Raw genomic sequence first — 72,089 nt, 5'->3', positions numbered from 1 at the left:
ATCGAGAATGGGTTAATAACAATTTTTGTCCCTTGGCTTTCTGTATTATATAACACTTGGTGTAAGATGTTTCTAATTGAATAGGTCATTAAAGTTGAGATTAAAGTTATATTATCAAATTATATACACGTTAACTAGGTATAACAACTTTTGCCTATAATGATTTATTTATTTACATAATTTATAACTTACACCCATAATTACTTATTACTGATTGTATAAATTCTGATAGCATATACTTGTATGGCAGTATTGAATGTGTTATAATTTAACAAAGTTATAATAAAATAATCAAGTTACAGATTTTTCGTGTTTTATTCTAATTTCAGGGATAATTAAACTGGAATTATTAATTTATTTGTATCAACATACATTATTTTTGTTTGTAAGTGTTTTGTTACAAATAAATTTAGAAATCTAGATTGAAAACCACCAGACAAATAAAAAAACTTATGCACTGGCAGTAAAAAGGTCATTTAAAAAATATGGCGCGAACTATTAGTTCTGCCAGTAGCCCCTTGGATCGCGTCGAGCGCCTGTTTCCAGGCTTTAACATAGGAGTTTTCATTTCTTTCAGTTAGTTATTCTATGGTGCTAACCACATTACCTTCCTTGTATATTGAACGGCTCTAGCATGGCAAGCTGTACCTTGCTACTCCCAAGGCGTTAAATACTATATACGGGAGCTGTTATTATTATATAGAAAGCTTAAGGAAGAAGCATATCAAAAATCTTTGTTGTTTTATTTTACGTTGTGAATAAATATTGGTAGTTAATAAAATTGTTATAAAAATATGTAATTCTAATAAAAATAGATAAGTTATAATAATTATTTATTTACACAAACATCCGATAAGCTACTGAAGCAGGTAAGCCAAATTGACGTATCTGAATTGATTCTTAGATGCCGGAAACAAAAGTATGGCAGTATAAAGTTATTGTACAAAATGTTATTCTAAACTGAAACAGATATTGATATTACTTCCAGAATTACAGTACTTGTAATGTCCAACAATACCAGACTTTATAAAAAAAACGCGCTTCAGAAAGTAGGTCAAACTTTATATTAACAGAAAAAAGGGTTAATGTATACACATTATCACCTATTTAATTTAATAGAGTTAAGGATGAGTAATGGGCTAGTCTTTAGGGCTTGGAAGTGTAACGTTGTTTTTTTAATCCGCTATATCACGCAAACGACCATTACTTTAGCACGAAATGGCTGAGATACGTTTTGAAGTAATGATATCCTCTGTATATTCGATTTCTTTGGACTTATTTTAAATTAATAATAAATTTTAGCCAACCAAAGGTTGCTATTAAGATTTACATACATAATAATGTTAAAATACAAATTATTGATTCATCACTTGAAAAAATACGCCCTGTATTTTAAACTTTTAATTAATTAACTATTAGTGTGTCGCATAATTTACTAAAATAATTAAATTTTATTGAATTTCTGTAAATAATATTTGGCTTTCTTTTTAACCTGATAATTAATTGCTTTTTTTCATTATTAACAATAAAAAAAAAAAAGATAATAAGAAAATTGTAAATATATCATTAGGAGCGAAGCTAATTTAGAAATTCCTCTACCTTTCTAGTAAAAATTAAAATTTTCCGTTGTCATGTTCTGTTTGCATCATGCAAGTTTTGTATCAAATAATTGTAGAGAGTTACATTAAAATATTCTTATTTATATTATTTCCATATTTTCAGTTTGTCACTGATTTGTAATAGACATCAATTGATATCATCCCACTAGTAGAATAAAATACCGTATTATCGAGGTGATTTTAAAACGATGTCTAGTGGTTTGGAAATGAACATCAATGATTATTTTTTTTACATAAAAAATGACAGCTGACCTTCATTTCATAGCCATCGCGAATGTCTCTTTTTCGATCACATTGTGATCCACCAACTCAACACTAGTGAAATCAGCATCATCATCATTCATTTCCAATTTATGGTGTAGCTTTCCCTTACATACGCTCTTTGTAGTTGGGTTCATTGTTGTCTATTGCTGGAGATGCGGTCTCAAATTATCCCTCCTTAATTTCTAATATTATGAGTTCTAATCTCAGGTTGGGTCTCTTTTAGCGCGTCTCTTAATTCCTGGTTGTGTTTTCTGGGGGGTTTTTTTTCCCCCCATCTGTTCTCATTTTTTCTTGTCAGGTGTCCTTATTACCCATTGCCATATTTGAGGGGTTTGACTCTGTGGATGACAACTATTACCTGGGTCTTATGTCGTTTTGACTAGTGGAATACTAAATTAAAAATACGAATGTTCTTTAGACTTCGCAGGCAAGTAAATAAGTAGTTGCTTCTTGAGCATCAGCAAAAAATTCTGCAGGAAAAACCTTTGGACCTTTTTAAACCGCGAGCTTCTGATTTTAGTTTTCTCAAGCCTTTATTTGTTATAAATACTAATCACCATAATTTTAATTCGATTTTTAAAATAATGCTTTTCTGCTAATTTGTCATATAAAATTTTTTTTTAATTTTTAACTAAATATATAATTTTTTTTTAGAATGTAGAATGTATAAGAGGGATTTAATCACCTCGACGTTATAGTTCTATTTTGTCCACTCCAGAAAATTAAAAAAATACCAGTCTTACGTGATTAATTACGTGAACTGTATTCTACAGGGTTGTTCACAGCATACGACACGGAGTAGTAGCTAAACGAGAGATTTTTACAAAATTGTAAGTTTTGGGTTCGATGAAGGACTACTAGGGGTACAATTGAAAATAATTTTACAAGATACAAAGAGTGTCCCAAAATAAGGTAAAAAATATCAAAGTTGTATTTTTTTAAATTGGAACACCCCCTGTATATTATTAGCATTTTTTAGTTTCTACGATTAAAATAAAGGTAAATTTGATATAAGATTATTATTACTTAAACCTTACCGTTTATTGAAATATTTTCAATTTTGCTGAAAATTGCAGTTAAAAAAATTAAGGCTTTCATTTCTCCAAGGTATCAAAGTTTTAATACTAAATATCTACGAAGTTTATTTACTGATCAGTTATTTGTTGCAATAAATTAAAAAAATAATACTACCTTATACAGAGGTGTTCTAAAAAATTTATTTAAATAATTATTAGCTTCAACCGGACAATAAACTTGTTTAATAAATGGAACACCCTGTTATATTTTTACGAGAAATCAAGATGCACAATTTAATTGTCTATCAAAATTATATTTATACCATTTTTTATCTATTTCTTTTTAATTTCCGTAGAAAAATGCATTTTTCTTTAAAAAAAAAAAAAAAAACTTATTTATCAATATTACCCATGGACTATGTTGACATTTTAGATATTTTTAAAGATGCTTACCAAATTTTTAAGGAGTACAGATACTAATATTGTCCGATATAATTCGTTATTTCATTAAAAAATTAAAAAAAAAAAAACTGTTTAAATATATGTGTTAAAAGAGATCAATTATATTGATTCCAGTATTCAAACTACCTACATTAACTGACTGTTTGCTTTGATTAATAAATTGCTCCAAATACTAAATAACTGAATTTTGTATGGCATTATACAGTGTTGATAAAGAAGTAAGCACCTTAAAAATTATATTTCATTTTTTAATAAAATGCTTATTATAAACAACAGAGACTTCAATTTTGATAACTTATTTATTATATTGATTTCTGACTCAAATCCACATTTATTTATAATAATTTATTAACAAACACAATTAAGTAGTTAATTAATAGTATATGGGCGGAAATAATGGTGTTATATTTAATTTAATGTATTACCGTTACTTCTTTTATAAAGATTTAAATAGGTTTTCTTTTGCATACAAAATGGCGCTAGTAATATTATCGTTTTGCTAAAACGATTAATATTACTAGTCCTGTACATTTTTTGTACATTTGTTGCTTTAAAAACAATCTAAAATTTCAATATTCCATGGATAATAAATGGGGTCTAAAATTATAAGAAAATGCATTTTCTACGAAAACCTTGAAGGGATAGGTAAAAAATGTTATAATACAATTTGATAGACAATTTAATTGCGCATCTGATTCTCCTAAAATTTACAGGGCATTCCATTTAAATAAAGAAGTTATTGCCGTTTGAAGCTAATTAATTATTTAAAAAATTTTTAGACACTCTGTATAAAGTAAGTATTATTTTTATTATTGCAACAACAATAACCGAATCAATAAATAAACTTTCATTAAATATTTAGGCCCATTAAAAACTTAGATACCCCTTGGAGAAATGAAGCTTTTAAAATTTTTACTGCAATTTCACAAAATTGAAAATATTTCAAAACGTTTTTTTTTTTTAATTTATAATAAACATTAAATCAAATTTACCTTTATTTTAATCGTTAAAAACTAAAAATGTAGTATATACAGGGTGTTTCCATTTAAAAAATACAACTTTTTGATAATTTTTTATTTATTTTGAAAAAAAAAAAAAAACTGTTTAAAAAATATGTTTAAATTGTAGCTCTAATAGTCCTTCAACGAACCCCAAACTTACAATTTGTAAAAATCTCATCGTTTAGCTACAATACTACGTGTCGTATGTGGTGAACAACCCTGTATATGTATTAGAAAATCATGTTGAACAGACGGCGGCGACGCGCGGTCTGTTCAACTTAAAAAGACTCAGGGCAAAACACGTACAAAATTCATCACAGAACTTCAATACGCTGATCACTGCGCTCTAGTTGGAAACACGTTACAACAATTTACCAAAGGAAAATGTTGAACACATATACCTGGGCATACGAGGCTTTGGTCCTTAAGCTAAACATCGACAAAACCAAAAATCATGTGCACTCCCCGGGAAGATCACAACAATGTTATAAAAAAATCGGAGAAGAAACTATTGGACTATGTGGCGGAATTCACTTACCCGGCAGTTTGATTTCGGAAAAGGCCAATATTGACTCTGAAGTTCACCACAGAATTAGCAGCGCCTCAAATAATCATGACTTTGGAGAACAAAAACGAAACTTTGCAGTGTACGAGCAATTATAATCCCCACAATGTTATTTGGGAGCGAAACCTGGGTACCTACCCGGCCGACACATGAACGCATCAAAGAAGTTTGCAACAGAGACATCTTAGGCAAACTCTTAAGAATCCAGTGGTTCCATCATGTCTCAAACGTATCCGGTTCTTGAAAAAAGCTAACTGCGAGAGTATTAGAGTCATGATTATAAAGTCCCTCTTAAGATGGGCTGGTCACGTATGCAGAATGCAAGAAAACCAAATTACCAAAATCTCTGCTTATGGTGAGCTTGTAAGACGGTAAGAGGAGGCCGGTGGACAACTCAAAAGGTACAAGGACATTTTCCACGAAAAATTAAAGGAGATTAACATGCAAAATGAGTGGGAAGAAGCAGCTCACAATAGAAAACTCAATGGAGAAGAATTGTAAACTCAGTTAAGAGCGACAACCAATAAGTAAAGAGACAACAAAGCAATGAGGTTATTGAATGTCCGGAGTGCTATAGGCAGATTGAACATTCAAGTATTCGGGTTAGTGATGGGTTGTTATTTAAATACTATCTGTTATTTTTATAAAACAATTAAAAAAAAAAAAAAAAAAAAAAAAAAAAAAAAATTCTAAAAAATAACAGATATAAAATAACGACACGTAGAGATCGGCCGCTCCTGAAACGAAAAACGAAGTCGCTGCTCTGCAACACCACGAAATTCTATGCTGCAAGAAGCAATTCCTAGTATGGATGGAAAACATGTTATTTCGACAACCATCGGATACAGGCGGCGAGATACAACCAGATACAACAGACAACGGAGTGGGGAAAGCGCTAAGGCGAACGTAGCTGCTTCAGTCGAAACCGTCGATGGTCGTATTGGGCTTAGTTTTGCAACAGCTAGCTTTTTTTCGTTTTCCTGTTAATATTACCGATATCTGAACCGTCCTTAGAATTGTTGCATGCGTATTGCGCAGAAGGAAATATTGAAGACATTGCGGCATGCGCTGGAGGTTCTAGGACGATTTCAGAATCGATTTATAACAGAAAACGAACAACCTCTTAAAAAATAATAGGATATTTAAAAGAAGCAGGTTTTTTTGAAACAGTTGCGGGCATAACGCCTGACTGTCGAGATAACAGGAGAGGGAAAGAAACGCTGCTGCATCGGTCGATTGTCGATGGAGGCTCGCAACGGGTTGAGAAGCAGTCATTTTAGATATGTTGGTTTTTTCAACAACAAATTTTTAGATATGTTGTTATTCTTGAAAAATTTTCAGAATAATATTTTAAGATTTTTTAAAAATGTATACAGGGTTGTTTTGAAAAATCTGTCATTGATAATTCACGATCCTGCTTAAGCCAATCAACGTAAGAAGCCCAATTACAGGCTCAAAGACATACAGGTTGATTCTAATGTGTAGAGGTTCGATAAGAAGGGATTTTTCGAAACTCGAATTTAAGGGGGCTGAAAAAACTACTCCAAATATTAAGAATAATTTTTTAAAAATTTTAAAAACAAAAAAAAATTTTTTTCGGAAAAAACTCTTAAAACACGTATTTTTATTAATGTTTTTTACATATTTAAGATTTTTTTAAAAATATATACAGGGTGTTCATAAAATTAATACATTTTTTTTTAATCATACAGGGTGTTTTTGCTTAAACTGCTTGACGGTTTAAAGCTGATTTTTTGGCAAACGGATTGACCTGTGGGATTGACTGTGGGGTGTTCGATAAGGAGGGGTACTCAATCTAATCTCAAATTCCAACAGGGTGAAAACGCCCCTCAAATATTACAATATTTGTTATTTAAAAAACGGTTAGTCTTTCTTGCGGCGGAAAACGCCTGGACACCATAATTTATTTTGATTTTTTTTTTTACATATTTTGAAATTTTTTAAAAATGCATACAGTGTTCCTAAAAGTTGAGTAATTGATAAACCACGATTCTGCTTAAACTGTCGACGTTAGAAAGCTTATTTTTGGCAAATGTAGAACATTTTATCCAGTGTGTATATTAATGGAAATCTGTTACTTATCATCACCATAGAAAAACGACTGCAACGAGAAGCGCGGAACACGCAGAAGAAAAAACAATCAGGGTATTGGATAGAAATATACTACACATTTTCTGTATATTGCTATTTTTTTGACCGCAAATGGTAAAATCATAACTAAGAACTTCTCGCCCGTCGAGTGAGATGCACCCTGGACACTGCTACGCAATTCAGGATCTACCCGGATCGAGGGGCAGGGCGTAGGTAGATCGGAATTTATAGGTGTAGACGAGTGGCGGAATTTGGGCTTTTTTTATATCGCAATTTGTAAACAGCGCTTAATTGTAAACAACCACCGTTATTAGAGAGGTATTTTAGATAACAATCGGTATTTAGAAATGTTTTGATACCCTGGAAATACTACCACCGAGCACGTCATTTGTTGCAACTTGCAACTGCGTTAATACGCCTGGCGGGGACCGCCTCATACTCTTTCAGATATTTTAGCAGTAAATAAAAGGAAAACCCTGTTATTTTAAGTTGTTATTTTAAGCTGTTTTTTATAAATAACTATAACAGTTTCAACTGTTATCTAAAAATAACAGTTTTGCCCATCACTAGTATCGGGCTTTTCAGTCACAGAAAAGCTCATGAAAGAAAACGCCTTGCGTGACCATCTTCTGATGTGTGTCAAATACTCGTCAGCGAGTAATGGCTGTATGTATGTATGTATTAGAATATCAGAAAACTTTTTATTAAACTAATGAATAAATAAATTGACATAAAGAAGCATTTTTCTTCAATACAACCCCAAAAAACCACTGAAAAGCGGATCGAAAGTAGTAACCGACACGTGTATAGAAGTTAATGTATTCCTTAACTTTTGCGAATATTTTTTCAACCTTTTTATACAATACACCTGGAATATCGAATTTTTTTCTTTAACACAGACGTTATTAACTATGTCATTAACCCCGTGTTTAATGAGAATTCTCCACCGACATTTTGCAAAAAACACCACCTTTTAATATGTCTTCTTAATTAAAGTTCTTTTATAAAACCTGGCAATATCTGGAACATTCCAATCTAAATAAACAGGTCAACGTACTAACTATGTTGTGGAACCCGATGTCACAGACACGGAATATAGATCGGTTTTTATTTCATTTTTCCATTTATTTCTCTTAAAAGGTAAACGGAATTTCCATTGTCACTCAATGTTTTCCAGTAATTTGTCTGTGGTTAAAGTGGGTTAGTAGTTGGCGTTGGAAATAATTGACGAGGTATTGTCTGATAGATCCAGAAACGTCGCAGGAATGTAGGTTAATAGATTTTGGGGTAGTGAGTGTTAGTTGGGGGTGATATCGATTAGCTTGCCTGAATATTAGGCGACGCACAATAACAGGTATGACCTAATTTTAACACCGTACGTGGTGTTTTATAATAATTATAATACAGGGTGGTCCGAATTGTACTCGGGAAACTTCGGCAGTATATTCTTCAGATAAAAATTTGTGCCCTAAATGCATCGTTTCGGAGGTACAGGGTGTAGAAGTTTCGTTTTTATTTATTTTTTTCCAAATAATCTATGAACTGTTATATTTAGATGAAAATTAGTGCCTGAGTGTTTTTTGACATGAAAAATTCGATTTTGATGATAGTAAAGACTAGCGATGGGAACTATCGAATGAATTAGACTATCGAATGGTTACTGAATGAATGATTTCAACTATCGAATGGTTTTATTCGAATAAAATAATTCATTCATTTGTATACTAAAGCATACGTGATAACCTCGCCATGCCACTGAATGGTTATCGTTGAGCCACGACTATCGAATGCTTTTGACAAATGAAATTTAGTATCCGTTTGATTTTTGTGTGCGTCAGTGCATTATTAGTTCTTCCAAATTTTTATAACTTCGCTGTATAAATACTGTGCTATTTTTGCGTTTATTAAAATATTTAAAATACTAAAATAGTAGTTTTTTTTTAATTGACGATTGTGTGCGTGTGCAGGTGATGAACATTTTTCCGAAAATTTTTGTGATTTTCCGTAGCGGGATCTTTCAATTATTTAATTTTATATGGTATATGGTCTATTTTTTAATGGAAAATTTTGAGAAGTAGCAATTTTTAAGAGAGATGAGATGAACTTACAATTAATTTTAAAAATAGATATTTGTATTTTAGATGTTTTAATAATATGAATTAGTTGAACTTAATAATCATATTTAAGTAATGTGGTTAAGTAAATGGGGGGTTATCGAACTCAAACTATGGGGTGAGAAAATTAAATTGAAAGTTTTACACGTGCCAATTTTAAAAAAAGTTAACGATATTTGTATTTTGTTTATGCTAATTCTCTTACATGTAGTTTTTTGCGAAGAAATATTTCATTTATTTTTTAAAGTAAATGCCAGTAAAAGTAAATAATATTATTTTTAAACAGTAATATAAAGCACCTAATATAAATAATTTTGATTTTTAATTTTTTATTTATATTTTTCTTCCATTACACTGCATGCTTAGAAAATTAATAAATGTTGATATTTCATGATTTTAAAATTTGTTGTTAATATAACAAATTAGTTCTGTAATTATTATTATTTAAAAAACAACCGCTGCCAAAAAATTTAGAGTCTATATTATTTTTAAATAGGATCTAATATAAATAATTTTGACATTTAATTTGTTGTTTATATTTTGCCACTACTTAAAAAAATGTTGATATTAAACGATTTTAAATTTTGTCGGTAATAGGTATAACAAATTATTACTGTTATTATTATTTATTAAACCAGTCTTTGCTTAAAAGCATTAAAAATAATTTTCCTACATCCAAAATAACAAGTATTATTGCAGTGTAACAACAGAATATTAATAAAAAAATGCAAAATATATAGACATACTATCCCTAACTAACTAAAGCCAGACAATAATATTCTTTGCTAATATCAACTAATACCAATATATGGCAACAACGCCCTTCATACTGTAGTTTTTGTGTAAATACTAGCACCTCAATAAAAAAAAAATGTGTCCTTATCTTTATCTACTCCGCAAAAAATCAAAGACGCCGGCTTCTTTCATAGCATTGCCACCGACCGCTGTCGGGTTTCTGGGAAACAAACCTACCTCGCCGGGCGACAACTAAAATCCAGTTAATATTTTACTATAATCTATCCTGACGAATAAATGAATTTTATAAATGAATGAATTTTATAAATGAATGGTTTTTGCTGCCGAATTACTAGAATACAATATTTCAAGGCAGATGACGCGTCTATTCGATAATTTTTATTCGAATAGTTTTCAACGAATGTTTTCTTACTAGCTATCGAATTATTCGAATGAATTGCAACTATCGAATGTTTCGATAGTATTCATTCGATAGTTCCCACTACTAGTAAAGACTACTCCTACTTGTAAGGGATGCCACCTATATGATCTTTAACTGTTTTGAAGAGTAATAACTTTTTGCCTGTACTTGTATTACACCACATTGTTCTCACATTATACAGGGTTGCTGTAATTGTTCAAATATGTTCAAAAGTCAATCACTCGGAAACGGTTGGTTGGACATTATGTGTATTTCAATTTTTGCTTAGAATTGAAGGAAGAATTGAAATATGCAATAATATACAAGGAGTTCTATTTAAAATAATGAAACTTTGATGTACCACGACTTTATGACCGACCCTGTATACATAAATTTATTACTCGCCAATAGACATTTAAAACCCCTGTAATTTTTGTATTTAACTTTGTATATTTTACCTAATAATAGACCATTTCCATATATAACAGTGACCCTGTATATTCATTCAGTAATAGGGTGTCAGTGAGACTGCTTCAATATTACATTTGAGGAAAGTTCTAAAAAAATCTTTTATTTTAATACTGTATTTTTGGAAGAGTTACAAAATGGTAATTTGGTATGATTCTCGACTTAACTAGTAACTAATTTATAGAACGAATCAAATATCAATAGAAGTTTATTTGACGATGTTAAATATTTGACGACTGTAATAACAGTTATTTGACGATGCGTATCAACTTGGCAATCATAATGTATAAAGAAGAGCAAGTCCCATATTTTTACAGCTCTTTTGTAATTTTAAAAATACTTATTACACTTATAAAAATGCTGCTCCTTACTTAAACATTGTAATACAGTATTTAACATTGGCTGTAGGGAACTTTTTGGCATATATAATTGGGTCAATATTTCCTCATTCATTTCCAAACTCTGTTACATAACACACATATAATAAATCATCCCTTATATTAGCGTTTACACACACACACCCTACTGAACGAAGGAAAAACCTTTCTTTGATTTCCGGCAGGGTAACTTAGCCCTACATTGTTTCTATCAAAATTCTTGGAAAGTTATATTTACGGAAATTGAACGAGGTGAAATAGCCTCCATTAATTAATCTGATATTAATAAACAATGAACATTTTAGGGTAATTGTCAGTCTATTTACCTTTGGTTATCTATACTAATATTTAAAATCCTTAATTGACTGACTCACTGATTAATCACGATCTTCCTCAAACCACTCAACGTAAGAAGCTTAATTTTGGCATACAGGTTGATTCTAGGGTGTAGAGGTTCGATAAGAAGGGATTTTTCGAAATTCCAGGTTCAAGGGGGTGAAACCACCCCTCAAATATTACAATATGTTTTATTTGAAAAACGGTCAAGTTTCCGAAAAAACGCTTAAAAACGTATATTTTATTTTGTCTTTTTACATATTTTAAGATTTTTTAAAAATGTATACAGGGTGTTTTGAAAAATCTGGTCATTGATTAAACACGATCCTGCTTAAAGCGCTAGACGTAAAAAACTGATTTTTGGAAAACAGATTGACTTTAGGGTGTAGAGGTTCGATAAGAAGGGATTTTTCGAAACTCGAATTCTAAGGGGGTGAAACTATCTCTCAAATATTAAAATATTTTTTATTTAAAAACCGGTGAGTTTTTCGGAAAAACTCTTAAACACGTATATTTTATTTTGTTGTTTAACATTTTTTATAAATTTATACAGGGTGTTTCATAAAATATGACCATTGAGTAATCACGATTCTGCTTAAACTGCTTGAGGTTTAAAGCTGATTTTTGGCAAACGGATTGACTGTAGGGTGTAAAGGTTCGATAAGGAGGAGTTTCTCGAATCTCAAATTCCAAGAGGGTGAAAATGCCCTTCAAATATTACAATATTTGTTATTTAAAAAACGGTTAGTCTTTCGGGACAAGCATAATTTATTTGGTTTTTTTACATATTTTGAAATTTTTTAATCATACAGGGTGTTCCAAAAAGTTGGGTAATTTCTCCACCACGATTCTGCTTAAACAGCTTGACGTAAAAAACTTATATTTGGCAAACGGATTTTTCGAAAGTCAAATTCCAACGAGATTAAACTACCCCTAGTTATATAATAATATCGCTATATTTTTTCTCATGCTGACATACATGTGAGAAAATTTTATCCAGTTTGTATGTTAATGGAAATTCTTGCTTGGCTTTATCATCACCATTACAAATGATTAATTCAACGCGAACGAAGTCGCTGGTACACGCTAGTTTTATAATAATATATTTTATATAGTAAAATAAATATGTATATTGATTTTTAATATATTTTATTAAAATGTAGGGACCACTATAAGAAAACTGGTAAAATTATAGAATGTGACTATTATACCTTTGTTATACTATACAATCCTGCACAAAAGATATGCCATAACACAATTTTAAGCATACTAAAACTGAATTTCAAGCATCTCTTAATGATGTTGATACATATCTCAGACTTACTGTAAAGTCGATCCGTTCTGTAAGGGGGAAAACAAAATTCTCTGTTAAAAAGCAATTCATAGGCGTGCTATAAATATTTTAAATAACGTTACTTACTCAAAGAATTACTTATGTAAAAATTAGTTCTTTTACGTTTCTCCACGTAAATGAGACATAATCTTTATAAAATTGAAAAAAATTAAGAAGAAAAACAATACAATATTTATGAAATCACGCAACTATTTTACCGATGCGCTGTTCTCAAGCTCGATCTACTACCATTTTAGTCGATCCTTCTCGTAAAAAATTTGCAAGTAGCCAATGTAATGAGTGAGGGGAGTGTGTTTCGCGATGACATACTCGTCAAGTCCACGTGGACTCGACGCGTGTATATAGGTAGCGATCTATAAAAAATATTGCTGTTTATTTAAATGTGTTTTGTAGTAAATTGATCATACTCCAATATTGTGTCTGCATTCTTGAAATATTTTTCATAGACACAGATCAAGTAGACGTATAGTACGTCTGTCCGTTCTATAGCTACGGGGTATCCGTGAGAGGGGAAACGATATTCTCTCGATGTTTTTCGTAAAAAATTAGAGGACGCGTGCCATCAATAAAAATTCGACAAATTTGCAAGTAGCCAATAAAGTGAGTGGGCGGAGCGATTTGCGGTGACGTACTCGTCAAGTCGACGTATAAAATATATTGCTGTTTATTTAAATGTTTTTTGTCCGCATTCCTTTCATAGACACAGATCCAGCAGACGCACTTTACTTTACAGTCAAATTGTTGAAGCCCTTAGAGTATATACAGTGGCGAACAAAAGTATGGAAACATTTTAATTAACACTATTTCTTAGGAATATCTCACTTGCTGGTAACACTGTATTTTATCTATTCTTGATTAACCTCAAGAATTTTACTGATAAGATATAAAAAACATTTGACAAGGTTTTGTCGATTATAATGGTGTTTTGGTATTTGGTTGTTTACAAAAGTATGGAAACATTTTAAATATTTTTATTTAAAATTACTTTAGTTAGTGGTCTGCCTTAGTGTGACTTGGTGTAATAGTACTATTTTCAAATACAATGCCGAAATGCAAGTATTATGCCTCTGACTTTAAACAGAAGATAGTTGCATTATATCAAAAGGGTGTGAAGCAAATTGATATTTCTAGGCGGTTGGACATCCAGAAGGGGTACAGTAAGTAAGATTATTAAGTGTTATTTACAAAGAGGGACTGTAGATCCCGCAGTTAAAAGTGGAAGACCGCGAAAAACTTCCTTAAAAATGGACCACATAATTTTAAGAAAAGCCAGAAGCGACCCAAAAAAAAGTGCCGTTGATATTAACAAGGAACTTAGGGAGGAATACCCAGATGTAAACGTTTCTGACATGACTGTTAGACGGCGCCTACTAACGGAGAACCTTTATGGTAGACGCGCCGTTAAAAAGCCCTTGTTATGGTGGGTTCATACAGCCAAATAAAATAAAATAAGAATAAAATAAAATAAAATAAGAAAGTTGGTTATATGGGATACCGTACATGCGTTCATACAGCCAAATAAAATAACAAATAAAATAAGAAGTCTTTATCTTTTAACTTCTTGTTTTTATTTTATGTAACAACTTTGCGCACGCTTAATTCTAACCTACAAATATTTTCAGTTTGGATTTAATTTATTTTATAATTTCACATAAGTAAAATGTATAATATAGTAGGCAACGAATAAATAAATATACTATAAATAGTAAAATTACTATAAACAATCGTAAAAGTTAACTTTTATCCAGCCTCATCGTACTGCGCATGAGCAAATATATATTTCTTATTTTATTTTATTTGACTGTATGAACGCACACAAATAAGAATTCCTTATTTCTTATTTTAATTTATTCTTATTTTATTTTATTTGGCTGTATGAACCCACCATTTACGAAGCGCCACAGAATGGCAAGATTAAAGTTTGCTAGAGATCACAAAGACTGGACACAAGATCAGTGGGCTTCAGTAGTTTTCAGTGATGAAAGTAAGTTTAATTTATTTGGAAGTAATTCGACAGGATGAAAGTTTAAAGGCCTCCTGGTCAAAGATTTGACCCGAAGTATTTAATTCCAACTGTCAAACAAGGTGGAGGAAACCTGATGGTGTGGGGATGTTTTAGACGATCTGGTACTGGTCCATTAGTCAGAATTGATTTGCGTATGGATGCTCAAAAGTATGTTGAGATATTGGAGAAAAACTTGTTGCCATACGAAGATGATCTGCCTTTGTCATGGATTTTCCAACAGGATAATGATCCTAAGCATACCTCTCGACTTGTGAAGAATTGGCTTTCAAGGGAAAAAAATCGGGTTTTGGATTGGCCTTCTCAATCGCCCGATTTAAATCCCATCGAAAATCTTTGAATGCAGTTAGAAAAGCAAATCAGAAAAAGACAAATCACAAACCGAGAAGATTTATGGGTAGTTTTGCAGGAAGAGTGGCATAAAATTTCAATTGATTATTGTGCAAAGCTAATATACTCGATGGGGGGAAGATGTCAAGCAGTCATTAAAGCCAAGGGATGGCCGACTAAGTAAAAAAAAATATTTCAATTATTGATTGAATAATATTTTTTTTTTGTGTATGCTTTAGAAATGTTTCCATACTTTTGTTAACCATTTTCTTAATAAAAATTTATTTTCTAAATATTTTTAAGTGTATACGTATGTTTTTAATGTATGATATTTTATACCCCGTCCCTCTTAAATTAAAAATACCATTTTATAAAAAAAACATAATAATATACATATTATGTACAATATTAAAGGTTTATAAAATGTTTCCATACTTTTGTTCGCCACTGTATCTTTTTATTATTAGACTTTTTTGATAATAATTAATCAATTAATAAAATCCTTTTATTTCAGAATGAATTGTTGCTAGAAGACCGATCAAAATGACATCAAGATTAGCTCAAATGCAGGTAAGTTTATTTATTTACTAGCTTTTGGTATAGGTATATACAAATATAACAAATATTACTATATGACTACAGTATCAATTTATTATTTTATTATAATTATAACAAATAATTAGCTTACATAAATAAGCTTCATGCAGAACCTCGCAACTAGTTGAATAAATTAGTGGTTTCAATTACACTTTATACTTTTTAGTTTACGATCATTCACAATGTTTAAAAAACACAATTAAAATTAATAGAATATCCTAGCAACAGCTTGCGTTAGTCAGTTGTATCCATAGAGCAAGCCTAATATTTATCAAAGCAAACATTTGAAGGAGGGTAAAAGGACAATAACTCACAATCTTTAAGACTTGTGTGTGAGTATGCTTTTATTTTAAAGAACACAAGTTTAATTAAATTAAAATAAAAAATAATTCTTCTACATATATAAATTAAAATAAATATTAAATTTCTAAAAATTAAACTAAAGTAAATATTAATTTTCTACAATATATAAATTTGAAATATAAATTAAAATTCAACATATACTAGTTAAAAAATAAAAAATTAAACATAATTCTTAACTTGTTCTTAACTAACATAACTAAAAAAAAATTCCTACAAAATTGAATATCAGCATATGCAGATTGAAATAATTTACTCTCAACTTACATTACTAATACAAAAAAATATATATCACTCGAAATAAATTTAACTATTGCTTATGTAATTTTCTTTGAATTGTGCATTGAGGTATGATTTGATTATTACCTTGTTTTTTCATTCAATTTATCTAATTATAGTTGATTATACGGCTCCCCTCACCTTATGATTTTAGTCTAGTTGTTTTTAATTTTTCAAATTTAGCATACCATATTATTATCTGTGATTGAACAATTTTTGTGATAGATATAATATTTTGACTTTGTAAAAAAATTTTTTTACTTTTTAACTTGTTGTGATTGTATTTTATAAATTTTACCTCTGTAATTGTTTTTAGCTTTGAGCGTGAAGATGGGAATATTTTAAATTCCCGAAACATGTCGCCCCCTTGCTTTTTTAAGCATTAAAATTTAAATTAAACAACTTAAAGATTGTGAGTTATTGTCCTTTTACACCCTCCTTCAAATGTTTGCTTTGATAATATGTACTCACAATGGGTTAGAGAACGTTTAGTTTTAGCCTAATATTTAGCTTATAAAACAATCAACTTTTGATTTCTAACCACAATTTCTCTTGACGGAAAATAATCAAAGGCCAAAATGACATTTCTCGCAAATTTTGAAGTATAATTAGTGGAAAAGTTAAAAGTCTGATAACTTTTTCAACTCATTGAAAGTGTCTACCACTAATTTTGACGCTCTAAATGCTTATATTGAAATTAAAGGAACATACTTCTACACTAATTGAAACCACTAATTTCTTCCACTAATTGCGAGGTTCTGAATGAAGCTTAATTGACAGAGAAAATAGTGGGCCCATTTTGAGCTTACCATACTCGATCAAAAAAATGCTTAAGTTTATCCTTAAATACCTGACAAGGACATACTGTATAAAGCACTAGTACCTAAAGTCCGTCCAACGAATCACAAAACATTTCTATAGACAAAATTGAAGAAATGACCTGTAAATGACAGATACAACTCATGTCGTATCCTTCCCATTGGACAGACTCACTGTATTGGAGAAAAGTCAAATAATACATAAATTAAATACGTATTATTTCATTTCCTTGTTATAAATAAATGACAAGACCTATCATTAAATCAATCAAATTTGCCATTTATAAAATAATAATGTTATTTTTTGGTGGGTCAATACTAAGCAACTATTAAATATTAAAACCTCCTTCTTTATTTATGAACAAGAAAACTATTACAGTAATACATGGGATATTATAAATTTAAATAAATGTATTTTGTATGAATAAAAAGATAAAGTAAAAGTATCATAAAATAGTTTGTGTAACTAGATGGTATCAGAAAAAAGTCACCTAAGGAACTAATCTAATTTATTTTTCAAGGAAAGATGTGGGTATAACTAAAACAGCAAATATCCCACACAAGCAACAACTAATTCAATTTGATAAACAATGTTACAATGAAAAGCATTAAGAAAAAGTTCTGTAAAAAAGATAAAATTGACAAGAAAGGTTGATTGAGATTTTTTTCATTTCTTATTAGAGATCCTACGCTTTGGTTTTAATTTGTCTTGATAATATTGTGACATGTCTTACAATGTGTGAACACGGATGTTTGATTGATTGGTTTATAAAAAATAATAGAAAAATGTATGAGAAATTTATTCAAATAGATACAATGTGATCAAAAAAATATATTTATGTAAATATTTGACATGAAAGACGTAATTTTTATAAATAGAGATTTGTAATAAATAAGAAGTAAGAAACTTTATCTCCTTGACATGTTAACGCTATAAAATATAACACCTTATGGTGTCCATAATAAGTATTGAATACTAATATTGTTTGTCTGTGCTATAGCATATTAGATTTTATTTAATTTATTACTCAAGATTTATTTACTATGTGGCCTATTTTCAAATAATTTTTACATTTTTTTCCAGTAGTTTGGTTTATAAAACATGTTGTAGTACTTTAGTATAATATTTACTTTTAGAGCTGTTTCATACTTTTGAATTTTGCATTGCAAAAATGTATTAGATATTTTTCAATTCAAATTTTTTTAATTTGAATTGTTTTGTTTAATATTTAACTTTTTCAAATTGTTTCGCGACTTTTATTTGTAATGTTCTCTTAGATATATACAGGGTGCTCCAGAAATAAGTACAAGTATTTTTACTGGTAGTATAGTTCGACATATCAAAAACACGACCATGAGTTTTTTTTGCTAAATGTGAAATTTTTATATTTTCCTTTTTTTTACATTTTCCGGAAAATATTGAAAATTTTTTGAGTGCCATTTGCTCAGCTTCCCGAAATTTGTTCAGGGTGCTTCGAGAGAATTCAATGTTGCCACCTCTTATGTTATCCACTTTCTGTATGTTTTTTAAGTAAAGTTATAAGTTCGCATTTTTAAATTTCTACAATAAAATACTTAAATTAATTTTATTCACTGTAGATTTTTTAATCATAGTAGATTACTATTAAGTATGGTGCAAAGTCTAATATATATTTTAAGTACCTTTTTTACAGTTTAGTAAACTGAAATAATGAAACTAAATATTGAAAAATTATAGCAACATTTCAACAGTTCAGAATCAGCGCCCTCTATTAGATATGTAAATAGTTAATGTTTGACCTACATTTTAACAGATCAGCTGAGGGCGTTTTTAGGTTGTCCAATTCATTTGAGATTTTACTCAAAACAGTGAACTACTGACAAAACCAAAATAAAAAAATAGGCAAATGTAATATAAGCCAGTAAAAATACTTTTATTATTCCAATAAAAATATCAATTACTTTGGTGTTTATTCACAAAAATAAGAGTGTGAGATAAAAAAGCAAAGGAGTTTAAATTCTCATAAAATAATCCTAAACAATTCAGATGGCATCTGAATGTATTTTGTGCCCAATACACGTGTAAGTGTAGTGCTGTTAAGAATCGCAGTGAATTGATGTATTGTCAGGTGTAGAGTTGCCGTTTTAGATAAAGTGATAAAACGACGCTCTAACCTAACTACATCGATCTGCTATCTATCGGAGTCCTTTTTCTAATGTTAATCTGAATTTTTCAAGTCATTCTAGTCGATGTGTCAACAAGATGAGATTCTGGTAATAGCTTGGTATTTGCGGCTGAATATCAATTTATTTAAAAAATGGTAAAGAGAAAATTTTTGGCAAAAGAGTTTCTTTTGCCCAGCTCTACCACCTCTTAATAGAATGTATGATGTTTAGGAGTGTAGTTAATCACCGCGACCTTACAGATCTATTGTTCCCCCTTCTTGAGTTATAACCAGTTATAACTCATCATACAATCTCATGGCTTTAACAAAAGCAAGTATCTAAGCACGAATGGTCGTTGTCTCGGCGCACTCAGCGAGGTGTTCTGTGTGTCTCAGTGTTCTGGTGTTTCCCCATTTTCCCCACAGAATCTGCATTCGCCGAGGCATTCGCCGTTGTTTCTCAGTTTCAGCCTACTGAGGTGTTCGTTGAGGAGACAGAGTCCTGTTAGAAACTTCGTAACAATCCGAAGATTGTTTTTACCAAAGTTTGTTTGAATGAAAACCTTTGATTTTTCTCGGTCGTATTTTTCGAGTGTCTTAGATCGTTGGAGAACACCCATTCCAAGTTGCGGATGGAGTCTTCCAGATACTTCAGTTCCGCTTTCAGTTGGTTGTCGTTTGGAAAACAGAACGGTTCTGGTCCAGTAAGTGGAGTGTTCGCTCCTTTTCTAGCTAAATCATTTGCTGTTTCATTGCCTTCTATCCCTTGGTGAGCAGGCACCCAGAGTAGGTGGACTATATTTTCTTTGCCTAATTTGTTGAGCTTCTCTCTAGGCATTTTTTGACCAACATCGAATTGATGGTTACTGAGTTGATTGCGTTTAGTGCTGCTTGACTATCGCATAGAATGGCAATTTCCTGTTTTCGATAGTTCCTATATCTAAGATAAATTTTGCGCATCTTTCGATAGCGGAAATTTCTGCCTGATGGATACTGGGGCACCACTAGATATACTTGCACTTATTTTTGAGACACCCCGTATAAAAATAGTTTGAAATTTATTATTACTCTTCAGCCTTTATATTAGACATAATGTTTAGAGTAGTATTATTGCTGAAAGCATAATATTAACTATGCTTAACAAGTACCGAGCTTTATGATCGAAAAAAATGGCGTCGAGCTGACATTCACTAAATAATTTTCTAGAGAAAATATTTTTTTTCTATTATATCGTATGTGTATAAGACTGAATAATTTTTCTTTAGGCGCTATATACAGAGTGGTGTTGGTATACCATCACTCTGTATCCATTAAAGGGTTAATCGCCCTAACCAAACTAAAAATAACCTAAAATAAAATATAATTGAAAAAATCTTAATAAAAGCAATAAATGAAAGAATAATCAATAAAAAATTATTATTTCTATCCCTTAAGTTCATAAAAAAAAAAAAATTTTCCCATTAGATTCAGCGATATTGCATAAAATAACGTCACGCAATCTGTTACCTCGAAACATAACAAGAAAGTATTTTCTAAAACAAGAACCTCATTAGAAATACTTTCGACATAAGACATTATCTGCCTACTTACATCGCGTACCGTTTTTCAACTCCATGCAATCACTTCAAATGCTTTTAGCGAAAAAAATCTTAACCAGGCGCCTTATATGCTAAACGCGAATTTGCAACAATAAATAATAATTACGCATCGAATTGTGTATTTGTTTACTCAAGGCACGCCACAATTGTTATTAACAAGGCTGGGTACATAATAAGTTGACAATTTATTCATTTCTAAGTGGTAGATAATAGTGAATTATGAATTAAAATATCTTCTTTGATTGATATACCGAAATTTGAGAAGTTTGGCTTATACAGGGTGCTACAAATTCGAGGTACGAACATGGTTAAATTGGGGCAAAGTTGCGCCTTGGGATGTTCACTAAGATGCCATCAAAAAAGTTTTAAAAATTGCAAGGATTGCTAAGTTTGTTGGAAAAAACTGATTTCTTTGAAAATCAATTATTTTTTGCTGTCGTTACTTTTTAGAAAATCAAAAAACTAATTGCACATTTTCATAGCCACTTTGTTAGGGCTATCTGAGAGTATTTTTAGATATTCAAATTAGCCGATAATTTGTGAGATATAGAGGCCAACTTAATTTTTTTAAATACGGACCTGCATTTTTTATTTTAGATTTTGAAAGAACTCAGTCTTCTAAATAAAATAAATTGCACACTTTATACTTTTTTTGTTTTGGCTACGTTAACAGCAACAAAACTATTTAATTATTATTTAAAATAATTTCAAGTCCGACCCTGGTTTCTTAAATTATTTAATCTGATTATATTAATCGCAATAATATTGATCAGCGCTAATTAACATTGAATAAGGAAAATCGAGCCAATTGGAAGATTCAAATATTATTTATTTGATCCAGGTCAGAAATTTAAAGATTATTATTTTTAACTTTTTTTATTGTGAATTTGGAATCTCAATGTGACATCTAATAATATGCATTATATTTATCGTAGTTATTTTAAATAAATCAACTTCAACAAACTAGTTTCTAATGTTCTACATGTTCGAAAGGGGTACCACCCTCCCTATTGCACAAATTTATTTTTCGTTCAATAATTTTATTTATAGCTCTTTGAACGCTTTTTTTCTTGTACCTACTTCCGAATGCATTTTATACTCTTTATTGTAAATGTTGAGATGAATTGATTTCACTTTTACAAACGACATCTAGTAATGTAGCTCCTTGGCGATAGGTCCAGGAACCTCGTTGGACATTATACTGCTCTACCATTGTTAAGTTTGAAAGCTTATCAATATTGTAACGATGAATAGATTAAATATTAAAAAAAAACAGAGCCGGACTTGTAATTAGTTTAAATAAACTGTGTTCAAATGTCAAAACAAAAAAAAATGTTAAGTGTGGCATATCATTGTACTCAGGAGAACGAGTTCTTTCAAAATCTGAATTAAAAAATGCAGGTGCGTATTTAAAAAAATTAAGTTGGCCTCTGTATCTCACAAATTTTCAGCTAATTTGAAAATCTAAAAATACTATCAGGTAGCCCTAATAAAGTGGCTATGAGAATGTGCAATTAGTTTTTTGTTCAAAAAATGATTTTGTTTGATTTTCAAAAAAGGAACGACAGGATAAAATAAAATTGATTTTCAAAAAGATTAGTCTTTTTTTCAAAAAACTCAGCAATCCTTGAAATTTTTAAAACTTTTTTGATGGCATCTTGGTGAACATCCCAATGGGCAACTTTGCCCCAAATTAACCATTTTCGTATCTATTAAGGTCGATTTATAGATTGAAAACGGTGCGATTCGACGTTGCGGTTGCGATTATTTCTATTGGCTATTACTAACGTTTCAAGGTCAACGTTCCTGTCGAAGTTAAAAGTTGGTTTTGACGTAAAACGTCAACCGCAACAACAACCGAAAAATTTATAATCAAAACCAAACCAACCTCCGATGAGGAGAAGGCACATGAAGAAGGTTCTCAAAATTTTAGCAAAAAATCATTTTTTTTTGAAATTTTCAAAGTAAAATAACTCCGTTATTTTGGACTTATTTGAAAAACGATAAAGCGAAAATATGTTTCTTTTATCGAGATCTACCACCCTTTAAAATACTTGCACTTATTTCTGGGATACCCTGTTTATAACAATACACGTGATGCATATACGCAAAGTTGCGAACGATGTCAAGAATAGGTACCCAGATTGGCGCTGGCTACCAGAAAGCGGCAAACCTGCTTGCACTGTGTTCGCACACTTAGTCTTCTTATTCAAAGTCACAGACACTACGCATGCGCATATCTTCGATGTTGCCAGGTTGCAAGTTATTTTGGAATTATTTTCAATAGAAAACAAATATGTGCTGTGTTTTTTGTCAATATATACCAGAGAAGTATAGAAGGGATAGAGAATGAGCGTCAACATGCGCAGAAGGTCTAATCAAGTTGGGCGCCATATTCCAGGTCTTCGTGTCATTTTGTATATAGGTGGTAATCTATAAGTAATCAAATATCAATTTGCTGTTTTCAACCATACGGGGGGCAACATAGACAAACAGAAAAATTAAAAGACTGCCAGAAGACATACGACGCGCAGGCAAATGTTCCTGTAGCGCATCGACGCAAGTGCGGAAATACGTCCATCTAGCTATCTGTGTTTCGACACTAGTCCGTTAGTCTTAGCATATTCAGAAAGAACACGCTAACCTCCAGCGTTGCCAATTTTTGGGAATTCCCCAAATTTTGGGGAATCCGGAGCCGATTGGGAATTTTGTTGGGATTAGCAATAGGCGGCGAAAATAAGAGGAGTTTCAACATTTTATTGCTGATTGAAAATGGCGTAAAATTTTTAGATTTAAAAACGGAGCGGGACGATATATCTTTCCCAACTTAGAAATTATTATCTGCTTTTTACTTGTGCTTCCCTTTGCAAATGCTTCAGTTGAAAGAAAATTTAATGACCTCAAATTATTTAATGACTATTAGGGAAGGGATTAAAAAACAAGGAGGTAATTTACAGTTTAATCCCTCTAACAATACCAGCTAAAATGTGATTATGCCACTGTCAAATTCGATGTCACATTTTGTTTACAAAAATTTGAAGGTACCAAACAGAGTAATTTTGTATAAAATAATTATGAATCTCTCTTCATACGAACTTCTGTACAAGTTACGATTGTATTCCCGCTGTGTTATAGTAAACGCCACGAATGTTTGGGAGTGATTCATCGCTTGATGAAGTTAGAATCGACACGCGCGCTATCATTTTTACAGTAAAAACGTAAATTTTTACCGCAGACGTAGTTTTTTAAAGGCCCGGTCTAATCATCTGCCTGCGCTCCTCCTACTTATTCTAAAATGTTAGCGTGATTGACAAAGACGATACTATATCGCGTTTCTTTGATTGAATCGTTTTTGTCCAGTTTCAGTCCATTGGTGTGCTTGCAGTGCGACGAATGGGGCATTCCAGTTTATATTTATAACCAAATATATGTTTTGACAAGACTTTGACAGTTAAAACAACAAATTACAACAGATTATATATTGATTATTATATGACTTGAAAAACCACTGCACTGGAATTAAGTTTTATGTGACCTTGAACAGATCACATGGTAGCGACCGATGAATCACTCCCAAACATTCGTGGCGTTTACTATAGATAATATGTTCGCAGCTCAGTCTCCGGGAAGCCTATACCGAATAAGTCAACAATCTAAAGAATAAGCCGTAGGTTTGAAACTAACCCCCGGTGTTTTCAGGTATAGATAGCGCGTTATAATCCGCCAGATATATTTTATTTGATGGATAGCAGAAAAAAGTGTATCTTCACCTATAGATACCAATATCTATTAGATAAAATAACCTTATCCGTCAGATATCCTATTTGGGACCTGAACTGCCAAATATCGCTTTATTTGTCGGATAAAAATTTGACACATAAGGAGATTTTGATTTAATTTAATAAAATTGTTTAACATAACCTAAGACATTGTTACTATTGTAGATTTCGTTTACTTCAATAAATTCGATTTTAGATTATTTCGAAAAGACTTACCTATTCTGAGTATGTAGACTATAATGATTTTAGAACTTATGAGGTATAAACACTAATAAACACATTGAAATGGTGCAAAAAACTATTGTTGTTAGTGCCGGACTTTATAAGGAGTGTTACAAAATAAAAGGAGCCTCTGTTAGAGCATCAGAACGAAGAGAATGCATTAAGTCAGGATAATAGTGATGAAATAAGTACAATTGCCGAGTAAAAATATAACTCAACGGCAATTTATAAATTATTTTACTTAAATCCCTTCAATTAAAAACCATTACGTACTTAATAAAGCTCTAAAGTAGGTAAAAAATAAATAATATTTTTTTAAATCAAACTATTTATTTCATTTTTAATTTGCATATCTTAATTCATTAATATTACAACAGGAACCTTAGAAAACCTGTTATTCAATTCACATTTGCTTTTATTTCTTTTGTGTTACAATTTTAATTTAATTTCTTGTACTATGTACCTTATACTTTAAACATCTGTTCTTCATGCTGTTTTTTAACTCTCTAGCTAAACCTTTTTAAAACACCTCCTTTGAATACCAGTTAGTTCAACTTTTTTACGGTTAAAAGGTTTATTAATATCAACTTTGTTTACACAATATTTTTCCTTTATTTTTTTCTGGTTTTTTTGAAGTTTCATCACTTTGAGTTCTTAAAAATAAAAGTAATATGACAAAATTGTTTTATATTTATTATTTTTTATTAAAAAAATTGTACATATGTGTTAATGTAACAATTATTATAGGTGATCTTAATTTATTATTAATCAAGACACAAAAGTATATCCAAAATCATCTACATATATAAAATGCTAATTCTGTGTCGTCTCTTCTGAAGTAACGACTTGCTCTAGAACGTTGCTTTGAAAAGATAGCTAATTTACTCTTCTAAAAACTGTCGTCGCCGGATTTTTTGTTTTTCATTTAATTAAAAAAAAACAAGTATTTTTTTTCTTGGTGTCGCTGTCGTGGCGGATGCGCCAGGCTTCAACTAGTATACCAATAAATGAGGAGATAAAACGGCAGTACTGGTCTTTGGGGTTATATACTTATTCTCAATCGTGCTTTTCTATAGAAAAATTATATAAGTACATTTATCTATTTTATAAAATTCACCTTAATTACTATCATCGATGCTATCCTACCTATTTCTTTACTATGCGAAGCCCTACAACAATACATATTTGTTATTACTAACAGCCTTATGTTATTTTTTTACCAGATTGTGGTTTTAGGATTTATCTATAAATCTCGATCTGCTTGCACTTCACCAGTTTCTTCCATATTTTCTATTATCAATTTATTGTACTAAAATGTTAATATAATAAATATAACAGTATTATCATATAATTAAATTATAAATTAAGTACTTACACATACTTTTTTTCTTGTTTTAATTTCTTATAAATCGCATTCCATCAACACATCTATTTCAAAACTACTGTTGAAACTGATTCCCTTTTTCCATAAAGGTAAAATTAATTAACCTATAGCATAATAGAACTGGTCAGAGTTGAACACATAATATATTTTAGTTGAATTTTATTGTTTTTATTTTCATTTTGACGATCTTTTGACAACTGAATAATAACCTCACTTTTTAATCTAACGATTTGAAATTCCCGGTTTTTGTCTCTGTCTGTTGCATAGACTTTTCATATATAACCATCTCAATTTCAGATATCTTATATTGGCAACACTTTCTCTACGGAGTGTCTAACGGTCCGTAGGCGGGTAGTCCTCCAAATTGTTATCTTTTGGATTATTTTGTATGATACCCAAATGTTATATCCTATTGATAGGAGGCTCTAGATTGTTTATCTTTTAGATAGTTATTTGTTAGATAAAAGCTATTTATCTATAACTGAAAACACCGAGCCTAAAGGTACTAACATTTTGTATTGAGAGGCGTGAATTTCACAATCATTTGGGGTATTGTTTGGCTATGAATGGGGAATTATGTAAACATTTTATTAATTAGTATTGTTTAATAAAGTTCCTTGTGTTACAAATATTTCGATTATCCCTTGAATTATTGTGGATGCATGTGGTATGAGAGCGAGATTTATTGCGAGTGATCGAGTAATGAACAGCACTCATACACCGCGAATACTATTCTCAATTCAACTAATTCTTTTGTAGATGATCATTCCAATTCAGAGAAAAATTAACCATCTTTTTCAAACCACACAAATTCTTGTAAACAAAAAAAATGTGACATCGAATTTGACAATGACAAAATCATATTTTTGCTGGTATTTTATTTGTAGCTTTCTCTGGGCCGTATTATAAATGTTTAGTAATTGAAGGTAGATATTTTTGCAAATAGCTTTTAGATGCCTATTCCAAATAAAACGAAATTCTAGACGACAGTACAACTTTAACGCCTATTCAAAAAAGTTTTATAAAATTTTTGCATAAAATCATTGACCTTTTGATACGGTATGTCGTAGGCATAAAGCTAAAATAGGAAAAGCATAAAGCAAAAGTTTAAAATTTCCTAAGTTTTATAACAAATAGCAAAATTACTAAAAAAGATCGATATTTTGCTATTTAAAAAACGTCCATTGACCCAGTGTGAGTTCATATTAATGAATATTCTCTAATGAGGGAATAAAGACACAGATTCTCACAATCTTGTATTAAAATGTTTTTTTTTAATAAAAAATAATCATAATAAAGGAAAACGAAGTAAAGTCTGTCCAGATTAGTCCTAACAACAATTTGCTTTTTACTAGATCTTAGATTTCATCTACCCATCCCTGATTATGAGTCAATTAAACAATAGTTGCCTACAAAGCGTGACCATAGAAATTATGAAATTAGTAGGCACCGCATTTAAATGCAACAACAGTACGAGAAACAACATTAATGACTCACTTTTATTTTCTATGAAGAATTATAATTTCTAATTTGTTAACAACAAGATGGAAACAAGAAATATTATGATAAGTTGTAGGAAGAAAAGCGGAACTATTTTTAAAACATGCAACTGACAAAATATTCTATTTTGTAACAATAAAAAATGAAAGTTAATAAAAAGTTATGGAATTTTTTGAATAAAATTATATATATATATTAATCGGTTTAAAACGTTCTACGTCTTCCGATGCCATCTCTCCATACCTGTCTGTCTCTCCATGCACCGTCTCCGAGAGATCTTTCCTCCATAAACGTGTCAATACCTTCCTGCCAACTTCTTCTCGGTCTACCCGGTTTTCTTCTTCCTGCAGGTTTCCAGTTTATAATTTGCTTTGGGATTCTTATTTCTGCCATTCTTTGGACATGCCCGTACCATATGAGTTGACTGTTCTTTATGTCGTCCACTATCGTATGTTTAACTTCCATAATCTGTCTTATGCGTTCATTAGTTATTCGCTCGAGTCTTGATTTGCCTGCTATCTTCTCCAAAAATCCATCTCTGTAGCTTCCAGCATTCGTTTTGTTGTTTCCTTAATTGGCCAGACTTCACAGCTGTACGTGGTTATACTCTTTATGATGGTATTGTATATTAGAGTTGTGTTCTTGTTGTTTATGCTTCTGTCCCACAGTATCCCATTCAATACCGTGATAGCATTCCTTCCAAGTTGGTTTCGTTCTTTAATTGCTGTATCCAACAGTCCATCATTTGTGATTTGCATACCGAAATATTTGTATTTTGTTGAATAAAATTACGAGTAGTAATTAATTTAAAAAGAATATTCATACTTTCTTTTTCAAGAACTTTTTGTTTCTTTTGAAGGAAGATTATTTCAATACTTTTCATCTTAATTAAAAATAAATCAAGCTTAAAACTAAAAGACATATTTATTTTCTTAATAAAATTGTCAATTTAAATGAAAATATATAAAAACTAACCTTGCAAGGTAAACATTATCAGACTATTAATCTAATAGCCAATTAAGTAGCCAATAACAATCTAATAAAATCTGAGATCTCCATTTTATGTTCCTCGATATAAATATTCGTAGGTAGCAAAGTGGTCCATCAATTTTAATATTCAAAGCACTTTCGTTTATAGCAGACATTTTAAATATTTTAAGACATAAAACGGTAATTGGCAACTTTTTTTAACATAACCAGTTTTTGGTGACGTGAATCGGTGCAAAATGGAAATAAGAGAAATGCTTGGGTAGAACGATGACCTTTTACCATATAAAAATAATATATCGTTCAGGGTTTATATCTGGTTTGCTATTACTAGATAATAAATATATTATCATCATCATTTTCAGCTTATTCAACCATTTCCAATTATGGTGTAGCCTCCCTCAGATATTTAGATACTCTCTTTGTAGTTGGGCCCATTGTTGTCTATTGTTGGCTATGCCGGCCCAAGTTATTCCTGCTAATTACATAATATCATGATTCTATCTCAGGTTTGGTCTTCTCCTAGGTCTCTTAATTCCTCGTGGGTACCATGCTGTAAGTTTTGTGGTATATCTGTTGTCCGTCCTCCTTGCCAGGTGTCCTGCCCATTGCCACTTGGGGGATTTGATTCTGTGGATGACATCTATTACCTGGGTCTTTTTTCGTATCCACTCTATTATTTTACGGTCTTTCCTGGTTATTCCTAGCCTATTTCATTCCACTGAGCTTTCCAGGTTTTGCACACATAGATCATAACTGGTAGTACAATGGTCGAATGTTTTCTTTTTTATATAAAGTAACATTCTAGGCTCGTAACTCGACTATAAAACTAACACGAATATGGAAAGACTCTGCAATATCCCAGCACAACAAATTAAAATTAGCAAACTCAAAGAGTGCTGCCTGGACTCTGAAAACTACAAACAGACGAAAATAAGATGCTTTTGAAATGTGGGCCTACAGAAGAATGCTGCAAATTTCATACCAACCATCGGACAAACGTATGAATTCTAAGACAGTTGAAAAAAACAAAATAAACCAGCCATACCTTAGGTACTTCGGGCACATTTCGAGAAGAACAGATGTACTGGAGAAAATCATAATCGAAGGGAAGATTAATGGCAAACGACCAAGAGGAAGATCCCCGACGCGCTGGGCGGACCAAACCAAAGAAATTATTGGTCACGGCCTACAAGAGGCTTCTATACCCGCTCAAGATAGAGGGGATGGAGAACAACGATCCGAGCAATTGAGACATGATGTCACCATACTCTTTCGAGAGTTAATGGACGAGAAGAGAGAACATTCTAGGTTTGAATATGATTGAATTTCTTCTATAAGTACTCCATGCTAACTTAATTATTCTGTTGATTTCTGGTAGTAGAGATTCCGAGCTGTGTATTAGTTGTCCAAAAATATTTTTCTACTATTTCCAGTGTTGTGTTACTTATTAGAATGTCTTTTCTGTCTATTAGCTTCTTGTACATAACTTTAGTTTTTGCTGAATTCATTTTTAAGACCTACTTTATTGCTGGATGTATTTAATTCGTTAATTTGTGCTATTGGCAATTCCAATCCTATGTCATCAGCGAATCTTAGATGGTTAAGACATTTTCCATCTATTTTTAATCCTTTATTAGTCCAGTCCAGTTGACGGAAGATTTCTTCCAGTGTTGCTGTAAACAGCTTTGGGGATATCGCGTCTCCCTGTCGTACTCCTTTGTCAGTTGGGGACTGTGGGATTGTTTTATATATCATTACTCTTACTTTGGGTTCTTTGTATCAGGCCTGTCAATACCTTATTTCGCTGGGGCTTCTATTATTGCATTCTATTATTGTCAAAATGCAACAAGGCAACGCTCTACATTATAGTGGACAGGGGCGTCAGATACAGATATGACGGCGGTCTGTTCAACATAAAAAGACTCAAAACACGTACAAAATTTATCACAGAACTTCAATGTGCTGATGACTGTGCTCTAGTTGCAAATACGTTACAACGTTACAGCAATTGCAAGAAATGTTGAACATATATACCTGGGCATACGAGGCTTTGGGACTTAAGCTGGACATCGATAAAACTAAAATCATGTGCAATCCCCCGGAAGATCGCAACAATGCTATAAAAATCGGAGAAGAACTATTGGAGTATGTAGCGGAATTCAATTACCTCGGCAGTTTAATTTCGGAAAAGGCCAATATCGACTCTGAAATTCAGCACAGGATTAGCAGCGCCTCAAGAGCATTCTAGAAATTAAAAGACAGGGTTTTCTACAATCATGACTTGAGTACAAAAACGAAACTTGCAGTATACCGAGCAATAATAATTCCCACCATGTTATATGGAAGCGAAACCTGGGTGGCGATGGCGTACCGCCGACACAAGTTGCAACAGGGACATCTTAGACAACTCTTAAGAATCAAATTGTTCCATCGTGTTTCAAACGTATCAGTTCTTGAAAAAGCTAACTGCGAGAGTATTGAAGCCATGATTAGAAAATATCCCGCTTAAGATGGCCTGGTCACGTATGCAGAATGCAAGAAAACCGCATACCAATATCTCTGCTTTATGGTGAGCTTGAACACGGTAAGAGGAGGCCGGGTGGACAACTCAAAAGGTACAAGGATATTTTCTACGAAAACTTAAAGGGGATTAACATGCAGAATGAGTGGGAAGAATTGTAAACTTAGTTAACAGCGACAACCAAAAAGTAAGAGGCAACAAAGCAATGAGATTTTTGAATGTCCGGAGTGCGGTAGACAGATAACACGTATCTGTCTACCGCACATCACGTATAGGGCTTTTCAGTCACAGAAAAGCTCATGAAAGAAAACGCCTTGCGTGACCATCTTCTCATGCGTATCAAATACACGTCAGCGAGTAATGACAGTATGTATGTAGATGTCAAAATGACCAGCTGGTATTGAATAAGCTGTAAATCTGCTATCAATTATTGATAGTTGTACAATATAGTAAATATAAAAAAACATCTAAACAAAAACCTTAATTAAAACATACAGAAAATCTGTAAGATGTTTAGATTGCTTTTATAAATGTGTTGGATATTAAGTCAATATAAAATACAGTGACATTGAAACCAGCTGATTCACACATCGACGAAATAAACGAAGCCCGTGCACCTATCGGGCGTCTGTGATGGTCGACCGGCTTGGCTGGCGCCCACTATGCTCTTTCACCGTTCGATGGTCGACTGACTCACCTGAGGACAAGTGACTTCCTTATATGGTCGTGGTGTTTAATTTTTCGATTCAAAAGATTATTTGGCAAGCTTTTGATAACTGGAAAGAAATCTGATTTTATAGGTCTCGAAAAATAATTCTCCAACTCTTTTTTTTTATCCATTTCACTTTTAGTTATTTTTATACAAAACGATAAGGTATTTTATTAATCATTTCGGTAGACGATAATGCAATTTTATCGTCGTGTATAAAACAATATTTTTTTCCTTAGCGAGTTACGTTTTAAAAAATATTCTGAAATTATTATTTCAAGGGATTTATTACGAGTAGAAAAAATATTGTGCTGGGTTGGCGTTGGTTTCTATGTAATTTGACAAATAAATAAAGCTGCCTCTTTAGTTGTCAGTTTTGAGTCAATATTTTGAATTCTCTTTCGTGTCGATTGCTGATTGAATTGGAGGCAGAAATGGCTCAAAACTAAATTAGTAAATTACCAACAGATATTCAGGCTGAGGCGACAAACGCCATATCCAAACTACTTCCATTTAAATCCCGAATAACTTATGAAAAGGATTAAAAAAGCAATTAAAAAACGTGCGAGAAGAAATAAAGTTTTTAACCTATCCTCGCTGTTAAAGTATCATTTAATCTACCCCTGAGGTTAAAGTACTATTTTATCTAGTACTAGCGTATACCAGCGATTTCGTTCGCGGTGAATTAATCATTTGCAATGGTGATGATAAAGCAAAGCAAGAATTTCCATTAACATACAAACTGGATAAAATTTTCTCACATTTATGTCAGCATGAGAAAAAACAATATGGCGATATTATTATATAACTTGGTAATATTTGAGGGGTAGTTTCATAATTTATGGTTGTCCAAGCGTTTTCCCGAAAGACTAACCGTCTTTTAAATAACAAATATTGTAATATTTGAGGGGCGTTTTCATCCTCTTGGATTTTGAGATTCGAGAAACCCCTCATTATAGAACCTCTACACCCCACAGTCAATCCGTTTGCCAAAAATCAACTTTAAACGTCAAGCAGTTTAAGCAGAATCGTGATTACTCAATGGTCATATTTTATGAAACACCCTGTATAAATTTATAAAAAATCTTAAAATATGTTAAAGAACAAAATAAAATATACGGGTTTAAGAGTTTTTCCGAAAAACTCACCGGTTTTTAAATAAAAAATATTTTAATATTTGAGGGATAGTTTCACCCCCTTAGAATTCGAGTTTCGAAAAATCCCTTCTTATCGAACCTCTACACCCTAAAGTCAATCTGTTTTCCAAAAATCAGCTTTTTACGTCAAGCGCTTTAAGCAGGATCGCGATTAATCAATTAGCAGATTTTTCGAAACACCCTGTATAGATTTTTAAAAAATCTTAAAATATGTAAAAAAACAAAATAAAATATACGTGTTTAAGCGTTTTATCGGAAATTTGACCGTTTTTAAATAAAAAACATTGTAACATTTGAGGGGTGGTTTCACCCTCTTGGAACTGGAATTTCGAAAAACCCCTTCTTATCGAACCTCTACACCCTAGAATCAACCTGTATGCCAAAATTGAGCTTCTTACGTTGAGTGATTTGAGCAGGATCGTGCTTAATCAGTATGTCAGTCACTTAAGAATTTTATATATTAGTATAGATTTTTGATAGATATAATAAGGTGACCAACTATTTTTTGTTCAAAAAGAGTACATTTTGCAAGAATTTCATACGTGAAAAAAAAAAGAAGAAAAAACGATAAAAGCTTTATTTTCTTTTAAAAACATATTTTTCTCCGAAGTGGATTTTTTTTGCTAAATGAGGTTGTTCGTCTAAAACCGGCATCCCACGACGCGGGACTTGGCGAGTTTGGCGCGCGATTAGGCGAGCCACGCGTTGTGGGAATGAGGCGCTCGTCGATGAGACAAGCGGCTCGGCTCTGCGCGGTCTTCCGGTCAGTTGTCGGTAAATGTGGCACAAGTCAAAGTCAAAGTTCTCATTTATTTATTTTTTGAAGAATAGAGTGGTCAAATTAACTGGTATTTTTCTTTTTTCTTTGTTTTTATTTAAATTATCTTCAACACACTCATTAAAATAAAACATGCTGCACGGGCAGCAATACGCTGTTTTTGTTGCAATCTCATTATTTGTTCTTCCCTTCACGATGTTGACTACAAAATAATAATGTAGCCACATCCAAACAACTTTCAGTTTGCATATTAAATTTGACTGTTAAGACGGCACATAATGTTTTTACAGAAAGTTCGAACTTCTCACTGCTCCAATAATCATTCCCCAGTGAAAATACCCTTTCAACAGCAGCATTAGTGCCTGGACAACATAAGGAAATTTCTATTAAAACTTTTAAATTTTCATGTGGGATATGTTCTACTACTAAAATGCCGAAAGATTTCTACAGAATTGACAAAAAAATCTAGTAGATGGACAAAAGAATCTACCAGATTCTTTTGTCAATTTCTATTTTCTCATCGTTCCATTTCTTCAATTTTTCTTCATTTAAATATAAATTTACTCTTCGAATTTCTTCAAAAAGAAAATTGTCAATAACAATATCTTTTACTTCCTTTATTACAAATTCGATTGCTGAAGAAACTTCTTTCCATTTAATTTTACTATTTAGAAGGGTCCATTTGAAACAAATGACTACTTTCAGAGTACAGGATTTGAAAAGAGTACGGTTTGTGAAAAAAGAGTAGTACAAAACTCAGTAAACGAGTATAGTTGGTCACCTTAGATATAAGGCAATTTTAACAGTTGCTATGGAAAAAAATTAATTTCTTAGGTCATTCGGGAATCAACGCCTTTGCTGTCTGAATTTAAAGCTTGTAAACGACACTGTAAATAATTTACAGAAATGATGTGTGAAAAGTCAGATTCACAAACAGACAAATGTAAACATCTCGGTATGTTTACAAATTTTAATGACTTGATTTTGTTTACAATTGGACGGTAATACCATGAGTGTAAATATGAATCATGCCATCTTTACATTAAGATTCCTAAAACAATTTTAATTTATGTTGTTTGTTGTATTTTCAAACATAAAACTTTTTTGTAATGTTTCTGTTGAAAATCCGGGATTGTCTAATAAGGAACACTGCGATTCAGAGAGTGACAAAAGCTTTTTTCAAAAATCTAAATATTATGTGTGGATGCACTTTATAAAGTAAACATTATAAAAAATAAATAATGTCTACCGGCTGCATCTCAAAAGTGGCAAATTTCTGGCAGATTTGTTCCCTGAACAAAATCAGGCTTTTTCGCCACTGTGAAAAATCATGTTTCATTAAAACATGAAACAAAATACAAAACATAAACAAGAAAAAGACAGATAGGAAAGAAAAATACACACACCGACAACAATACACAATATATACAACTTCAATTCCATACATGCAAGATGTTTCCGAAAAAATAGAGATAGGAAAACAATAATAACATACGAACATCCTTCAAACCACAAAATCTACTTAGATCCATTTTAGCCCATACTAAGCCAATGCACACTGAACAACAAATAAAAAAATGTGATTTACAATATACCATGTGAATGTGAGAAATATTAATAATGATGAAACATCTAGACCATTAAAAGTTCGAATTAAAGAACATATAGATTATTTAAAAAGGGCGATTTTTGCAAATCTAAGATTTGTCAGCATTCTTGGCACACAGGACACAGAGTAGCGAAAAAACGGAAAATCAAAGAAGCTTTTCTAACCCCCAATCTAAATGAATAAATGCATTGCTCAGGCATAGGTTAGTAATGTATGACTATGGCTTCTTTGATTATTTATTTGCTTATTTTCATCTTGAACACCCCATAACATTAATAAACATAAGTAAAAATTAAAAACAAACAAAAAAATTATACACAGAGAATTTAAGTTTTTGGTTTTACCATATTAGGTAATTGTGATCAGGTAGCAATTGGTAATATGAAGTTTGACATCATGTAACGTCATTTTAACAGAACCCCAATGGTTTATAATAGACATATCTGCTAAAAATTAAAGGATTCTTGGATAGCGTAATTTAAACATATTTTAAATACTTTTTTCTTTTTTCTTCTTGTTGATTTTTGCTGGTTTCTGTTTAGATGCAAAGCTGTAGTGTTTAGGAAAATTAACTTTTTTATTTTATAAGATTTCTCTCCCAGTGACGAAAAACTCGAACTTTTTCAACAAGCTATAAAAAGCATTATATTTTTTCTTATACTTCTTTTAACTAGGAAAAAGTCTATAAACTATTAAGTTTAAAGCAAAACCGAAGTACATTTCTAATAAATACTGGAATACCTAGCTAATAATACAGCTCCATTATCTACTTTCTAACACACAGGTTATTATTACAGTCCAATAAAGTTTTTCATTCTGAATCTATGTTGGTTTGCTTTAATATATCCATACATACCCCATCAAACCAATCAATCATTCTCCAAACACGTAATACAACTATTAGTTAGCGAAGTGCCGTTACGGTTCCCTGCATTTCACCCTTTATCAATGCCCAGCCACCTACACGGCTACAAAACATATCGCCCCTACGTCATTAATGGACAATGTCCACAACGTATTAGCGCATGACCGTAAATCTTAGCCCCATATCCAATCCCATTCCACCGATACTCTCCACCGATATTTCCTATTTGGTCAGCCTAGCAGAAACTTGTTTTGTTTATTTGCGAGAAAAATACAATAGTCGAGTTAAAGTGTTATGTAAATAAAGCAAAAAATAAACAAAAAAATGCATAAATATCTGTCATCCAGCTTAAATAATGTGTCTCTAAATTTTGACCCATCGTGGGTTGCCAAAAGGTGGCAGGATGAATTCGAGCTAGAGTATCGAATGGTGAGTAATTTATTATACAGTAAAATAAAAAATGTCTGTTTTTTGTAACAAATACATTCGCTGTATTTTGCTGACGTAGACAAATTAAGTTGTGGGTGAGAGTGTGCGAAGGAATATGTTAAAAGTACTTAGATGGTGTGAAGTAGGATGGAGAACGAATTGTAAATGTTGATATAACCGCCCATTTTATATTAAATCAAGTTAAAAAAAGTGTGGCTTGTAGCGTAAACAGGGTGTCACAATATTTCTTGGATATAGAACTACTACCTATTTTAGATATCGAAATAAGTTTATTGGGGACAATTTTCTTCTATACAAAAGTGAAACCATGAAATATGACATACTAATTAAACTTTAATGATGTCAATCCCCATTTCTTCAGATATTTTTGTAAAGGCATCATGCACACTATTTCTATTTTTTATTTTTGTCGCTACGATTACATAAATAAATGTATTTTTTCACAAATATGAAGACAATATTGTTTTTTTCTTCCATTTTTTAGACTATTGTGTGTGAATTATTTCTATATTGACTGGCGATTGCTAGATGTACAGGATGTCCCATTTTTGTGTGTTTTATGGGATTTCTAGTTTATAAGTAGAGATATAAAGATGCTGTTTTCACATCATTGTTCTACTTATTATGACACTAAATATGCTACACACATATTTATCCTAACCTTCTTAGTTCAAAGTTATTTCTTCTTTCTTTCTTTTACTTTTTTAATTAGTAGAAATTTTTGTATTTTTCGATAAACTTTGTATCTCGATTATCTTATAACTTATCGAAAATTTGAAAAGGGTCAGTGATGGGCGGTGGGTAAGTACCCAATTTGTAGATAAATAAAATCTGGGTATATACCTGTAGATTTAGATGAACATCCTAATTTTAATAAAAGGAGTTTCCGACGACTGCATAGTAAATACCCGGTATAATACCGGGAAAAGAAATATACCAATATATAATATCTACAATATATATATAAGAAATATTGTAGATATACTCGTATACATGATATTACTGGTATTATACCGGGTATTTACTATGCGGTCGTTGGAAATACCTTTTATAAATTAGACTGTTCATCTAAATGTAGAGGTATATACCGGATACCCTGATTTTGTTTTGTTCTACCTATTGAGAACTTACCCACCGCCCGTGTCTCGTTTTTCAGGTAGAATGGCAGTGACGAAAGTGGTTCTTCGTTGGGAGCTGTCTATTTCGAAAAATGACTCAAACTTATGTTCTTTTTTTAAACAGGACACTCTATATATTATTTTTTATTTAATTTGCCTTGTTATGAGCTTTCGAAAATTATAATATACTCTATATTTATTTATTTAGGTACCGCTAAACTGCTAAACGGCTCTTATTTTATTTAACTTAATTTTACCAGATAATTATGCTTTGCATCGTGATATTTTGATAAACTACACGGAAACTGAACTTGTGCTGCTTTTAAATAACATGCCAATAACCAACATTTTACGCCGAATAAATTAGTGGATTGTTTTTATTACCTACTATGGTAATAAAGTTAAATAATGCATTTTTACCCCGTTTATGAAAATAAGTATTTTAGAAAGTCCGTAACAAGGAAAATAAAATAATATACAAAATATCGCATTTAAAAAAAAGTTTTAGTCAATTTAAAAAAAGACAGATTCCAACGAAGAAATAGTTACGTCACTGCTCATTCTACGTGAAAAACTGTACGGGAGACCGTTTTCACATTTTTGATCAGTTATGATACAAAGGGGATCGAAAAATGCAATAATTTCAGATTCGCCCTGTATTTTAGGAAGCAAGAGAGCTAGGACATATCTGTATGTAGCATCTTTATTTTCATAAAAAAGTAACAGCGTAATGTGAAAACCGCATCTTTGTATCTCGACTCATAAAAGAGAAACCCTGCAAAACACTCGAAAATGGGACACCCTGTACAGACGTACTGCCAAATCAAGAAATCAACTACGACTTCATTCGTAGTTGAAAATAAAATAATATACAAAATATCGCATTTAAAAAAAAATTTTAGTCAATTTAAAAAAAGACAGATTCCAACGAAGAAATAGTTACGTCACTGCATTCTACGTGAAAAACTGTATGGGAGACCGTTTTGACATTTTTGATCAGTTATGATACAAAGGGGATCGAAAAATGCAATAATTTCAGATTCGCCCTGTATTTTAGGAAGCAAGAGAGCTAGGACATATCTGTATGTAGCATCTTTATTTTCATAAAAAAGTAACAGCGTAATGTGAAAACCGCATCTTTGTATCTCGACTCATAAAGAGAAACCCTGCAAAACACTCGAAAATGGGACACCCTGTACAGACGTACTGCCAAATCAAGAAATCAACTACGACTTCATTCGTAGTTGAAAATAAAATAATATACAAAATATCGCATTTAAAAAAAAAATTTAGTCAATTTAAAAAAAGACAGATTCCAACGAAGAAATAGTTACGTCACTGCATTCTACGTGAAAAACTGTACGGGAGACCGTTTTCACATTTTTGATCAGTTATGATACAAAGGGGATCGAAAAATGCAATAATTTCAGATTCGCCCTGTATTTTAGGAAGTAAGAGAGCTAGGACATATCTGTATGTAGCATCTTTAGTTTCATAAAAAAGTAACAGCGTAATGTGAAAACCGCATCTTTGTATCTCGACTCATAAAAGAGAAACCCTGCAAAACACTCGAAAATGGGACACCCTGTACAGACGTACTGCCAAATCAAGAAATCAACTACAAATGAAGTCCAAGATCGATTTATATATTTTATATATTTTAATATTTTTTTTTGTTCGTGATAATTCCTTTGCTACTTCGTCCAAAAACCGACAATACGGTGAAGGAGCGTTTCGAGGAAGTAAACGGACGAAGGAGCGTTTTGACGAAGGAACGAAGGAACACATAAAATCGACATAAAATCGCATAAAATCGACATTTCCTATAGTAAATATAAGATTTTTGGACGAAGGGACGCGACGAAGGAAAGAAGTGAACTAGCGAAGTGTGAGTATGGGGCTTAACGGGTAAAAGAAGCACATTTTTATAAAGATAAATTGTGTTTAAATAACTTATTTTGATTTGAAAAATACGTATAGGGAAATTAAAACAACTTTGGGTGCACGTCATGAATGACACCATGCGTCGTCTTATGGAGTTTGCTGGTGGTCGTATTATGATGTACAACCAAAGTTATTTTAATTTCTCTATAGTATGTAGTTTAAAGTCCACTGAATAATGGGACACCCTATATAATTGGTACAACTCCTGCTTGCAACACTAAATGTAACAATATCGATTGGTGTGGGTGGTATATCAGCACAGGCAATTTTAAAAGTTTGAATATCTAATTTGACGTATTATTTCATTATATATCATTCAAGTACGTATTTTTGTGTAAGACGTAATAAAATATATTAAATGTCTTACTATTCTGTCATTAATAGAAGTTACGTTAAGAACAAAATACAGTATTTCTTTATATAATTAGGTAATTTTTATCTCACGTTTTTAGTAACTTTGAATTTATTTTGTGCCTATACAGCCAGAAACTTTTCTTTATTCAATTTGACTGTAGCAGAATTATTGAACTAAAGTAATAAAATATTAAATATTCCTTATTGTAGAACAATATCGACCTGATATTTGCAGAATTTAGCTGGCACTAAAATTTCCTAGTTTAGTCATTGTGGTAAAGTCGTTTGAACAAAATGATTTACAAGTTATTTAAATCAATTTTATGTGAAAGTAACAGCATATATAATTTTAAGTATCTATTCAAGTTAAGAAATTAGTAAAGAGGTTTATTATTTGTTTAGGATTTAGGATTCAATATACAAACTTGATTTTTAATGCAGAAAAACATTGTAGAAATAATAGGTATTTACGAGTATCTTAATGGAGTTAACTCGCGTGTATTGTACAATATTTTATCTACGTCTAACTACAAAAACACACAATGAATTTTAAAAATTATTGTACTTAACTATATACCTATCCTAAAAATCAATTACCTTAATACCTTTGTTCAAATAACACCTTGCATGGTAATGTCAATATGACAGTAAATAATATTGATGTCGCTAGTTTAAAAAATCAAAAAATCTAGTCATCAGAATCAGAATTTGAATATATCGAATGAAGAGGTAAAGAAGAAGATTGAAAGATTGTTCAAACTGTATCGTTAACATTTATAATAACTAAGTTTTCATGTTTTTATAATTATTATCAATAGAACAGTTTATTTGTATTTAGTAGGTATTTGGTGCAAAATAAATGTTTCACAAAATATTTTTTTCTTTTTGGTATAGTCATCTAAACAAGGAGCGCGGTAATGAAAATGCGTGAGTTACGTTAACTCACTCAAAATGCGTGAGTTAAGAGCTCCTTAACTCACTGACATAGATAAATAATTATAAACACTTATCTTGAAAACATCACACATGACAACAACAATATCTTCTTAAATATGTGCAAATATTTTAGGGATACTATATTTCGACCTCAGAAATATATTTATGAGGTTCTTTTGCGAAAAAACGAAAATTAAATTTGGAATTTTTTGAAAAAAATTTGCAAATTTCTTAGGTAGTAGATTAAATTTACAAGAAAGAAAACCCAGAGAAAATTCAGTGGTTCTCAAAATAATTGAAGCAAATATATTTTTTTTAAATCCTTCTTCCTCGTTCTTTTATCGAGATCTACCAGTCCTGAAAATATTTGCACTTATTTAAGACTCACCCTGTATATATTCACAGAACACTAGAGTTTTCCAAACTACTCACAGAGCCTGTACCTCTAGGCCACCGGGCACCTTTACGAATATTTAATGAAGTAAATACAAAACCCTTAAAATACCTGTACATAAATATTTTTTTTGCTTAAGTCTGAGTTTCAAAAACAAACAAAGATGACTAGCTGGTTACGAGTAAGCTGTGCTCTACTGATATATTTTTTGTATTATGTGTTAATAATTATATGATGTTTGTTTTAGGCGCGCTTCCAGCAAAAGCAAATGCAGGAAAAGGAAGAGAAATTATTGAAGCTGTACGAGAGTCAGCAACAAAGGGCTTTTGAAAGGGTAGGTCGAGGTAGCGCGGGCAGCAATTCTAGTACGACGAGTATAGGATCAACTGGTGGAGGAAAGGTAAGATCTTCATGTTTTTGTAATAGTTAGTAATTTTAAATAAGGAATAATCTTTAAAATGTTTATTATTATATATCAAAATTTCAACATTAATAAATAATTAAAATAACAACAATAATAAAAAAACGAGAGGTGCTTCTACCGCAACCTTGGAAATAAGGCAAATAAAGAAAACCCCCAACATCCAAATGGGGCGGAGGAAATTTCGACACTAAGCAGGTAGCGACTAAAATTTAATGGCAATTTTCGACACCAGCCCCAAGTTCCGTTTTTATCTGACAGGTATATTCGACACCAAATAAATATAGCTGCGAAATAAATAAAATATCATAATTAATTTATATATTTATTTTAATAAAAATAATGTACATTTTATATTTTTAAAATTAATAATATCTGAATACAATACTTATTAATAATATCTGAATACAATACAATTTATTTGGTATTATAGGAATGGTAAGACATAGCTTTTATAAAATCTAACCTACATATTTGTTGGGATCGTAGTTTATCCACCATTTTCTCCATAAATACCAATTTAGCCTTAACGGTATTATCTTTGACTTTTGCTGGTATTTTTAAACTATTTATTTTGACATAAGTCTCTACTTGAAATTCTTTTAACTTTTCAATAAAAATAAAAATAGAAGGATGCGTTGAATAAAAAGAAGTATTAAATCTTGAATGAAAGGATTCACAGGCATTCGTAGTCCTCGCAATAGACGGATTCTGATTAGACCATATGTGCGGTGGAAATAGAGCGCTATCGATTATGTAATTTTCCAGTAAATAGTCTGCATATAAATCAAGTGACGCGTTTTTAGGTTTATATGACATAAGATCATAAACAAAGCAATCTTCAACATCTACTGGATTTAAATAAGTTAAACCAAACGTATGTCTTAACCATTTTCCAATTTCTGAATTTGTATCCTTATATTCTTGTACCAAACCCAAAGATTGAATTTTTTTAAACCAGTTCTGATGTAAGTGAAAACGGCATCCACTAATTTTTACATTTGGCCACATAGACAATAAAGCACAGTGAATTGCTTTTTCAAAGTCCACAAATATTTCAGTTGGCTCTAATGATAACTCAAATGTTTCAAAAATCTTTGACTTTAATAAAGAAAATAAATGTTTGTATGTCATTGACAATTTGTCCTTTAACAAACAGTATGCTAAAGGTACATAATGTCCATTTTCAAAGCCATGTATTGTAAATAATTGGAGAAAAAATTTGGTACTGTATGAAAATGTACCATCCATATACAAAGTTTGTAGTTTACACAACAAACGAATATTTGTCTCGCATGAAAATACAATTACATTAAATTCAGGATGATTTAAAAACAAAAAACTTTCATTGCGACAGGTTTTAGGAGAATAATTACTAACCGCGTTATGAACTTCTGATATGCTTCTAGGTAACGGACCTGGTAACAGTTTACGACGACAGTTGTAAATGTTTTTTCTTATGCAAGCTATGTCAGGAACCGTTAGCAAATTGGCATCACACTCAGTAACAGCAGTTCTTGTAATTTTTGCAGGCTTTTCTGATATATCCTCTTCGGCTTTTCTTTTACATGCATTGGTAACCATCTTTACTTGAAGCTTTTTCGGATCGGCTTCATGATTATGTACCAAATCACGTCTTGTGATGGTGAGGTCATTACAGCCTATTGTAAACACTTTTGCGGAACACTTAGTGTTTCTTTGAATGCAGCGCCAAAATATCTCGCCGCTTTTTAACACTTTCTGTTTTGAGAACGAATGATTCTCCACCACTAATAAATCTCGACCACGGGAACTTTTTATCAAACTCATGTTTAAAATATCTATAAGTGCACTAGTCAACGTCAAACAATAAACTGCAACTGAATAATTTTCGTGTAAATTTAGTCACAAGTACAGAAGTGACAATAAATATTGGGGAAACCCAATTAATTACCTACCTACCTGCTTTAGGGCGCGGTGTCGAAATTTCCTATAATAAAATTTGACCCCTCGATTACCCCAGGTACAAACACAATTTGGTGTCGAAAGTTCGCCCGCGCTCCAAATGCCATAGACTCAAACCAACTAAATCAATACTGGAACAACATCTGGTCGTCACAAGGAGAGCATCAAATAAATGCCGCATGGATAAACCAGGAGCGTGAAAAACATCAGAACGTAAGAATGGAAGACACAATAATTACCCTGCGCGAAGTTGAAAGTGCAATCAAAAAATTACCTAATTGGAGAAGTCCAGGGCGTGACGGAATTCACAACTTTTGGCTCAAGAAATTTTCCGCTACTTACAACCACCTAGCGAGAGAATTTACTGAAACTTTGATTGACCCCAATAAAATGCCCGTCTTTCTAACGGAGGGAATTACTCACCTTCTACCAAAAACAGAAAACCCAGATAATCCTTCCCAATATCGACCCATCACCTGCCTTCCATCAATTTATAGGATATTTTCAAGCTGCATTAGCAGTAAAATATATACCTACCTGGTCACCAATAACATCCTACATGAAGAGCAAAAAGGTTGCAAAAGCAGGGCAATGGGCTCTAAGGAACAGCTTGTAATGGACTCGGTGGTTTTGTAGCAAGCCAGACATAACAAAAGAAATCTCTTCATGGGCTATATTGACTATCAGAAAGCGTTCGACTCCATACCACACAGCTGGCTGTTGCAAGTTCTAGAAATCTGCAATGTTGACCCCAAAATCTGCCGATTCTTTAAAGAGATCATGCCTTCATGGACGACCTCCCTCAACCTCAGGTCTGCTCCCTTTGACATAACATCGCCAAAAATTCCAATTCGTAGAGGGATATTCCAAGGGGATTCTTTTAGCGCCCTTTGGTTTTGTCTAGCCTTAAATCCACTATCGCTGATAATCAATGAAACAGGTTATGGATTCTCACTACGAACGAGAAACAGACGTCATCTCATTACACATCTACTATACATGGATGACTTGAAGATATATGCTGCAACAAAAAACCAACTTGAAAATCTTTTGCGTACCGTTCATAAAATCAGCGCAGATATTGGAATGACATTTGGTACGAGCAAATGTCAGACTGTTTCAATCATAAGAGGAAAACTATGCGAAACACCAGAATTGAATCTAGATGAGAAAACAATTATCTCCTCAATGTCGACTAAGCCGTATAAATATCTTGGAATGCTACAAACACACAAAATAGAACATGGAATTATTAAAAATCGCCTATCGACCGCCTTCCGATTGCGACTTACCTCCCTTCTAAAGACAGGTATGAATTCTAAGAACCTCTTTAAAGCAATAAACACTTATGCCCTACCGGTTCTTACATATTCTTTTGGAGTAGTCAAATGGACCCATACGGACTTGGAATCCCTAAATCGCCTGGTACGAACAACCTTAACCAAATTTAGAAATCACCACCCAAGAAGCGCTACGGAACAGGTGACCCTTCCTCGAAATCTTGGAGGTAGAGTTTTACTGGATGTTGTTAATGTCTGTCGGGAGCAAATAAAGAGCCTCAGAGAATACTTTTATACCAAGAACAGCAACCTTTACGTCACGGTGTCTTCAGCTGATGTCAAATACACCCCCTTGAACCTCAGTAGTAAACAATATGATGCTTATCCAACTCCTACATCAATCACTAATAAAATAGCTACTTGGGGAGCCAAGGAGTTACACGGACGGTACCCAAATGAGCTAGATCAACATCACATTGAAAAGGCGGCATCATTGCACCGGTTAACATCGGGTTATCTCTACAATATTCAGTTTTAAAAAGATCTATTTATGTACTCAAAATAATGGCGGCTTTTTTGAACATTTTCTAAAATAACTGAAAGTGTATATAGTGATATTATTTTTTTTAAGTTTTAGTTTGTGTTATGTAAATTGTAAAGAACCGTTTAATAATATATTCTGTCTTTTTATAAGTTATAAATCATAACAGAATAAGAATACTATACCAACTAAGTGAAATTTTAAACTAAATAAAAAAAATTATTAAAGCTTATATCGCTGAAATCCTTAAAAATGGCGCTTTTTATGACGGCATGGCCAACTATGGTTTTCATTGGTTTTCATTAAAAAAAAACATATGTTTGTGTCATATGTCAAAAATGACAGGCTTTAAAAAAAATCGGAGAACACAAACTCGTTAGGGATGTGATTATCTACAACTTTTATCTGAAAACTTTTTGTCTAAAATAGATTATAATGGAATTAGGGACAATTTTTAAAATAACCAAAATTTGTTTTTTTAAATATCTAGTAAGCCATGAACTATTTCAAAAATCTGAAAGACGCATATTTATGACCCCACAAAACTGCAATTCTTTCCACATTTAACTGACTCTCTATCTCCAGTAACTTCCGAGATACTCATAGAGAACATCGTAGGAAACACCCTGTATAATAGTCAAAACGTTATTTACAATATTTATTTATCCTCATACACAAAATAATATAAGATATTTTCTATTTACTAAAATTCCCTTCTGCAACCTCTAATTTATACAAAATTATTAGTTAATAAAGAGAACTTATACTTAATGAAGAGAATTATATTTTATTGACTATGAAATATCGTGAATAATTTACTAAAATATCTCAAGAACTTCTCTCATATTGATTTTCTATTTTCAAGGTTCGACAGATGTTTGACGAGCGCAGACAGAAGGCAGGCGTGGATAAAAGCTACCCTTTAGAACCACTAAAAAACAAAACGCCAGCACGAGGAACCAACTTGGATCGTACCAGCAGAACGACCGTGGTTAAGAGTACGACTAAGAAAACTGTGAGTAGCCAAATCCGAAACGGAAAACCGACTGTAAATCAGACTGAAAGCGTACATAGAGTGTATAATAATAATTATAAAAATGGTTCGTATGAGGAGAGTAAAACTGTTGAAGAATCTTTTGACACTGTTGATGGTCATAATAATCTGATCGATATGATGAATAGACAGAATTTGAATGGGAATTTGGATAATGAGGAAATGCCACAAATAGGTTAGTACTTTTTTTGTAGTTTTGTCTCAAACCAATCATATCTTAAATATTTTGTCTATTTCATTTCTTAAAAAAATATCTGACAAAGATTCTCCTAGATATTTTAATTACAGAATTATAATTAGATATAAACCTATAATTATGTAACAAAAATTAGCTAAATGAAATCAAATGCTCAAAATGTTTCCTTTCCTGTTAACTGCATGCTGGTTCTCTTTTCAAAATATCTTTTCATTTTAAAAGGCATATATGGAGTTCTACTTCGAAAAGCAGCTAGAATTATTTCTCTCATGTTGTCGACAATAGTTGGTCAAGTTTTGTAAACACTGTCTTTAACATAATCCCCATAAAAAATCCAGACTAGATAAAATCAGAAGCAGTAAGTGTTCTGTTAATTGGTGAATGCACACTGCATTCGCCAACTAATTGAATCATATGATTTTTTTCTGATATACGATAAGTTTGCATTTTCGGCAAATTTCTGAGATTTTTTTTTGTTATAACTGACACAAAATGATAACTAGTTGTTAAAGTTGGACTAATTAGACAGTTATGTTGTGTTGTGTGTGAAGTAACGTCAGACATATCACAGCCACATGGATTTTATCAAATATCAAAAACCTTCTGACACTAAATCATAAAAATGAAAATATCTAGGAAAATCTTTATTGGAGGGGTAGGCAACCTGAATAGTATTTTGAAGAGACAGGAATTCCCCATTGAATATCGGATTAATATACTGGGTGTTCTATTTAAAATAAAAGAATAACTTGCTTTTAAAGGTTACTAAAGTACAATATTATATATAATATTAAGGTTCACCTTGTATAATTTTTTGGGTCAAGTTTTAATTTGCTTTAAAGTACAATCGTTAGTTTAACTACATATTGGGCTATACTGGGCAAATTTCAATTTAGATAGCTTTTATTGTAAGTTAAAAATTGTTCTTTATTTTTAGAAAATGTTTAATATGTCAAAAACCTTACATATTGGTCATTTACTTCTCTAATGAAATTTACCTTTATTTTTCTCCCAGAATCCGAAAATCAAAATTAACATATCCATTACAAAAAACACAACTTTGATATGTCACTTTTTGGGGGACACCCTGTAGAACTCTATATTTTTAAAAAGTGCTCTGAATTAACCTACATATGCTCACAAAATTTCATTTCAATACAAACTGTCGTTTTCGCTGGAGCCTCTGCGTCGTATGAGAGGCGTCATCGTCATCCTGTACAGGGTGTCCCACTATGAATAGCTCTCGGCTGTATCTCGGAAAGTATTAGCCGTAGGGGCTACGGAAAAAAATATTTATAACTAAAGAGGCTATGGGAAAATTGCTGGAAATTATTTTTAAGTTTGTAGAACGACCGCTAGGAGGCGCAACTGTAACAAAAAACAAGAAAATGGAGTTTTTACACAATTTTGCCTAGATCAGGTGTACTATAAGTAATAGCTTCATAATCTTCAGTAAATTTTGAATATTTTTTGTCAGAGCCATTTTCCCCTATCTACCAAAATAAAGTGGTGGGGGAAGGTTAGATCTGTTTTTATTTAAATATTAATAACTCTGGACTGGATGATCGGAATCCAACAAGCGAGGGCTCGTTTAAAAGAGCGTTTCTTACTCTATATTGTACCATATAAACATAATAATAAGCTTTTGAACGTAGACGCTAGGGGGCGTTGCCTTGCAATTTAACAAACATTGCGCGTTTTTTCAAAAAAAATAAATGCAATAGTATATGTAATTTTAGCTGATAGTAAAGAGTGGAAAAAGCTTAAAAAGTCAGCGAAAACCGCATCTTGATATCTTCTTTCAAACCGAAGATATTAGCAAAATTATAATAAATACCAAAAAAGAAACCCTTAATTACCTTATTGTTACAACACGGTATCAGTAGCTCTCTTAATTATACCTATTCTAACAAAAAAATAAGATAGAAACAGTTAGTTTATTTTAATATCGACGAAATACCAGAATACCAGAAATCTAATAATTAAGATATTAATAACAGTGAACAAGAAACGATGATTAAATGAACTCATGGTAGGCTTTGGAAAAAAGTTGCTTTTGACGTAATAGTATAAACGTCAAATTGTTATTAGATCAACATTTTGGTAGTCTTATCAGCGTTTTTTATCTTTTGATTGCTTTTTCAAAATGCCAACAACTTCCAACTATTTCAAATAATAAAGGCATTTTGAAAAAGCAATTAAAAGATAAAAAACGCTGATAAGACTATCAAAATGTTGATTTAACAGCAATTTGACGTTTATACTATTACGTCAAAAGCAACTTTTTTCCAAAGCCTACCATGACTTCACCGAATCATTGTTTCTTGTTCACTGTTATTAATATCTTAATTATTAGATATTAATACCTCTGGTATTATGGTATTCTGGTATTTCGTCGATTTTAAAATAAACTAACTGTTTCTACCTTATTTTTTTTTAGAATGGGCATAATTAAGAGGGCTACTGATACCGTGTTGTAAAAGTAAGATAATTAAGGGCTTATATTTTGGTATTTATTATAATTTTGCTAATATCTTCGGTTTGAAAGAAGATATCAAGATGCGGTTTTCGCTGACTTTTGAAGCTTTTACTACTCTTTACTATCAAATAAAATTACATATACTATTGCATTTAATTTTTTTGAAAAAACGCGCAATGTTTGTTAAATTGTAAGGCAACGCCCCCTAGCGTCTACGTTCAAAAGCTTATTATTATTGTTTATATGGTACAATATAGAGTAAGAAACGTTCTTTTAAACGAGCCCTCATTTGTTCGATTTCGATCATCCAGTCCAGAATTATTAATATTTAAATAAAAACAGATCTAACCTTCCCCCACCACTTCATTTTGGTAGATAGAGGAAAATGGCTCTGACAAAAAATATTCAAAATTTACTGAGGATTATGAAGCTATAAGCTATTACCCTACGGCTAATACTTTCCGAGATACAGCCGAGAGCTATTCATAGTGGGACACCCGGTACAAGAAAGAAAACCCAGAAAAAATCGATTGGTTCTTAAAACTTAAGCAAAAAAATATTTTTTTAAATTTTCAAAGTTCAACCAACTGAGTTATATTTGGGACATATTTGAAAAACGCTAAAGGGAAAATATGTTTCTTTTATCGAAATCTACCAGCCCTGAAAATATTGCCCTGCTTATTTATAACTTACCCTGTATAATAAATAACTGTTAATTACTTTCTGTGCTACATTTTCAATAATATTGGAAGAAAAATAACGAACTCATTAGTGATTAATAAAAAGAATCTAGAATATAATACAGAAACTAATAACATTATATTTTATTAAAAATTCTAATTTAAAACAAAACTACGCAAACAAGTAACACAAGATGTTTTTTCTCACCTTAAATAAATTCATATTTTCCAGGTTTTGACGAAGAAAAGCCATTATATTTTAAAGGAAAGTTAGCGAATGTGGGCGGAAAATTGCCAAGTCAGATGACGGAAACTAGACCCATCACTAATGGAGTGACTCAACGCAATTCCCCGAACAAACAAGAAACGAAAGTAAGTTCTATTAGCAAAAATAATGTTTTTCTTTTACGATCAATGTCATAGTGTTGTAAATTAAACATAATATCATGTTAGTGCACTTAATTTCAGTTTGGGTGTTACAAATTCCAGGTACGAGCATTGGTACGTCGGAAATCGTAATAGATACGAAGATGATTAAATCTGGGTAAAGTGGCCCTTTGTTCACCAAGATGCCATCAAAAAGGTTTTAAAAATTCCAAGAATTGCTGAGTTTTTTTGGAAAATACCGGATTTTTTTGAAAACCAATTTTATTTTTTCCTGTCCAAATGCCACAATAATCCTTCAAAACAAATGAAAGTATCAAATTCTACTTATACCCACTACGGATCATAAACCCATAAGCGCCATCCGTTTTGGTGATAAAAAAGCAAATATTTTATACTTTACTATCAGAATATAAACGAAAAAAAAAATAAAAAAGTTGCTCCCCCAGCCGGTATCGAACCAAGAACGGTAAACTAATAGGATTGCTCATCCTCATAAGACGTACGTTCGCCTCTTCCCGCGCTTCAGCTGACAGTTGTGACGTCATTGTAGTCCTTGTCAAAGCCTTCATGATAGTGTGTATTATGAGTTGCCTATGGTAAACTTATAAAAATAACAGCTGAGAAATTTTGAGTTAATTATTTTGTCAATTTTAAATGTGAAAAAGGTGTCTTTAAAGAGCTATAGAGTGTATAAATACGTTCATTTTGTGTTGTGGATTGTGACAAAGTGCATACTAAGTGCCCACGATTTTGTTTATTATTTATTTTAAAGCAAAATATGGAAGTCCTCTAAAAAGAATGCTTGCCAAAGGTGATGCTGGGACCTGCTGTTCTTAAAAATGCATTATCCGAGTATTTAATACGATTTATACAGTTGATTTTCTTTACTGCATACATATAAGGTGTTTAAATAAATAAACTAAATAATGAACGTTTTGCATTCGGTAACCAATAATGCACGTGTGTGTATTATTGGTTGCCGGACAAGGACTAATAACTATGACAAGGGCTACAATGACGTCACAAAGCGAGTAGTTTTCGCATGCACCTGGCGGACACTTTTGGCTGAATGAGCAGTCCTATTAGGTTAACTGTTCTTGGTATCGAACCACTGACCTTCGCGTCATAGGCGAAAGCTCTACGCGCCGAACTAATGGAGACTTGCTCGACTTTTATTCAATACTAGAATTTAAAGCGCTAAGTAAAAAATAGAGGATCTTCTTTGGATGCGCAGTAGTAAACGCAACGGGTATCGGCAGGCAGCCAGACGGGCCGCATGCTGTTCCAGAGAGCATAATAAAAGATATATCAAAGAGCCAGACGTCTTAAAATACTTGTTTTTCCGACGTTGCTAGCTCTCGTACTATTATACTTTCGAATGCATTTTGTACTCTTTATTGTAAATGTTGAGATGTATTTCACTTTTACAAATGACGTCAAGTAATGTCCCCCCCTTTGCCGCGACAGATCGAGGAACCTCCAGCGGTTCCTGGATAACCAGTACCTGCTCTACTATTTCCAATTAGCACTGCTCTACCATTTCCAATCCATCTTTCGGGGAAATTATTTTATTATTTATATTATATCACAAGTTATCAGCTAGTTTGAAAATCTAAAAATACTATCATATAGCCCTAATAAAATGGCTATGAAACTGTACAATTAGTTTTTTGATTTTCTAAAAAGTAACGATAGGAGAAAATAAAATTGGTTTTCAAAAAATCCACTTTTTCCAAAAAACTCAGCAATCCTTGAAATTTTTAAAACTTTTTTTATGTCATCTTGGTGCACATCTCAAGGCGGCAACTTTGCCCCAATTTAACTATCTTCGTATCTATTACGGTTACCGAGATACCAATGCTCGTACCTCGAATTAGTAGCACCCTGTAAACAAACATTAATTTGTAAAAAACATTAATTTGGGTCATGTGTCATATTTCAAGAATGACGGCTGTCACCAAAAATCTAGTTACACCACTGAATTTTACATGAAAAAATCTATGGGACGCTATGGGGTAATAAGTTATTCGAGCTACAAAGGGAGTCGAAAAATGCAACATTTTTAATTTCGCCCTGTATTTCAAAAACTAAGAGGCTAGAACAAATCTGTGTATAGCTTCTTTAGTTTCATAAAAAGTAGTATAGTGATGTGAAAACCGCCATCTTTGCACCTCCACTTATAAACGAGAAACCCTGTAAAACACACAAAAAAGGGGACACCCTGTACAGCCACCGTACATTCTCGGTGGACCACCCGCTACATACAACTATCAATCAAACAAGAAGAAAAAAGAAACTACAATACGTGTTTATAATATACAGCTGTCCATGTTTATTTTCGACTACATTCTCGTACTTTACCATAAGAGGCATTTGACCCTGCACCATATATACTTCGACCTTATCAGCACCGAACATGGACTCACGTTTATTTCTTTTCATAATCACGCGATGGTTTACCCGTCGCGCGGCGGGCGGTAAAGTTTTCTCCGAATGAGTATATATTTAATTAGCGGTATGGTCGTTTGCGGTGACAAGGCCAAGGCCGACTAATTTTCCCTTGGATCGATGCCTGGAGTACGTTAAAGGGTCGAAGGGGATTTTACTTATTAATTTATACAGATATTTCTGATTATTTACTATGGTATTATAGAATTTGGATCAGGTATATACGCATAAAAAAGATAAAAAATAATTTATGGTTAGTTAGACTTCTGATTTTCCAATTCGACCACCAACAGTAGGATCTCGAGATACTATGATGGTTAAATTAGGGCAAAGTTGTTCGTTACTAAGCCGATTTTATGTTATTTATTCGTGTCCAACTCAGTAAATGAAAAAAACCAAGAAATACAAAAACACACATATAAAATATACAAAACGGCCAAATTAATAAAAAAGGTACATCATACATTTAAAAAAAACATAGTCAAACAATCAACATAAATAGGAACAAAACTTGTACAAAATTAGACAAACTACAAAAAATATATATGCACACAGCGGTTATATACAGGATATCCAGTACTTGGTACACTCCAGAGCGTTGGTATTTCCCTCCGCCAGATTACTCTGATTGCATATGTTTGGGAGATTTGGACATACGAGAAGATGCCTTATATTTTGTTCCTCTCCGCATTCACAGGATACAGGTCCGTCAAGGTAGCCCCACTGGTTCATGTTTGTCTTGCATCTGCCAACCTGAGTACGCAAACGGTTCACACTCCTCCACACCGGCCATGCCTGTTCCGCACCCGGTGGTAGGGTCTCTTTTGGCCTTAGAGCAAAATCGTTTGGAGTTGTTGAAGTTGCTGACCACAACTCTAGTCTCTTTGCGGATGCCGTGCTGCTATCAATTGGCTGGACGGCAGAAAGAAAACTTTTTCGAGATTTCAACCTGGGTCCAGCGGCGTATTGTCAGAAGAGCGGGTTCCGGGTATCGGAAAGAGCTTGCTGTTTCTCTTTCATGCTGGAAATTTGTCTTCTTATGTGGGGTGGAGCTATCCCGCTAAGGAGGTGTAGCTGTTGGACCGATGTGGATTTTAGGCATCCGGTGATTAGACGGCACGATTGGTTCAGCATTTTTTTGGCATGGCAGGAGCGTTCCCAAACTGGTGCGGCATATTCGGCAACAGAATAGCAGAGGGCAAGAGCAGTAGTTCTTAGTGTGTGCGGATTGGCCCCCCAGGTGGAGCTTGCCAGCTTTCCCAACAGGTTGTTCCTTGTAGAAATTTTCGCCCTAGTCTTCTCGACATGATGTTTAAATGACAGGGTCCGGTCTAATGTGACACCTAAATAAGTTGGCCGTGGGCAAAATTTCAGTTGCTGGTCGTTCCAATTGATATTTATTGATCTGTTAGCTTCCCTGTTATTTAGATGGAACAAGCTAGTGACAGTCTTCGAGACGTTTTATTGGGTTAGCGCGGTCAGGTGTAATGTTAAATTATCTTTTTAATTTTCAATTATCTTTTTAATCTTATCAATTGGTCATTTGTGTAGATATTGAAAAGAGTTGGTGCCAAAACACTCCCCTGTGGTAAGCCATTCTTTTGAATCCTCCAGCGCCTTCGATCACCACCCAATTCGACAAAAATTTTGATAAATCTTATATATCAGACGGAGGGGTCAACAAATCGTCGATTTTAAGTAATAGGCTTGTTCCATCATATCCTATTTGTATGTTTTTTAAACGTTTTTCGATACTACTTATTATAATAAGTGCACTATTAAAATTTCAAAACGAAATCTTTTACCGTTTTCGAGATATGAGAGCTTAAAGTTTGTAACGGCTAGACGAGGCCACGCCCCCTCGTGACGTAGTTCCACTACACCCGACTTCGGCCGTCAACAGGTTCGTAATGGAAACACTCATTTGAATTAATGTGATTTGTCATTTTATCGTTATTTAGACTATTTCGTTGGTTTATTTTCACAAGATGCATTCGGGTGGAGAAGGGTTCAATAAAGCTGATTCGGGCATTCTCCCAGAAGTGGACATTTTTCATGATAATAGAATTATTTTTATTTAAAAACTGAATTGAGTTTTCAGAAAGAAATAAAGTTACAAAGGTACCTAAGTAAACCTTTTAATTTCTATAAAAAATTTTCCTTCTAAGATATTCACTATTGCTTAAATACCTATATCTGTATCGGAAAGCAGTGACTGTGGGGTAAAAACAGAGTTATTTACCCTATATGAAAATCTCAACCTATGCATTTTCTTAACTAACCTATGCAATCTTCTTCTATTTGTAACATTAATACAATTAATTAGCATTTTGAGGCTTTTCGGCTAATTAATGAATTAACAATTGTTTATTGTTTATATTAATAATATAATTAAGTTAGAATATGAATATAATTAATATTGAATTAATACATAATAATTGTACAAGTAAATAAGAGACTTTCCTCAAATATATATTTTTTGTTTCCTTTAATGACTGAAGTAAATTTTAAAGTTTAGTATGTTAAAAGTAATATTATTATATATCGGAGTGTGGCGAAAAACATTTTAACACGCTTGTAGAAAAATCAGTGGTTTCATATACAGCTGACAAATACTGGATTTTAAGATATGTGATTGACGGGTACTAGTTCGAGGTTGGTCCGCGAAGAGACGTAATAAAATAAAATATATGAAAAGTATTCCCACTACTTTAAGCTAAAACTGATACGTAAGCTATGTACTTTTTTCTTACAGATGCGCAGACAAAATCTATGGTAATAATGCCATTGGATAATATGTGCAGTTAAAACAACAGTAATACTATAACAAGTAGTGGCAAAATTACACCGAAACACAAAATTAATGCAAAAATTATAATGTACAATGCATTATTATATCCATATATTTTTTTACTTTTTTTGGGCTGAGGTTTTTTAACCGCAAATTGTAAAATTTTAATGCGACGTTTCGCTCCAACATAGTGAGATTTATCAGGCACTTTATTCTTGAAGTCGCCTTGCTAGCATCCAGTCTGTATAAATTAGTGTGATGACTGTGTTTTTTACCCATAGAAAACGTGGCGGCATTTTGGCTTTTATATAATTAAAGCATTATTATAAATACTAGTGGAAAAAGTGTAATAGAAGCAAAGTGTAATGACTGTGCCGCATCCGAACGTGCAAGCACGCGGTAGCATTTTTATGTGGCTGCATAAATTTGATGGTTTGAAATGCGCTCCTCTTGATTTCTCTTGATCATGCATTTTAAGATCCTTGTCTACTGTATTGGCCCCGAAATGAAAGTTTTCATTTGCCTCCTGCCTCGCGTCTTTTAATATTTCCTTAATAATGGCTGCTTGTTTTCTTTTTTCGCCAATCCTCGAGGCTTTACAGTATTTGAAGCATAAAGATCGTTTTTGGCACTCAAAAATGTAAGGAATAACACCTGATTTTAATTTTATTCTTCCCGATTTCATAGTTTATAAATATACATATATGTAGTTTTTCTGTCTTCTTCAACCTATATAAAAGTTTTGGAAACACTAGCTGTAAGTATTAATGTACATTTAAAGTGATCTTCACAACAAAATCTGGTGCCTCTGTCAGGGGACAAAATCATGTCTTCGCATTGCATGCTGCCATGCTCGTCGGTAAAGAAATAAATAGTTTTTCTGGGGAATTTTTATTCGTATGTGTGCATTCTGGCACTACATAACGTTTCCTTGTCTTGTTTACACTAATATTGGGTTAAAGAAAGACTTTAGTACTGTTACGTTATACTATAAATTTAAAACACACTTTCTGTAATCGGGCAAAGCAGACCTGTGCATTGTATGGAGCGCGGTCGCCAGTTGACCTGTGGTGCTATGACGTAGCAGCTGGCCACGCCCCTTTCTCGCACAATAGATGTTTGTACGTGTTTTTGAGGTACTAAACGTACGAATAAAATTCTAATTTTTGGTAGATCTGTTATTTTTTAGTTGTACTTATTGTGGAACAAGCCCATTCTAGAAAAACTGCACCTATTTTTATTATTATTAAACTACACTCAGATGCAAAAACGGAACATTTTTTGGTCTAGTTTTTTTAAATGTTATTTTTTTTATTTTAAGCCTTATTTCCTTGATTTTTTTAGCAAACTGTATATAAATATATCAGCTTTATAGTTCAGTTTATTATAAACTTTAGTATTTGACTTATTATACACGGTTAATTGAAGAGTTGTTTTTTACCCTATCTTTAAAACACCCTGTGCAATAATTTTGTGAGAAAATTTTCCTAAAACATATTTTTTGGTCAGAACCATGTCTTCTGAATATTTGCCTTTTTTTACTCATGTCAACACAAGCCTTGGCTAATTTTTAAGGGCACAATAAACTTGCCACAAACATTTTACAATTTTTTCAATTATCGTTAATTTTTTATGTAATTCTTCATAATGACGAGGTGGCTTTGGTCATTATTTTTGTGTTCGATTGAATATGGATCTTAGTGTCGAAGATTGTCCAAAAGTCATTGATATTGTCGAAGATAGCTGAAATTATGAATATTCAATTGGTCCTTGAATAAGAATGGGAAAACATAACACAATATATTTGCAGCTTCATTAACAGTATTAACACTTTATAAACCGATATCTATCGACAATTATAGCAGCCAGGAGAGGCAATACAAAGTATAAAAGTATGTTTTACAAGTCTATTTGTTCGTTAGTATACTTTACGTTATTTTTTTTAATAACCTTTTAGTTATGTTAGTGTTACTATATTTATTAATATCAAGCCGTTATCGTTTTTTAAATTTTAATATAGAGTTATAATCAGTGTCGATATGACATTACGACAATAGTTACATAAGCCACCTCGTGATATTAAAAAATAACATCATAGAGTAATTACAGTTGAAAAAATTGCAAAATGTTGGTGGCAAGTTCATTTCGCTCTTAAAAATTAACCAAGGCATGTGTTGAAATGACTCAAAAGATAAAATGCTTTGGAGACATGATTCTGATCGAAAAATAATGTTTTGGAAAAATTTGCTAACAAAATTATAGCACAGGGTGTTTTAAACTTAAGGTAAAAAAACAACCTTTCAATCAACCCTGTATAATAAGCCAAATACTGAATTTTATAAAAACTGAGTTTAAAATTAAAGTTGATGGATATAAAATATAACAGAAAGTATATGTAATAAAAGAAAAAGTATATGTAATTTGACATATTGACAAAATTGTAGAATGACAATTTAAGGTACGTTGCCTGGTTTTGCATTGTTACCTTTTCAGTTTCAATTTAAAAATAGAACAGTTTTTCTTAAATTACTTAAAATCGCCTTGTCCAAAATAAAATGTAAAATTGTGTCCTTGTTGGACACAATTGACAGGGGAGCCAATATCTGGACAGTTCAAAATTTGCATGCCATCTCGTATATTTTCAACGACGATGCACCACCCTGTACACGTGCTCCATCTGTCAGATTTCACCTGTTTATTAAACGCCACTGTCATTTCTATTGACAGTTCCATTCAAAATTATAACAGTTTTATAACTACTATTACCAAAGTCCATAAAAATAATAATTCGTAAGTACTTTCGTTTAATTATTGCTATAATTCCAAATTAAATTTTCAGGTTACACCTAAGAAACCAACAGCTAAAGCTCCAATCACACCACAACGAACGTCCTCATCGAATTCGAATCACTCCAGTTCATCGACAAGATCAACAGAAACTAACATGAGCTCCAAGCCGGTAAGTAAATTCTACATTCAGATATATTTTTTTATGGTTAATAAGTAATTTAGTTTTAGTTCTTTTACAAAAGTATTTTTCTATTTATAGTCAACGAAATAAATTAACTATACTGTATTATAGGCCAGTCGGTAAATGCATCGATGGCGGGAGCAAATCCGGACAAGCTGGAATAAGTTTTATTTTATTTATTTTGGTGTCGAGAAGCACGTATTAAATTTGCAGTCCCCGTAAAGCCCGGTTTTGGCCGCCAACTTGGAAAAATTGGCTAAAATTCGGTTTATTTTTCATTATTTGCACAACAACTCGATTTCTATCAACTTTAGTGCAAAATATGTAGAGACCACAACTAAAGAAGAGGAAAAACTCTATAATAAACGTTGTATGTTTTTTTTTCGTGCGACTACCCAAAGTATCGAATTTTACGAAAACAAAATTAAAGTTTCATATAATGTACGTGTTCAATATATCCGGGGTTAACTGTACTTGTTTCCACACCACCTTGAGCGGCACCCCCGATACATAAAGCCTAAAAACTTGTTTGCTACTGGTTGGCAATAGCACAGAATATCTAGCTACGCAACAGAAGCCTCGTTACATGTATAAAATTGTAGGTAGCAAAAGGAGACAGGCTTTTAAAGCCTGTCTCCAAATCAGATATTTTGATGCGGTAGTTTCGCTACTACATAATAGAGGGCAATAAATTTAAAAGAAAACAGTTTTCTACAAACAAAATTTAAAAGAATTTTGTGCAGTGTTGCCATTGTGTAATTCATATCGTAATACCTACTTCCTGATAAAGCCTGTCTTCAAATTTGCTACATCATTTAAACATATTAAAATAGATCAGAGCTGTTTTTTTTCAATTTGCCATGTTAGTTGGAATTAAATCTTATGAGCTAAATTACAATCACTTCCTGACGTTTGATTGTATAATTGAATCCTGAATTTTCATTGTAATTCGGCGACAATATAATAAGTATTGTTCTACTATTATGATACCACTTCCTGACGTTCGATTGTGTTCATACCAAGTTCATATCGTATAATCAGGAAAAAAACGGCGTTAGCGATGGCTATGAAATGAATATCGCTGTCATTTTATATATAAATTTATATGGGAAATGTCATCGATCGTCCTTTTCCAGCCAACTAGACGCCGTTTTTTTCGGTATCATACGGTATTTGATATATACTATTTTTCATGACATTACAATCACAGAATCGTAGCTAGATATTCTGTGATTACAATATTATGGTACCATGAAGCATATCAAGTGATACTATAATATAGTACCATATTACGATACATGGCGTTCGATTGGGCTTAAACTTGATAAACTATATCTTCAGTGACATTGTAATATCATGGTACCATGGAGCATATAAAGTGGTACCTTCTATAGTACCATATTTGATGACATAGCAATATTAGGTACATGGCGGCAATAGAGCTTAAACTTGGTATACTACGTATCTTCGGTTACATTGTAATATGATGGTACTATGATGCATATAAAGTGGTACCTTAATATAGTACCATATTTCAATACAATTTCCTGGCGTTCGATTGATCTCATATTTGATATATACTTGCGTATTTTTGATGACATTGCATTATTATGGTACCATGAAGCATATCAACTGGTACCATAATATAGTACTATATTACGTACATGGCGTTCGATTGGGCTTAAACGTGGGATACTACGTATTTTCGGTAACATTGTAATATGATGGTACTATGATGCATATAAGTGGTACCTTAATATAGTACCATATTACGATACCATTTCCTGGCGTTCGATTGGGCTTAAATTTGGTATACTACGTATCTTCGGTTACATTGTAATGTGATTGTACTATGATGTATATAAAGTGGTACCGTAATATAGTACCATATTACGATACCATTTCATGGCGTTCGATTGTTTTTAAATTTGGTATACTACGGATCTTCGGTGACATTGCAATATTATGGCACCTTAAAGCATATCAAGTGGTACCATAATATAGTACACTATTATGATATCATTTCCTGGTGTTTGATTGGGCCCAAATTTGGTATACTTGCGTTTCTTTATAAAGATTTGTTTAATTAATAATTTTAATTTATTTTACGAATTTTAATTTATTGTTCGATGTCGTGACAGCAACTTTTATGCCGAAATAATATATTATTAATTGTACCTGTGTCACTTTTTAAAATCTACCTAGGTCTATATAAATAACGTGGCAAACGGAAGAAATTTGTTATTATAGTATTTTTTAAACAGTTAACATTTTTGTACTGCATTTTAATAAATTATTTCCATTATTATTAAACTTATATTTCATTACTAACGTTCCAGCATTAATAAATATCACTATCAATCGCCCTGTATATTATTAATTTTAAAGGTAATTAAAGGTATTTTCTTAGTTAACATTATAAGGTAGTGTATATTAAAAATGTATATGTTTTGTAATAATATACTTAAAACTATTTTCATAGCCAAAGGAATAATTAATATAAGTGTATCTGACAAGAAAAGAAGAATAGAAAGAAACACATACTGCATTATACACAGTAAAAAGAAAGGGATGCCAATTCAAGTCTTTTTGAATCTGGCAACTGTGGCAACCTGGCAACATATTTAGCCGAGCTACAAGGCAGTCGACGAGCCGTCGATCCAAAACCGAAAGTTCAAAATTTCTAATTATATTCTGATTATGACATTGTCGCGCCATCTAGTATTCTATTTGTGCAATTTTAGCTCTTTCATTTCGAGTATTTTTCTGTTGCGTAGCTAGATATTCTGTGGCAATAGCCTGCTGTCGCGGTCATAATGGAAGAACGCAATTTGCATTATGACCGCAATAACGGACTAAATTTTTATTGCTGCGCGACTGGTGGAAAATCAAGTTTAACCGCCTTATCTCTCAAGGAGCTATCTTGAGGTAAAGTAGGTACTCGGCGCGTTTTTTTTGAGTGGTCTCCCCATTTCCAATAGGCCTAATCCACATGTCGTCAACTTAGGTTTCTTTTGAGGTGGAAGGTTCATCAGAGTTCCTTCGTTTTTTTGATGTTACTGGCTGTTCAATATAATTTTTCTGAATGTCTTCCACATCTGTATCATATTTCGGATCTGGTTCATAAGGTGCAGAATATTCTTTTCGTTGATCTTTATCGAGAGGAAAATTGTCCTCGTCCTCATCTTCGTCTAATTTTGCCACCTCCAAACTATTCGAACATGATTTGCCCTGACAAAGTGCACACATTACCGAGCAACGCAAACCTGCTTTGCGGCAGCTACAAGATGTATTACAACCTTTGGCACATTTACATGAAATCAGATTTAATAATTCTTGGGGAGCTGCATATTGGGTAGTAGCAATGGGCATTAACCCATTCTTTGAATTTTTCCATCCCCAATCCAGAGGTGATTTTTCATTCCCATACCATTGCTGTACGTACGGAAGGAGTGCAAGCGAGCTGCGTCTTTGGTCGGTGGTAATGATGCTAGGTTTGGTAAGCTTTTGGTAATAGATTTTACGAAACACTGGTATCTGTACTTATCTAATGAGTCGCATTTTTTGGATCCATATAGATGTAGAAGAAATCGTTCTCCAGCTTTTTCTATACCTTCTGCGGGGATGCGTTTGGGTCTTTGAAAGTTTGTGCAGCTGTCTGTAATAATTCTTTTTCTTTCTGTAAAACTTTAACGAATTTCATTTTTTCTTGTCTGTATAATGCGGATGTGGTGTCGCAGCCACTAAATGCGTGGAGAAATAAAAAGAGTAAGGTTCTCGGAAAGACAGAAACTGCCTAGAATAGAGGAAATAATAACTGCTTCTAATATATTTAGCGTGTTTAAACCTAGATAACTTGGAAACGGGTCGTCACACGGAAAAAGTACATAGACCGTTTTTTATAGACTTTTTCCTCTTCTTTAATTTTAGTCTGTACATTTTTTGCACTAAAGTTGATAGAAATCGAGTTGTTGACAAATAATGAAAAATAAACCGAATTTTAGCCACTTTTTCCAAGATGGCTACCAAATCCGGGCTTTGGGGGTGGTGCAAATTTAACACGTGGTTCCTTACACTAAACTAAACAAAATAAAATTTATTCTAACTTGTCCGGATTTGCTCCCGCCATAAGCTATTTTTTAATACTTGGCGAGTGGCCTATTAACTTTCATATTTTTATTAAAATAAATGAACTTTAAAACACTGTCCTATACTGAGAATTCACAATAATAAATAACAAAAATGGTCCAAATACAAAATGATTTCATAATCATTAAAAAAAGTAAAAAATACTTTAGATTTAACTGTTTTATTCATGACAATTCTTTTCTATGCAAGGTGATTCTTAAATGAGTGAAAATATTTCTTGGGTATTTCGACCCGAGAAAAAATGAAAAAATTAACAAACTGTTGTTTGTTAATTTTTAATTGGCAAAATATATCTTTTTTAAAAAAATAATTAAAATAAAATATTCCGGTTATTTTGGATTTATTTGAAAAACGGTATAAATAAAATATATTTCTTGTATCGAGATCTACCAGCCCTGATAATATTTGCACTTATTTAAGACTCATCTTGTATATCTGTTAATAATTAATTACAGATATACTGCTGTTTTAATAAATCAATAATACTATAAAGAACCAATAACATAGTCGTTAGATATTGCAGCATTGGGGTAGAATTAGGTAAACATTGATTATTATTTTGCAACTATGTAAATATTCATTATGTCGAAAAGTTGGAGATAAGTGCACATTATTATCTTATCTGGATAAAGTTATATTAACAACTGAAAGCAGATCTGAAAAAATCTGAAATGGTCGCAGTCAGATTGGCCAATAACCAACTCATAAAACTTATCTAAAGTATTCGCAAAACATTTTCCGATGCACGTCATCAGAGAATAAAGCCTATAAACCTGACTAAATTAAATTTTGGCCAAAAATCTTTAAATTTGTGGTATAATTCAAGATACCGAGCAGCTTTTCATTTCGCTTTATAGAGCAAATGATTATAATAGATATTTTATTTAGATTAAAGCTGCAAACATTAGTTTAAACTGAATTTTATTATCGCCGTGTTCAGATCATTTATTATTTGACAATTATCATAATGTCAATCATTATTTTGTATAATATCTTGTTGTTGTTGAATCTTTGTAATTAATTCTTGTTTTTTGCCGACTTTCATAGTCTTTTTTTTTCAAAATTGTACTTTTAAGCACACACTTTTCGAGTTTTTGTATTGTATTTCTTGAAATTTTATGTTGAAAATATGCCGAAACATTTAAAAAGTCGAAGCAAAGAGATTGTAGCTTCTCTGATAAACTATTTTGAACAAAAACGTGACAATAATGGTCATAAGCGCTGTCACCAGCGCTTGTGACTCAAAGTTTTATCACGTGCATCTGACATTTTTATGCGATTACTATATCGTATATTTTTTATTGTGTTTTTTAAAATCTCTTTTAACAGAATTAATTATCTCATGGTTTCTTATCAAATTACAGACACCATCCTCAGCATCCAGGGCACCCACCAACAATAGACCATCGGCACGGCAAACGCCCAAATCTCCAGTGGTCAGAGACGATCTAGCGGAATGTCGTTACTGCGGTAGGAGGTTTGCCACAGATCGTATAGGAACTCACGAAGATATTTGCGGAAAGTCGGGCAAGAAGAAGAGAAAAGCATACGACGCCACCAAACACAGAGTGCAAGGAACTGAGTTGGAGCCATACGTGAAACCTGTAGGTAGTAAAAAGGGACCAAATAAGGTGAGTGTGAAGCAAATAAATCTCAAATATTAACTCGTTTAATGGAATAGTCCCATACAATCGAAAAAAAAACTTCAAACCATCATGTAATTCATTTCGTGTGATCAAACCAGTCAAAATATATTGTTTAACATATCGATTATGGTACTACAAGATATTTTTTTCTATCAGGTGACCGCAAAATCATCGGCTAACAAAAAGGATTGGAGAAGAACTCACGAGGAATTTATAGCAGCCATTAGAGCGGCAAAACAAGCTCAAGCTTACGTAGCCAAGGGTGGTAAGCTGGCAGACTTACCACCACCACCTCCATCGAGTAATCCAGATTATGTGCAATGTCCTCATTGTGGCAGAAAGTAAGCTTTCATTATTTATTTCATTCATGTTAACAGTATTTCTTAAAAACGACTGAATATTTCGGACTAATACACTTAAGGATAATACCCATAATACTCAGAGCTTTAGAATAATACAGTATAGTAAAGAATAGTAACTGTACAGGGTGGTCGAAATTGGTCTGTTTTAACAGAGAAAGCCTATTTCCTGACTAGATATGATGATATTTTTACTGCCAACTGAGATACGGGGTCTTTTCTCGGGTCTTTTTGAATTTTTTACCATTTTGAAAATTGCCCATAACTTGTTTATTTCGCGGAATAATTAAAATATGTAAAAACGTTATTAAGGCACTTTTTTAAGCACAATCCAGTGGCTTAGTCAGAATTTTTTTATGCTTGCTCTTTTTGTCAGAAACTAAAAAAACTAAAAAAACGTATTTTTTGAGTGACCAATAGAGTTTTCTAAAAAAATCATCAAAGATGTTCAAACTGAATACCTTCTTTTTGAATACACAATAAACATCTTTTGCGCACAGAGTTACAATGGTTTATTAGGCGAACTGGTGTAATAAGTCAAAAAGCTTGCCTAGTAGCCTTCTGCAATTCTTCTCTCGTTCCAATGGCTCTTACCTTTTATATAAAATCTTTTAATTTCCCCCATAAAAAAGTCGAAACGAGTTAAATCACAGGACCTAAGGGGCTAAGATATAGGGCCCGTTGTTCGAATCAAATTCTCTCTAAATTCTCCATTTAATAGTTCGGTTGTAACCCTGGAGTTTTAATTGTAATTGGTGATACTAATATAGAATGTTGATTTACCTTTTCAAAAGTCTTTAATTATGCAGATAAATAATAGAATAGAATATTAAATTGTGATAAAAAATAATACGGCAACTAGGTCAACACAAAATCAAGGCCCGCTTCGACACAAAGATAAAAAACGTAATATTTCTCTCATTCTTAGAAATAAATACACATAACTTTATATCGTTGGAAAGGGTTAAATGCCAGCATTTTTTTAAGTTTATAGCCATCTATGATTTCCATTTAAAGAATTATATTTTTTATTATTTCTGATAAAAAGAGCAAGTATAGAAAAAAACTGACTACGCAACTGGATTGTACTTAAAAAAGAACGTTTTTACAGAATTTTATTATACCGCGAAATGCAAAAGTTATGGGCATTTTTCAAAATGGTAAAAAAATCAAAAAGACCCGAGAAAAGATCCAGTATCTCAGTTGGCAGTGAAAATATCAACAGGCGGTTTACGCCATTAAACGTGTCTCAGAAATCGAGCCCATGACATCTATGTCGGTTTCGCTCTACCTAGTCAGGAAATAGGTTTTCTCTGTTAAAACAGACCAATTTCGACCACCCTGTACATATTATATTACATATTATCTAATAAATAGCAGATTCTATGAAGTGAGGGGGAGGAAGTTAATCACAGCGAAAAAAATTTATTGTATTCTTCTTTTTTCAGTTATAACTCAGTGTTTTGTCTCAGGGCTTTGACAAAAGCCAGTGTCTGAGACGGTTTTACAGAGGTTAGTTTTCCATCTTCCTAAAGACTAGCTAAAGAGTATGCAAAATACTTATCTGCTCGCTGTGCCGTTTTCACTGACTATCGACTGGGTTAGTCGGTGTCTACTGACTATTGACTAGTAAGCTCACCGCACTGTTTTCAGCATATGTACTCTTTTATATTCGTCTGCTCGTCGCAATCATCGGCGGGTGTGTCATCAAAGAGTTTTCTGTATACCGGGTGCGTCTCAAAATTGGCTCACCCCTCTAACTTTTTTATTTTCTTAGACAAAAAAAAACGATATTTAGTATGTTAATATATGACTTAAATTAGAATTGATTGACGTATTCAATTGTGTTTGGTCACTTCCTGTTTCACCGGAAATTACTATAACTTTTGATTTTTAAATGACACCCCCGGTATATTTTTACTTTATTCGATAGAAAATGACACTCCGAATAGAATGACATATTATATATGTTAATTTTGGCAACAAAATTGGCTTGCTGAAATACGATTTTTTCCCAAATTGATATAAGTTAAAGAACTAATAAGTTGGCCAATATTTAAGTCTTGACAATATTTAATGTTTTATTTTAGGTTCAACGAAGCTGCAGCTGCCCGACACATTCCCAAATGCGCCAATTTCGAATTCAATAAACCGAAAGGAGGAGCAGCACAAAAAGGGCGACCTGGCAAACGATAATGGCCGGCAGAAAACAGGAATAATGAAATTCTACCTTACCAAGTGCCTTTCGACCATTTAACATACGACTAAATAATGTTTTTTCATACACATCAAAACGGTTGTGAAATTTTAAGATAATTTAATGCTACTTAACTACTTATATCGATTTAACACTGATTATATGTTTCTAAATCTGTTTAATTCGTATTTTAGTTTGCCTGATTTGCGATTTTCACTTAATTTTTGTAGAATTATTTTTTATCGTAATAATAATTATTGAGAACGTTTTAATTGTATATTTAAAAAAAGCATTTTAAAATAGAATAAGACATTGTGAGACTGGTTCTCGATATTTTAGTAATTGACGAATGAGTTTCTGTTTAAATCTAGGAAATTCTGTGGAATGGATATTATTGGTATACCGGGTGGTGCAGCGTCGATGGAAACATAACTTTGAATAAAAATATTAAGGAAGGTTGGGATCCTTGACAGTTCTGTTTGACGATTCATTTGACACATTTGAATTTCATTTGAAATTTTGTGGATTTCCCAGTTTTTAATAAGCTTATTTTATGTTATTTATTATTTATTCTACTACTGATGGGTTGTTTAAACGTAGTAAATCTAGAAGGAAATTGTAGCCGAACTGAAATTTACAGTGACACTATTACGATTTATCGAAAAAGTCTATAAAATACTTGGATGTGTAGCGTCCGGTAGATCTCGGTCAAAAATCGAAGAAAATAATGGAATAAATTTTGGCTAGTAATTGACTATACAGGGTTGTTCACCACATACGACACGGAATATTGTAGCTAAACGATTAGATTTTTACAAATTGTAAGTTTTGGGTTCGTTGAAGGACTATTAGAGCTACAATTTAAACATATTTTTACAAGATACAGAATAAGTCTCTCAAATAAATAAAAATATCAAAGTTGTATTTTTTTAAATGGAACCCCTGGTAAATTTGATTAAGGTTTATTACACTTAAACCTTACCGTTTATGAAATGTTTTCAATTTTGTGAAATTGCAGTATGAATTTTAAGGCTTCATTTCTCCGAGGGTATCAAAGTTTTTAATACTAAATATTTACTGAAGTTTATTTATTGATCAGTTATTGTGTTGCAATAATAAAAATTTTAGTACCTTATACAGAGTGTCTAAATATTTATTTTAAATAATTATTAGCTTTAAACGGCAACAACTTGTTTAATTTAAATGAAACACCCTGTATATTTTATGAGAATCAGATGCACGATTTAATTGTCTATCAAATTGTATTATACCATTTTTTACCTGTCTTTTCAAGTTTCCGTAGAAAATGCATTTTCTTGTAATTTAGAACTCATTTATCAATATACCCATGGAATACTGACATTTTAGATTATTTTTAACGATGTACCAAATTTTTAAAGACTACAGATACTAATATTGCAAAATAAAAACACTAAGGTAAAGCCAACCACCAAGGTTCCAACCCTCAACTGTACTAATATTGTCGATATATTTTATTAAAAAATAAAAAAACTGTTTAAATATTTGTTAAAGAGGACCAATTAATATGATTCCAGTATTCAAACTACATTAATTGACTGTTTGCGTTGATTAATAATAATTATAATTAATAACCTTAAAAATAATATTTCATTTTTTGACAAATGCTTATTTATAACAACAGAGACGTTCATTTTCATAACTTATTATTATATTGATTTCTGATTCAAATCCACATTTATTTAGAATAATTTATTAACGAACACAATTAAGTATGTAATTAATTAGTATTTGGGCGGAAATACTGGTGGTATATTTAATTAATGGTATACTCTTATAAAGATTTAAATAGTTTTCTTTTTTTAGATACAAATGGGCTAGTAATATTATCGTTTTACTAAAAACGATAATATTACTAGCCTGTACATTTTGTACATTTGTTGTTTTAAAAACAATCTAAAATGTCAATATTCCATGGGTATATTGATAAATGAAGTCTAAATTATAAGAAAATGCATTTTCTACGAAAACTTGAAGGGACAGGTAAAAAGTGGTATAATACAATTTGATAGACAATTAAATTGTGCATCTGATTCTTATTAAATATACGGGGTGTTCTATTTAAATTAAACAAGTTATTGCCGCTTTATTTATTTATTTATTTCGTATGAGAAGCACAAATACAGGATATGTGAATACATTCTATAAAACATACACAGAGATAAGCATATATAAACAAACAAATAGTTGTAAAAGAAAAAAGAAAACATACATGAGAAATATAAGGACTTAAAAATATTACAAGTATATATAAAACATATATGTAGTCAGGGACAAAATTTACATTAAACATTTATATTGAGGTCATTTATCCAGTCAATTGCCGAAGAAGTAGCGCAAAATAAGTTCTGGATGCCCCCAGGAAAGGCTCTGGGTGGACATTCGGTCAGAATGTGTTCCATCGTTTGTCGTGGAGCGCCACAGTCGCAAGCTGGTGAGTCTTCAATTCCCCATTTATGAAGCATATCACGGCATCTGCCATGACCCACCCTATTGCCGCTTAAAGCTAGTAATTATTTAAAATAGATTTTTAGACACTCTGTATAAGGTAGTATAATTTTTATTATTGCAACACAATAACTGATCAATAAATAAACTTCAGTAAATATTTAGTATTAAAAACTTTAATACCCTTGGAGAAATGAAGCCTTAAAATTTATACTGCAATTTCACAAAAGTGAAAATATTTCAGAAACGGTAAGGTTTAAGTGTAATAAACCTTAATCAAATTTACCTTTATTTTAATCGTAGAAACTAAAAATGCAATAATATACAGGGTGTTCCATTTAAAAAAATACAATTTTAATATTTTATATTTATTTGGAACACTCTGTATTTTGTAAAAATATTTTTAAATTGTAGCTCCCATAGTCCTTCAACGAACCCAAAACTTACAATTTTCAAAAATCTAATCGTTTAGCTACAATACTCCGTGTCATATGTGGTGAACAACCCTGTATAATATACATACGTGTAGCAAACCGATCATTTATGAAATCCACTTAAAATTAACTAAGTCAAAGATTAGATGTTAAAGAATTTAGGTGTCAATTTGCCTTACCTGCTTCAGTAGCGTATCGGATGTTTGTGTTTAATTAAGTTAAAAATAATAAATAAATGTCTAATTAAGTTATAAATAATTATTATAACTTATCTGTTTTTATTAGAATTATTGTATATTGTTATAACAATTTTAATAACTATCAACATTTATTGACAACGTAAAATAAAACAACAAATTATTGAGTCTACCTCACGTCTACCCTACATAATATTTTTACACGTTTTGAATAAAATTAGAACGGCACTGATAAACCGGAATTAGTCGGCCATTTTAGGAGCCCTTCGTGGTCGATCTAAGATTTTTGATATGCTCCTGCCTTAATCTTTTTATTCAAAGCTCCATCATTATTTATTTAATATCGGTTTTAAGGTGTGTCTGGGATCAATTCATATTGTTTTGAAATTATCCAGTGCGTTCTGAAATTAGTAATCACAAATTAGTAAGCGCGTTCCGATTTCGTTAATTTTATTTATACACTCACCGGCCAAAAAACGGTCACTAAAAACTAGTCCGAATTTTAAAGTTGGATTTTACTCATTACATTTTGATGATTTTTTTTTAAATTGTAAATTAATTCCTTTTTAACGGATGCTACGTCAGAAATTTTTATTCCGAATTTATTTTGAGCATATACTGGGCACAACAATAAGGCGAAGTTTTTTGCCCGAACTTTGTAACAACCTGTAGGTTGCAGCAACTGTACTAGCTATAGCTAAATCAAATCACATTGTAGCCTCATCTTTTGTGAGCATTTTGTTCTTTTAATCACGACATTATCTCTGTTTGTATTGGAGATACGCTGCTTTAAAACGAACGTCTCGGAAAAAATGTTACGCAGGCCAAACCGCGATTCATCCGTGAAAAGGACTTTAGTCCATTGCTCAATATCCCAATTCACATGTAAACGCGCAAACTGAAGACGTGCTCAACAATGTCTTGGAAGTAGTTGGGGTCCTGTGGCAAGCCTCCTTGCAGACAAGCTGTTTTCTTTTAGTCTTCGTCGGATTGTTCTCTCACTGACTTGAGTTCTCCGCACGGCTTGTAGCAGATGTTGATTCGGAAACGCTGTAATTCTACGATTTTATAAAGTATTCAGTACAATTGTCAAGTGGTCATATTGCAAATACTCATAAATCTGTTTTCGCCTATGTCGCCTAGGTTATCTACACATAACACTTTCTGTCTGCGAAGCATTTTTCCCAGAAGTTCGTTTTAAAGTAGCGTATCTCCAATACAAACAGAGATAATGTCGTGATTAAAAGAACAAAATGCTCACAAAAGATGAGGCTACAATGTGATTTGATTTAGCTATAGCTAGTACAGTTGCTGCACTACTAATGACTGTTAAATAATAATGAGCGAATTGCTGAACAACCTGCATTAAATTTAGATTCCAAATCACTTACTTATTTTATTCGTACCTACCTATCTGACATATATTTTTTGTAACATTTCATAAAATAAATATTCTGTAAATTGTTTTAGTTTGACTAACAAATTTAATATTTATCTAGCACTAAATATAAAAAATCTGACTTAATTACTATTTGTAGAATTTAACTTGCGCTTGATTATTCCCTTTGTCAAGCTTATTTCTAAGACTGCATCATCGAGAGTGTGTAATAGAATTTATTTTATATTTTTGTATGTTGATAATGTCGTAAAATTTAATGTAGAATATATTCGCTTCAAAGTTTGTTTAAAACTATAATGAATTGTTCCTAAAATAATATATCTATG

General features: G+C 32.1%; 2 protein-coding genes across 3 annotated transcripts in view; one reads left to right on the top strand and one right to left on the bottom strand.

Moving 5' to 3' along the window:
- Positions 1-2,017, bottom strand: part of LOC115890809 (sedoheptulokinase-like) — a 32,805-nt gene extending 30,788 nt beyond the window's left edge. Inside the window, 1 exon segment of the mRNA XM_030911159.1 lies at positions 1,913-2,017. Coding sequence (XP_030767019.1) covers positions 1,913-2,017 — 105 coding nt within the window.
- Positions 2,018-15,708: 13,691 nt separating this feature from the next.
- LOC115890791 (zinc finger C2HC domain-containing protein 1C) lies at positions 15,709-67,428 on the top strand. Of its 2 annotated transcripts, none has more exons than XM_030911129.1 (8): positions 15,709-15,767; positions 41,951-42,103; positions 46,755-47,118; positions 50,531-50,670; positions 58,764-58,883; positions 64,409-64,675; positions 64,847-65,031; positions 67,140-67,428. In XM_030911129.1, exons 1-8 carry the CDS (start codon positions 15,741-15,743, stop codon positions 67,243-67,245), a joined length of 1,362 nt encoding a protein of 453 aa, XP_030766989.1. In that variant the 5' UTR covers positions 15,709-15,740; the 3' UTR covers positions 67,246-67,428. The 2 variants fall into 2 exon arrangements, with proteins under 2 accessions (XP_030766989.1, XP_030766988.1); XM_030911128.1 differs by lacking the exon at positions 15,709-15,767 and adding an exon at positions 36,817-36,936.
- Positions 67,429-72,089: the final 4,661 nt, after the last annotated feature.

Source organism: Sitophilus oryzae, unplaced genomic scaffold, assembly GCF_002938485.1.
Source record: "Sitophilus oryzae breed Bouriz unplaced genomic scaffold, Soryzae_2.0 scaffold_926_pilon_pilon, whole genome shotgun sequence".
Lineage (NCBI taxonomy): Eukaryota > Metazoa > Arthropoda > Insecta > Coleoptera > Curculionidae > Sitophilus > Sitophilus oryzae.
This window is presented reverse-complemented; position numbering and strand designations above follow the sequence as displayed.

Bases quoted from the DNA above. Each gene is read 5' to 3' on its own strand.
- LOC115890791 (XM_030911128.1), top strand. From the start codon at position 36,832: ATGCATAAATATCTGTCATCCAGCTTAAATAATGTGTCTCTAAATTTT. The intron at 42,104-46,754 runs GTAAGATCTTCA...TCTATTTTCAAG, and splicing joins GATCAACTGGTGGAGGAAAG to GTTCGACAGATGTTTGACGA. The intron at 50,671-58,763 runs GTAAGTTCTATT...TTAAATTTTCAG, and splicing joins CGAACAAACAAGAAACGAAA to GTTACACCTAAGAAACCAAC.